Raw genomic sequence first — 60,948 nt, forward strand, 5'->3', positions numbered from 1 at the left:
TGGGCATCAGGGGCCCAAAGACAAAGCAGAGCCAGTCTCTGCCCTCAAGGGCTCACCTGCTGGTGGGGGAGATAAACATGGAGACAAATTATCACCATACTTGGGGTCGGGACTATGATTAAAGAAAGCACAGGATCTGCAGGTACCCAGGGGAAGGGGTGACAGAAAAGGAAAATAAGAATGTTCAAGGCAAAGAAGAGATATGTCTGTCTGAAGAAGGGGCAGCCAAACCAATAGTTGCTAGATCATAAATGGCCTTGAATACCAGGCTAAGGAGTTTGGACTTAATCCTGTAGACTATAGGGATCCAGAGGAGTAATCTGGTTATATCTAAATATTAACAATATTTCTCTAGAACAATAATGAGACATCAGCACTTATCCACTAGAATGGCCAAAATGAAAAACACAAACAATATCAAGTGTTAACAAGGATATGGAGCAACTAGAACTCTTATACATTGCTGGTGGGAGTGTAAATTGATATCACGTTAGTTTGGCAGTTTGGCAGTATTTACTAAAGCTAAACACACACATGCCTGATAATCTAGCTATTTCTCTCCTGTTTTCACCAAAAAGCACATACAAGAATGACTACAGCAGCACCATTTGTAATAGCCCCAAACTGGAAACAACCCAAATTCCCATCAATAATTGATAGGATGAAGACATTGCAACATGTCCAGTCATTGGAATATTATACAGCAATGAGAATGCTACTTGCAACAACTAGGGTGAATCTCACAAACCTAATGTGACAGAAGTTGGACACAAAAGAACACATATTGTATGATCCCACTTACATTAAGTTTAAAAACAGGCAAACCTAATTTATGATGTTAGAAGTCAATATAGAGGTTACTTTGCAGGTGAAGTGGCTGGAAGGAGGCACAGGGGAGCTTCTGAGGTGCTGGTCATGTTCTCTTTCTCCACCCGATTGTTGGTTTTGTGGATGTGCACTTTCTCAAAATTCTTTGAGCTATGCACTTATGATTTGTGTACTTTTCTATGAATGGTTATACTTCAGTTTAAAAGGTTTAATTTTGAAAATGCATTCCAGCTACCGTGTGGATTGGAGAGAGTCATTCCTCAGACAGAGAGCCCAGTGGGAAGTTGCTGGAATAGTTGAGGCACCGCCTTGTCTTTTCATTTCCTACTCAGCATGCTATGTGTGTTTGGATGACCATTTGTTTCTTCCAGGCAGGTTAACCAAGCTGTGGGGAGAAGACGGATGGATGGGAGGGGGCGTCACAGGTAAGGGGCCCCCAAATAACTCAAGAAACAAAAATTGAGGTTTCAAAATCTCTTCCAGCCCACCCTCTCCCTGCAATCAGTCTGGCCTTGGGCATGGATAGATGAAGGTCAGAGCAGGTGAGTCACTTGCTTCCTTAACCACTGAGAATATTTTTCCCACTCCGTGAATTCAGCCTCCCTCCCTCCCAGACACGGAGGCTTAGCTTAGGATAAGACATCATGCATCCTTTCCCAGAGACTCAATCTTCTTTTCTGTTACCTCTTTTACGTCACCTAGGTCCTTCTGGGTCTCCAGGAAAGGAACTGAGGGCCTGGGGCCCAATGACAAGGAAGGAGCTGCTGAAGAGGTCACTGTCCGCTGGGCAGAAGGGATCCTCCAGACCAGAGCATGGCTGAACACTTGGGAGCTGGGAAGTCAGCCAGCGTTTCATCTTTTGTTTTTTCCTCCTGGGGCTTCCTGTCCCAGAGGTGGATGGAGAGGGGTCATGGGGACTTCCTGGCCTCTACAAATAAACCTTTCCGTTGTCGTTGGCCGGGCAGTATTTCCAGGCCAGACAGACCAGGTTGATGGGCAGTAACAGAGACAACATTGCTGCCTTCAGAGGAAGTTCACCCCCAGCTCCATCAAAGGTCCGTGCGAGGGGAGGCCATGCACTGTTGAGGTGGAAGAGTGGTCATGTTAAGGCCAGGACTTGACCACCCACTGTTGGGGGGGCGAGTGGGAACTTGGTTGAGGGGTGAAGCATCAGAGAATGTGAGGGCTACAAGGGCCTCAGGAGTCATCTAGTTTGTTCTCTGATAATTCCCAGTGCCCAGACAGTTCCTGGCACATAATGGGTCCTCAAGAAACATTTGCTGAATGAATGAGTGAATTTAATTCAGCGTCTTCATTTAATGGAGGAAGGAAAGCAAGACCCAGAATGGAAAATAAAGCTTCCCAAGGACACACAGTGAGTTAGTATCAGAACCTGGACTAGAGCTCAGGGCTTCTGAATCCCCCACCACTGTTCTTTCTACTGGGTGACAATCAGTCCATAAGGGAGGGAAGCAGTATTCTCTTCCTTTCTTAAGCCAAGGGAAAGAGGGGACTTCAAGAAAACCACTCAGAGAGCTTGACATGTGACCCTGAAGTTTGGGGATCAGAAGATACAGAGTTTGATATATGCTTGAGGAATTTAAAGATGAGAGACTGAATGGAATTTTCAGGACAAGAAAAGAAATGGTTGTGCTGAGAGAAAACTGTTCACTCACTGGCCATGGGGCAAAGATGGGTGTTTCCTAGGGACAGATATGGATCTGGAAGAAGGAGCTTCTTAAAAGTGACCTGCCCTCAAAAGAATCACATGGAGGGCACTAGGACCCCAACAAAGAGGATGGGCTGCTTGCTAGAAGTTCAGGAGGTAACCTGGAGGAGAAACTGCCTTGTCAAGGGAAGTGGAATTGGAGGCTCCAGGGGAGGATCCCCAAAGGATCCCCTAAAGCCTTCCAAAGAGATAGAACTGGTTTTGGACATCTGACCCCCGAAACAGCAATATCATATTGCAATCGATGCACTTTGTTTCTCATCTTTTCTCCTTCTTGGAGGCAGGGATAGATTTACCTTGAAATTAATGGTTCAAGTTTCAGGGCCCCTCACTTGTATGGGCCCCTTTAGGCCCATAAATTTTATGCTTATAATTTTGTATTCTTTTTTTAAAGACAGTACTAGTTTTCTGTTGATGCATTACTAATGATCACAAACTTAGCAACTTACTTTAAATTTACTATTTCAGTTTCTGCATGCCAGAAGTCTAGGCAGGGCATGACTCGATTCTCTGCTTAGGGTCTCAGCAGGCTGAATTCAATGTGTTGGTCATGTATGGGCTCAGGGTTCTCTTTTAAGCTCATGGGTTATCGGCAGAATCCAGTTCCTTATGGTTGTAGGACTGAGGTCCTTGTCTTCGTGCTGGTTATCAGCTGGGGACCACTGCCAGTTCCTATAGGCCACTCTCAGTACTTTGCCACATTGCCCCTTGTCATGGACTGAATGTTTGTGTTCCCCAAAATTCACATGTTGAAGTCCTAACCCCCAATCTGATGATTTTGGGAGATGGGGCATTTGGGAAGTAATTAAGGTTAAATGAGGCCACAGAGGTGGGACCCTAATCCAATAGGGTTAGTGTCCTTATAAGAAAAGACATCAGAGCTCACACTTTTCTTCTCTGCAAACACCTACTGAGGAAAGGCCATGTGAGGACACAGCAAGAAGGTGGCTACCTGCAAGCCAGCAAGAGAGCTCTCACCAGAAACTGGCCATGCTGGCACCTGATCTTGGACTTCAGCCTCCAGATCTATGAGAAAATAAATTTCTGTTGTTTAAGCCATTCAGTCTGTGGTATTTTGCTGTGGCAGCCTGAGCAAACTAACAAATATAATTTGTCACAGGATTAGTTTTTAAAAATATTGGAAATAACCTACATCCAGCAGCAGAGAAATGATTAAATATATTTTTGTGTATTTGTAATATATTATAAAATATGATCTAGCTATTTAAAAAAACAAGTTAAATCTATATGTACCAATCAGAAGGAATGACTATGAAATATTGTTAAGTAAAAAAGCAAGTTGCATAGTAGTATATATCGCATGCCCCTGCTTTTGTTTTTAAAAATACATCTGGCCAGGCTTGGTGGCTCACACCAGTAATCCTAGCACTCTGGGAGGCTGAGATGGGAGGATGGCCTGAGGTCAGGAGTTCGAGATCAGCTTGAGCAAGAGCAAGACCCCATCTCTACTAAAAATAGAAAAAAAATTAGCCAGTCAACTAAAAATAGAGATAAGAAAAATTATCTGGGCATGGTGGCTCACACCTGTAGTCCCAGCTACTCGGGAGGCTGAGGCAGGCAGATCACTGGAGCCCAGGAGTTTGAGGTTGCTGTGAGCTAGGTTGATGCCACGGCACTCATTCTAGCCTGGGCAACAAAGCAAGACTCTGTCTCAAAAATAAATAAATAAATAAATAAGAAATCCTTTGTATGCTTATATTTTTATATTAGCAAAAAGAAAACTGTGGCAAGTTACACAACACAGTATTAACATTGGTAATTGGAGGTCAGGTGGGGAATGATCGTGAGGGAGTGGTGAAGATATTAGAGGAAAGAAGGGGGATATTATTAACGTGTTTTATATGTAAATTGTTCCAATCTTTGACTTATTCTAAAGTGTATGTATTATTCTTCTAACTTTAAAGGAAAATATGTTTAAAAAATTAAAAGGAAAGGGAAAAGCACAGGTTTAGCAGTCAGAAAAACCTAAGTTTGAATCCGTGCTCTATCACTTACAAGCTGGGCAACTATGAACAACTTATTTAAACCTCTCTGCTCCTCAGTTTCTCAACTGTTAAGATGGGGGTAATACCTAGCCCCCAGAGTTTCAAGGATTAAATGGGACAATGCATTTAAGTGCTGAGCATATAGTGCCTACTCAAATGGTAGCCCCACTCTGGATTGGATTGACTTGCAAGAACCCCGAGCAAGTTAATGATTTGGCACCTTGCAGCAGCTGGGTCCCTTTAGGAAAACAGAATTCACACTAGACACATTAACTGAGAGAATTTTAGTTAAGTACATATTAGGGGACTGAAAAAAAGGGAACAAGAAGATAATAGAGAAAATAATTGAATTAAGCAGCTAAATACCCCATGGGTGGGAGAATAAAGGAAAGAGGATGGGTTATCAGAACCTACAAGCCTGGCATGTGGGCTTGTTTTCAGAGAGCCCCCTCAAATCTGCAAACTGGCATCAGCTGCTGCTGTCAAGGTGAATGGCCTTTGCTGGTCAGGTCACTGACAGGAACAGGAAGCAAACAGGAGGAACAGGTCCCATCTCCCTCCTCCAGTGTTCCAGTTTTTCTCTAGTGCCCCTTTTGGCCCACGGGGCCAAACTGGAGAAGGCAAAGTGTGTTTTGCAAACCCTAGCCCCAGCTTCTCAGAGTTTGGGTTCTGAGCTACAAAAGGTGTAGCTAAGAGACTCTAGCATCAAATTTAATTTCATCAAATCGGCTTTCTTTGACTATTGTTCAACTGTGAATCAGAGGATGGTTGAGTGTGTGAATGGGAAGGGCAGGAGAGAGGACTGGGATAGAAAGGTTAATCCTCACCTTTGTTTTCCAGGGCAATTCAGCCTGGACTCAAACTTGTGAAGTCCATTCTGCAAAACAAAAGCCCTTAGCTTGCCCAGCCCAGCCTCCTTAGGAAACTGTTGAGTGAACATTCATTGTTGTTCACCTTGCATTACTAATCAAGTGTCCCTTACGACTACTGGAGTACTCTGCCCCAGAGGAATTCTGATATACAGAATTTTGCCCATCTTGTTTTTTTTTTTTTTTTTTTTGAGACAGAGTCTCACTCTGTTGCCCAGGCTAGAGTGAGTGCCGTGGCGTCAGCCTAGCTCACAGCAACCTCAAACTCCTGAGCTCAAGCGATCCTCCTGTCTCAGCCTCCCAAGTAGCTGGGACTACAGGCATGCACCACCATGCCCGGCTAATTTTTTCTATATATATTTTTAGCTGTCCATATAATTTCTTTCTATTTTTTTTAGTAGAGATGGGGTCTCGCTCTTGCTCAGGCTGGTCTCGAACTCCTGAGCTCAAACGATCCGCCCACCTCGGCCTCCCAGAGTGCTAGGATTACAGGCGTGAGCCACCGCGCCCGGCCTGCCCATCTTGTTAAACATCAATATTTTGGTACCCAGAGATGTTTGGGCACCTGTTAAAAACTGGGATCATGGGTAGCTGCTCAGACAACCTGCCCCTTACTCCAGCTCAGATCCCCATTGTGTGACCCTGGGCAGGTCACTTTATGTCTTTGGTCCTCAGTTTCTCCTATTATAAAATGAGCACTTTAGGCTAGATTATCCCTAAAATTCCTCACAATTCCAGCATTCCATAATTTTGCCTATGTTATAAACAAAATGAATCATGGCTTTTAAAAAAAGATTAATAAATAAAAGTGGGCATTCTAAAAAGTTAGTTTTTTGTTTTTGTTTTTTTTTTGAGAGAGAGGGTCTTGCTACATTGCCCAGGCTGGTCTTGAACCCCTGGGTCTAAGGGATCCTCCCATTTCAGCCTCTGGAGTAGCTGGGACTACAAGTGGGTGCCATCATGCTGGGCTTTAGAAATCAGATTTTTAAGCTGAGGGTGATGGCTCGTGCCCGTAATCCCTGCACTTTGGGAGGCAGAGGCAGGAGGATCCCTTGAGACCAGAAGTTCAAGGCTGCAGTGAGCTATGATAATGCAGCCTGGGCAAGACCCTGTCTCAAAAAAAAAAAAAAAAAAGTTAGATTTTTTAATGACTTTGAGGCTAAGGTTAAGGTTTACTATTATTACATTTAGAACCACACCTTGACATTAAAGAGTTTAACAATGTGGCCCAACCCAGGTATCAAATGTCAATTAACATTTATTAATGGCTCATTCTGGGCCATGTTCCATACTGGAGATCCAGAAGAAAGATAAAATACTACCAAGCTTTGATTCTGAGGAACTCATAACCATAAGAATAATTAACTAATAAAATGACAAAGCAAGTGATCAATACTTGGGTAATGTACCAACTTGTAGTTCTGAAATGAAACTGGCTGGGTGCATTGTAATGATATTTGTTGGTACAGGGGTCAGGAGCTTTCCTAAAGGAAATAAATGCGCTGAGTTCTTTAGAATTCCATATATGCTTCATTAATTTACAAAAGAAAAGAAGCCTGGTTATTAATAGGGTAATGAAACTTGGGCCAAAAAGACATTGAACATGGTAGAGACAGTGAAGTAAAACAAAACTCACACTTGCAGCTGACCTACCAAATTGAACTGCTGCATGGAGTTTTATTAACTGCTTATGTAATGTATCCAATAGTGCTTGGAGCTACGTTATCAAGCTGAACAGGTAGATTAATTCCCCACCCCAACCCCACACTATCCTATTAGTGCTGTGTCCTACGTGCTAGGAATGTATTTTGGAAGTCATCAGGACTCCCAGGGAAAAAGTGCCTCTGATTTTCTTTACTTATGCCACTGGCCTTGCCTGAACACTCTTCTCATAACTCGTCTGAATACTTCCCATCCAGCAGAGCCCAGCTCAAGCCCCAGCTTCTATTTGGTTTCCCTAGCATACAGAACAGTAGCATGCAGTGATCTATCCTCCTACTGAATGGACGGAGCTGACATTAACAATATCTGACTGTCTGTATCCCACCTCCTATAGTCTATAATTACAGTCACCCACAGGAACAAGACACCATCACCTCAGAAGAATAAATGCCTATGCCATCTGGAAGGGTATGTGAATACAGATCAGTACCAGGAAACATTTTACCACTGGCATTCATTCTCTCTGGTCTCCCTGACCATTTTCTTCTTCTCTTTAACCTTCTGCCTCCTTGTCGGGTGCCCTCATCATGGAAAGGGGAGCATTAAGCTATACGTCACTGGGAGAATCTCATGTCTTTCAGCTCCTACAGAATGAAACATCCCAAGACAAACAAAATCTTCTTTTGAAATATTAACTAACACCCAAAACAGCTTCATCATGTTACCATGCAAACAAAGTCTCCGTCTTCTTACTCCTTTCCACAGCCCAGTCTTTGCTGTTGGGATAAAAGAGAAGGAAAACCCAGATTTGCCTCTGTAGTAGGCTGAATAGTAGCCCCTAAAGATATTAGATCCTAATCCTTGAAACCTGTAAATGTTATCTTATACAAGCGGGGTCTTTGCAGGTGTAATTAAGTTAAAGGATCTTGATGTGGGGAGACTATCCTGGGTGAGCCCTAAATGTAATCACGTGTATCCTCGTAAGAAGGAAACAGAGGGAGATTTGATGACACAGAAGAGGAGGCAGCAATGTGACCATAGAGGCAGAGATTGGAGTGGTGTGGCCACAGCCAAGGACTGCTGACAGCCAGCAGAAGCTGGAAGAGACAAGGAACAGGTTCTTCTCTAAATCCTCTGGAGGGAGGTGTGACCCTGCCCTGACAACATAATTTTGGCCAAGTGAAACTGATTTCAGACTTACAGCCTCCAGAACTGTGAGAGAATACATTGCCGTTGTTTCAGACCCCCGAGTTTGTGGTTATTTGTTACAGCAGCGATAGGAAATTAACACATCCCCATTGAGATTGAACCATACCAACTAGTAGGGTATTCAGCCCTCTCTGCTAAACCGTGACATTTACAGCTGGGATGGCTCATACATGAAAGAAAGCAGCATCATTGGAAAGAAGAGAACGAACACTTATTCTGTGATTCTTGTTGTTGCTGGTTGAATTCTTCAGAGGCAGATGCTAAATTGAATAGTTTGGTGTAAACACCTGTGGATAGAGGGGAGGATGAACACAGCTCTGGGGCAAAACTGTAAATACATACTGTTGGCCTGGCCATGTAAGAACTATCTCTGATGTTCTTCTCTTGTCAGAACAGAAAAGAATACATTTGCCAAATCAATGGCTGCGTATCATGTACCTGAGACCCTGTTAACTTGTCCTAGCAAAGAAACTGCTACTGGCCAGGAAGTTGTAATTGGTGCCACCGTTGGTTGAGTTTGCTATCATCCCTTAGGCTCCACCTAGCATGCTGGCTACAATTGAAGCTACTATCTGGTTGAATGTGTGAAGTCTATTGTCTTCCTCCAGGGTCTATATTGTTTCTGCTAAATTAAATGGAAATATGATGGGGACCATCTCTTCTGCATCCTTTAAATCCTTAAAGGTGACACCAATTTCCACCATCCCCCCCAGGTATTATTTCTAATGTACCATCTTGTCTAGGTAGGGGGTAGTTTCAGAGGCTTCCATTTGGCCTCTCCTACTATGATTGCTCTTACCCCACAGGCCAAAGACTCAATGTAGAGTTGCATAAATTTCCAAGTATATCCATTTCATATATACATTTGAAGACTGGGAGAATGATCACTGAGTATTACTGCAAACCTAGTGGACCCACTGTAAGTTGGATCATCTGTTATCTGGCTCCCATAGGCCCCCCTTTCTAAGAGAGAAGCCATGATGATGCTTCGAGTCTGTGGGCATAAATGTCAACTTGGGCTCTGCATCCAATAGTCTCCCAAATACTTGGGTATTCTCTTTCCACAGTAGGGGAAGGACTGGGCAGGGGGGAATCATTATCACATGTACTTGCCAAAATATTGGGTTTTTCCTCCCGGGAACTTAGCCATTCTTCAGTCAATGGGTCCTGGTTTGACAAGTAACCCAGGATCATCAACTTTTAGTTGGGGTTACTGTCCTGGACTTCTGGTTATCCACCTTTGATTTCTTCTGATGGTACAAGCTGATTAGTACCCTTGTTGGCTGCCTATATATTTTGTATATTATATTAACCATCTCCATAACTCTCAATGGGTTAAGCTTCCTTGGCTGACATTCCAAATGCTGTTACTCATTATGATAATTGTATCCACCTCATTTCTAGTCAATTCCACAATCTAGTGATTAAGTACTGCCACCTGGCTTCTATCACGTCATGGTTCTATTATCCCCATTGCTATCAGTGTGCTTAGTTATGTAAGTTTCTCTTGGAATTAGCCCTGGTGTACAGAGGAGAGCCACCACTGAATTTTTTTTAGTAATGCTGGTAACTCTCTCACCATCACATTCCTTGTGGCTTGTAAAAGTTAAATAAAAGAGGTCCCACTTTTGGAATAGTGGTGTAAGGAGCACCCACAGAAACAACTGTGAAACAACTCCCCAGTGAAACAACCTGTTAAGTTATTAAAAAACCATTTAAAGTCTCTGCAGATTGTCCTAAGGCATATAACAAATGAAGAAATATTTATTCAAAAACTCTACTAAATCTCAGTAAAGGGATAAGGCATATTACCATGAGGGGCAAGTAGTCAGCATTTTTCATGCTCTCCAGCTTCATGTTGAAGAAGCTAAATTCTTGGCAAGTGTAGACAAGAGATCAGGGGCTCTCTTCTCCCACCCAATTTCCACTCACAAGCAGAGGCTCCTTCCCAGATGCAGCAGGCTGAGAATACTGGGGCCCTGCTCACCCTCACTCCACTTTGCTCATAGGGTGGAGGTTCTATTCAGGAAGAAGCAAGCCTAGAAGACCAGAAGCTATCGTCACCACCCAGGGTCTGAAGCCACAGCTCAAGATTTTGCTTAGGAAGAGAGATAGTCTATAAGAATAAAAATCTCTAAAGTCTATAAGAATAAAAAGTCTATAAGATAGTCTATAAGAATAAAAATCTCTAAAGCTCTCCCCAAAGGAACTGGCTTTACTGAAGCAAAGTGTGGGAAATTCAAGTCTAGGAAGCTCTTGAAAACAACAGAAATTTTGCAGGGTAAGCAATTAAGAGGAGGCTGGTAGTTCTTGACAGCAACAAGCTAAACCATAGGTCTGCTATGTTATCAGACAGAACCAGAGAAAGAGCAGCAAAAAGAGCCTTCCTGGGGTCAGAACAAACCTCAAAGATTGGCTTCAAAATCTACTTCTGCAAAGGGAACTGGATTTAATTAAATTAGGCTGTGGGACATTTATGCCTCAGGGCATTGATGAAAACAAGAGCGCAGACCGCTGGGTGTGATACCAAATGAGGCAGGCAACTTAAGGAAAGAGAATCTCACTAAAACCACTGTTATTCCAAGGTGACTGCCCAAAGCTGTGTCATTTGAGGAATAGCATGAGACACTTCACACTACAGAGGGAAATAGACCTCACTAAAATAGTCCAGCCAGATCACCAAACAAATAAACAAGCAAAGAAAAACATGTCCCAGAGAGGGGAGAAGGGAATCATTATCCAAAATGCCTACAGCAGTATATAACCTAAAGTGTCCAGTTTTCAACAAAAAATTATGAGACATGCAAAGAAACAGGAAAGTGTGATCCACCTACAGGGGAAAAAAGCAGGAAATACCTGTGAGAGGGCCCAGATGTAAGATGTAATAAAGACTTCAACCATTACGTACATACATTCAATGTTCAAAGAACTCAAAGAAACATGCTTAAAGAAGCAAAGGAGTTGGTTGGGCATGGTGGCTCACATCTACAATTCTAGCACATTGAGAGGCCAAGGTGGGAGGATTGCTTGAGGCCAGGAGTTCAAGACCAACCTGAGCTAACATAGCAAGACCCTATATCTACAAAAAATTTTAAATACTAGCCAGGCGTGATGTTGAACACCTGTAGTCCTAGCTACTCAGGAACTTTGGGCAGGAAGATTGCTTGAGCCCAGGAGTTGATGATGCCACTGCATTCCATTCTAGCCCAGGCAGTGAAAGAGACCCTATCTCAAAAGAAAGGAAAAAACTCAAAAGAAGTAAAGGAAGATATTATGACAATGTTTCACCAAATGGAAAATGTCAATAAAGATATTTTTAAGAAATAGAAGTGCTGGAGTTGAAAAGTACAATAACTAAATGAAAATTTCACTGGAGAAGCTCACAGTAGGTTTGAACTGGCAGAAGAAAGAATCAACAAACATTAAGATATACTGATAGAGATTATGCAATCTGAAGAACATAGAAAAAGAATATGAAAAAATGAACAGAGCCTCAGAGAATGTGGGACATCATTAAGTGCACCAAAATATGTGTGATGGCAGTTCTAGAAGGAGAGGAGAGAAAGAAAGGAACAGAAAAAAAAAATACTTGAAGAAATAATGGCTGAAAACTTTCCAAATTCTATGAAAAAAAATTGATCTTCACATTCACATATCTCAATGAACTCTAAGTTGGATACATGCAAAGAGATGTACACTTAGATATCGCAAAAATGCTGAAAGACAAGGAGATAATTTTTTTTCTTAAGAGACAGGGTCTTGCTTTGTCTTGAGACACTATACCCAGCCAAAGAGAGAATTTTGTTTTTTTTTTGTTGTTGTTGAGACAGAGTCTCACTTTGTTGCCCAGGCTAGAGTGAGTGCCGTGGCGTCAGCTTAGCTCACAGCAACCTCAGACTCCTCGGCTTAAGCGATCCTCCTGCCTCAGCCTCCCGAGTAGCTGGGACTACAGGCATGCGCCACTATGCCCGGCTAATTTTTCTGTATAGATTTTTAGTTGTCCATATAATTTCTTTCTATTTTTAGTAGAGACAGGGTCTCGCTCTTGCTCAGGCTGGTCTCGAACTCCTGACCTCAAGCGATCCACCCACCTCGGCCTCCCAGAGAGCTAGGATTACAGGCGTGAGCCACCGCGCCCGGCCTAAAGAGAGAATTTTGAAAGCAGCAAGAACAAACGACTTATCACATAAAAGAGAACCCTAATAAGACTAACATATGACTCCCTATGAGAAATAACAGAGGCCAAAACACAATGGATAACACATTCAAAGTGCTAAAAGAAAAAAAAAAACCTGTCAACCAGGAAGTTATATCCCCCAAAACTATCTTTCAAAAATAAAGGTGAAATAAAGACATTCCCAGATGAACAAAAGATGAGAGAATCTTTTTGCTAGCAGACCTACCTTATAAGAAATGCTAAAGGAAGTTCTTTAGACTTAAAGCAATTGACCATGTATGGTAATTCAAATCCAAGTAAAAAAAAGCAAAGAGTAACAGTAAAGGTAATTATGTAACTATAAAAGACATATAAATGCATATTTCTTCTCCTTTATTCTATTAACTGACTTAAAAAGCAATTGTGTTAATATAAAATAGTATGTATGTTTCATAGATATGACGTGGAAATTAAAACAAAAGAAAAAATAGATAAACTGGACATCATCAAAATTAAAAACTCACGTGCTTTAAAGGACACCATCAAGAAAGTGAAAACACAACACACAGAATAAAGGCATTGAATAGTTCCTCCCACTCTTATGATTCTCTAAGTTAAGAATTATTCTTATTTATTTTTGTTTTTATTTTTATTTACATATTTATGAATGGGTCCTGACTCCCTCAAGGACAGGAAATATGTCTCAGTTATCTTAGCTTAGTTCAGTGGGTACTTGATAGACAATTGTTGATAGTGAAGACAGTCTGAACTCACCACTTCAGGGAAAAGAAAATTTGAATGGAGGAATAGTTATCCATGGACTTGGTGGAGTACTTTGGAAAGTTTGCCAACCCCTATTGTAACTTCCTGTGGGAGCCAAATGGGAGGCACCCTGGAGCCAGCTATGACTCTATCAATGTTAATGACTTATTTAAAAAAAAAAAAAAAAAACAATCCACAGGCTAAGGAATCTTTCTTTCCTGATAGCAATCTGTCTAAAGTTCCTGGCAAAATGCTCTGCAAAGTCTGGATGGAGAACAAGGGGACTGGCCCTGGGTTCCTGGGAGTATGTGACAGCAGGTGCCATGGCTTCTTGGTAGTGCTGAATCTGCAGCACCCAGCACAAGCATGGCACCATGTAGATGGTTTTGTGCAATGAATGAAACATCAGGGGAAGGTAATTCAAGGCCAGATCTTGGGTACAGTAGTCAGGGCCAATATCTCACTGTGGGATGGTAGACAACTACTTACTTATTATCTTTCTCAGCCTCAGTTTCCTCCTCTGTAAAATGGAGATAATATTTGCTGAATAGAATGTGACGATTAGGCAGTGCAATGCAGAGCATTCAGCAAAATGTCTGGCCTGCAATAAGTGCTTGATAAGTGTTAGCAGTAATTATCATTATTAAGTGACTCATATGACCTCACATTCTCTTATTATCTGTGCTCAGTTTTTAAATGATTAAATTTACTCTAGTCTAATCTGCCATTGGCTATAAAACAAACCATACATTTAATAGCAGCTTATCATAAACGTAAGATAATAATGCTGCATTAAATATATAAGGCAGTACAATTTAATGCTAAAAAATGTGGGTGCTAGAGACAGACTACCTCTTTGGTAAATTACTTCTCTTAGCTCAGTTTCCTCATTCAGAAATTTTAACTGCTCAATACATGTTAATACATATCCTTGTTAACATATTCATCAATTGCAGCAGGCAGCAGTTTTTCAAATTTTCAACAGGGAGGAGTGGCTAGAGTTCACAAGGCACTGTACAGAGAGGAGAGAACATCACCCAGACAGAACTCCAGAGATCTACAGAAGGTCTTACTTGAGTCTTTCATTTGAGTAATGATCAGTGTGTACATACATGTGTGGAAACCACCAAGGCCAGAGAAAGAACCATCTTAAAGGACTAGAGGTGATAATATTTGGTACTGTCCAGTAATAGTGTCTCTTCCCACCAGCCTGACTGGAAAAACTTATACTTCACGGGATATTGTATGGACTAATAAGGAAAGTCTTGGCTCAGTAGTGCAAATAATGAGTCCTAGAGTGAGCTCTACTCCAGACCCACCTAAAAAACCATAAAGGCAAGACCCAAGAAGATCAAACTGTTTCTAACTAACTAAACTATATCCCAGAACAAAGCTAAAGGGTGTCTATATAGGCTTTTAAAAATATCCAACACTCAGCAAGGTAGAAATCACAATGTCTGACGTATAATCAAGGATTAGGAGACATGCAGAGGTAGGAAAATGTGATTCAAAATGAGAATAATCAGGCCGGGCGCGGTGGCTCATGTCTGTAATCCTAGCACTCTGGGAGGCCGAGGAGGGTGGATTGTTTGAGCTCAGGAGTTCGAGACCAGCCTGAGCAAGAGCGAGATCCCGTCTCTACTAAAAATAGAAAGAAATTATATGGATAGCTAAAAGTATATATAGAAAAAATTAGCCGGGCGTGGTGGCACATGCCTGTAGTCCCAGCTACTCAGGAGGCTGAGGCAGAAGGATTGCTTGAGTCCAGGAGTTTGAGGTTGCTGTGAGCTAGGATGATGCCATGGCATTCACTCTAGCCCGGGCAACAGAGTGAGACTCTGTCTCAAACAAACAAACAAAAAAAAAAAACCAAAATGAGAATAATCAATCAATTGAAATTAACCCACAACTAACACAGATGTTAGAATTATCAGACAAGGACATTAAAATAGTTATTATAACTGTATTCCACATGTTCAAAAGTTATTTAATAAATAGAAATAAAAGAGACACAAATCAAACTTTTAGAAATGACAAATACGCTTTATGGGATTAACAGCAGATTAGGCACAGCGGAAGAAAAGATTAGTAAATTTAAAATCATAGCAATATAAACTATACAAAATGAAATATAGAGATATAAATGAATAAATAATATTTTTAATGAAAAGAGCTAATGAAAGAGCATGAATAAGCTGTAGGACAACTTTAATCAGTGTAATATACCTGTAATTGGATTTCCCAAAGAAGAGAAAGAGGGAGACAGAAAAGATATTTGAAAAAATAACAGCTGACATTTTTTTTCAATTTGATTAAAATTATAAACCCATAGAACAAAAAGCTCAATAAATGCCAAGCACAAGGAACATGAAGAAAACTGCATTAGGCACATCATAGTCAAATTATTCAAAATCAGCAATAAAGAGAAAATGTAGTCACATGTCACTTAAGGATGGGGACACATTCTGAGAAATGCATCGTTAGGCAATTTCACTGTTGTGCAAACATAACAGCATACTTACACAGACCTAGACGGTATAGCCTACTACACATCTAGGCTATCTGGTATAGCCAATTGCTCCTAAGCTACAAAACTGTACAGCATGTTACTGTACTGAATACCGTAGGCAATTGTAACACATGGTAAGCATTTGTTTAAACATATCTAAATACAGAAAAAATATAGTAACAATACAATATAAAAGATTAAAAAATGGTACACCTGGCCAGGTGCAGTGGTGCATACCTGTAGTCTCAGCTACTTAGGAGGTTAAGGCAGAAGGATCGCTTGAACCCAGGAGTTCTGAGCTATAGTGCACTATGCCAATTGGGTGTCCACACTAAGTTTGGCATCAGTATGATGACATCTTAGGAGCAGGGGGGCAACAGGTTGCCTAAAGAGAAGTGAACTGGCCCAGGTCAGAAATGGAGCAGGTCAAAACTCCCATGCTGATCAGCAGTGGGATCATACTTGTAAACAGTCACTGCACTCCAGCCTGGGCAACATGGTGAGACTCTGTCTCCAAAAAATAAAAATAAAAATAAAAAAGGTACATCTGTACAGGGCACTTACCATGAATGGAGCTTGCGGAAGTGGAAGTTGCTCTGGGTGAGTCAGTGAGTGAGTGGTGAGTGAACGTAAAGGCCTAGGACATTACTGTACACTACTGTAGACTTTACAAACCTTGTACACTTAGGTTACACTAAATTTATAAAAAAATAAAGTAATTGCACTACGATGTTACCATGGCTATGATGTCACTAGGCAATAGGAATTTTTCAGCTCCATTATAATTTTATGAGACCATTCTCGTATATGCAGTCCATTGTTGACTGAAATGTCATTATGTGGCACATGACTGTATTGACAGCAGCCAGAGAAGAAAGGCATATTACATACAAAAGAAGAAAGATAGGGATGACAACTGACTTCTTGTTGAAAACAGTGCACCTGAGAAGACATGCAATAACATTTTTAGGGTACTGAAAAAAAAAGCAAACAATTGTGAACCTAGAATTCTACACCCAGTGAAAATATTTTTTTTTTTAAATCAAAACAAAGTTGTTTTCAGACATACAAAACCAGAAAGAATTCATCACCAGGAGACAAACATTGTAAGAAACGCTTAAGGAAGTTCTTCTGCAAGAAGGGAAATGATACCACATGGAAATAGGGACCTGTATAGAGGAATGAAGAGCACCAGAAATGCTATTTATCAATAATTTTCTCTAAAAGAAAATTAACTGTTTAACAAAAATATTTGTGACCAGTCTGGGCAATAGGGGAGACCTCGTCTCCATAAAAAAGAAAAAAAAATTAGCCTGGCATGGTGGCACTTGCCTGCAGTCCTAGCTACTAGGGAGGCTGAGGCAGGAGGATGGCTTGAGCCCAAGAGTTCAAGGCTGCAGTGAGCTATAATCACGCCACTGCACTCCAGCCTGGGTGACAGAGTGGGACCCTGTCTCAAAGTAAACAAAAACAAAAATAACAAGCTAGCATAGAGTCATAATGTATGTAAAAATAAATGTATGACAGCACAAACACAAAGGGTGGGAGAAGAGAAATGGAAGTACACTATTTTATTATTCTCTTTGTTTTTCTTTTTTTGTATTTTTTAATTTGACAGCTCATCTGTCTGATATTTTATGACTCTTATACTATATGTGAAATGACATACTATCACTTAAGGTAGACTGTGAAAGTTAAAGATGTATACTTTAAACCCTAATCACTATAATAACAAAACAAAGAGTTATAGCTAATAAACTAACAAAGGAGATAAAAACGAATCATAAAATAATTTAATTACACCAAAAGAAGGGTGAGAGAGAAAAGTCTCACCTTTCATATTCAAAAAAAGCTGCTCATGTTATATTTTCTAATTTTTCCATCTCTACTGATGAATAACAGCATTCTATGGAAGGCAAACATGACTATGGTAAATTTTGTTTTCAATATCCATTTTTCTTCTTCTTGCTACAATTCATGAACATACACTACAATAAACATAATCTCAGGAAGTACCCTGCTCCAAGAAACTTAATCTGGCCATAGGTCTCATGCACACATTCCACATACACCCCCACCTCATTTTCCAGACTGCCCAGCCAGCTAAAAGGACTTGTCCAAATCAGACACTGTAGTTGCAGGACAGGGGCTGGAGCCCAAATCTCTTGGCTCCATTCAATTCATTCAATATAACAAACACCTAAGTGTGCCCCTAGGGACCCGGCCAAGGAAAAGGAGGGGTGAGAAAGTTTTCTGGGAGGAGGCTCTGGATGTAGGTTACTTCACTGGGTGGGGATTCAGAGCCAGGGAACATTTAATTGTTCCCAGACCCCTGATAGTCTGTCCCAATCCCTCACCTCCCGGTGGGCGTGTCCTGGGTAAACAGACCCTGAATGATGCAAAGGTAGATCCATGAGGCCAAGTGAAAGGTATGAATGAGTGCACAGGAGAGGTTAATTCTCGTAAGGGTCTTAAAAGGCAGGCAGATTTCCACAGGCGGAGCTGGCAGGGTGTGACTAATGCATGTACAACAGTCACAGCAAAGGTGAGTTGCATGTTTGAGAGTTAGGCTTGAATCCCAGTTCAGCTATGTGAGCAAATTCCCTTCATCCCCCTAAACCTGTTTCTTGAGCTGTAAAATTGAGATAAATTGTCTCCACGTAGACTTGTTGGGAGGATTAAATGAGATAAAATAGGAAGTGTGTCTTGTATTAATGGTGGCTATTAGAACTATTATTTTTATATTCCAGCACTTGCCCAATTAATACTCGCAACAATCGTAAGAGGTAAAGTATTATTATTAGCATGACTGTTTTACAAATTAGGAAACTGAAGTTTGGAGAGATTCAGGATGTTACCCAAGTTATTTAGGAAACATTGCTAAGGTATCAACCACATGACTGCATTGGAGGGCACATATTTGGGGGCAGTGGAAGGTGGTAAAATACACGTCAGCTGTGCCTAACCCTGGATGATGCAGTTCCCTCCTAGAGGTCCTGAGCACTCTTTTATGAACTACATGATAATAGGTGTGGTTCATCTTTTTGGAGGTCATTTTCACCTACGGTGGCAGCAAGAAAGACTCCCCTAAGACTTAAGGAAAGAAATTCTGAACAATGTAGATTGCTCCCCAAGCAGCTAATAAAATGTTTCTCAAATGCAAGTAATGGATGAGCCTTTGTTTAAAATTTTTACAGACTCACCCCAAAGTTGACTTAAATTATTTTTATTTTAATACCACTTACATATTTATAAGCACAAAAGTCAGTATAAAATCCTTATGCTTATAGCTATTCTACAACTCTAAACCAAGATAAATGGAAAATAAAACCCCTAACCCTATAAAATTCAAATAAACATTTAAATTTAGTGCACCAGAAGATATTGTTTTGCTGAAATTAAGTTGCCATTTGAAACCTGAGTATGATACAGACGCTGTGGCACGAGTCCTTTTGCGTCTGGCACACCCATGGCACTGTGTACTGCAGGCAGCTCCCATCACGCTTCTCTCGTCAAACTCCTGGAAAAATCTTCTTTTTGACAGTGCATCAAGACCCCATTTGACTTTCGCTTGGCACAGAAGTTATCGTTTACATTAAGCCTACCTCCCTATTTGCCTTGGTTGGGCTATAACAATTTAATGTAGCACTATCTGGCATCAAAGTCATCACAAACACAAAGTCAAAACCCAAGTGCCATGGCAGGTGGTGGTCTTCCAGACAATTCACAATATGCTTATTTTAATTTGTTTGGATTACCACCAAGATGAAATATAACATTTAAAATTTTTCATAGATAAGTTTCAGGCTCCTAAAAATACATCTATTAATCACAAGGGGCTTATAGTCTCAAGTTTGAGAAATTCTGGTCTAATAGTTTCCAAAACCTTGGGATATCTTTACCTGAATTTCTGTAAGGCAGGACATTGGTGCCCTAGGATTGGAAGGACTGAATCACACAGCAGCACTTGCACATATACTGTTTTTGCTGTTTCCCCCTTTATCTGCCGGATGAACTTCTACTTAGTTGCTGAGCAGATTCTTCATCTGGAAGCCTTTTCTGGCCTCCTCAAGCTGAGCAGGTCTTGTTCACTCTGCACCCCTAAGGTACTAAACACATTCAGTCCCCCGCTCATAGCCCTTGATAACATAATCATTCATTTGCCTTCCTGCCTCAGCCCCAGGTCAACCTCTCCATCCCCTAGACTGTGGGCTCCAAGAAGGTAGGGACTGAGTCTGATTTATTTCTGTTCCTCACTTCCCTACATGGGCCAGGCTCCGGTAGGAATACTGAATGCATGTATGAATGAATGAGTGAATGAGCTTGAAGACATCTCAGATTCTCTTCCAACTCTGGGATATTCAGCTCCACTATCCAGCTCAGCATTTTCTTTCCTCTCTCCAACTCCCACTGTGCTTTACAAGGGCTTGAAAAGAGTATATCCTAGGCCCATAGAATATTAGAGATACTGTCTGAGATGGAAGTACCCTCAGAGGTTATCTGCTGCCTCCCCTCATTTTGCACATGAAACAGCTGAAGTACAGAGAGGGAAAGTGACTCGGGCCAGGGCATCTAGCTAGGATGTGAACGCCCCAGACCAAATGCCATGTGCCCTGACACCCACTTCAGTGTTTCTTCCAGGACATTGTTTATTCATCATTTATTAATTTATTTATTTTTGGTCAGAGCTGCCTTGGGGGAAAGCAATGTTCCTTTGTGACCTCACCTCCCCATGGTAGTGTTTTGGGAACAAACTGGATTCTCACGGCTCTCCCAATGGTGGCAGGGTGCCCATGTCAGGCAAGGTATTTTTCATAATGAAAAAGAAACAAAGATAGCGTCAGGCCTCATTTGTAATTTCCCCATAGCAGCTGGAATCTAAAATCTCTTTGTTTCCCTTCTCAGCTTATTATGCTGCCCTTGTCCTTGGTAAAGTGGAGCAAGAAAGTGGAGTTGAGAGCTTTAAAAAAAAAAATAATCTGTACTTATTTATTTACGTATGTATTTATTTCCAGATGCATTTATTTTTGCAGCATAGGCCAATATGGACATCCTGCAACTGCCGCCTGCTTTTCCTCCTTAATTTAGATATCTCACGTGTCTCCCATGGCCAAAACCACCAGTGTCATCCCTGACCCCTGGACATCCTTCTTCCTTTCAGGCAGGGAGGCAGCCCGGGCCTCATGCCTGGCCTCCCCAGCAGGCCGTCCTGGCTTTGACCCCACAACCACCAGATTCTCGTTCAACGTTTAATCACTTCCGCTCCCGACACCCGTCCTGCGCTCCCTCATCCTGCTTCCTGGACATGGCCCTGGAACCCAGGAGGAGAGAAATCCAGAAGGGAGGGAAAAGGAAATGCAGATGCATGGATCATCCACTGTGTACCTGGAACAATGCTGAACCCTTTTGGGGAGGGGGCAGGGGAGGGATCTGTCTTCTTTCATTCAACATATTTATTTATTTTTATTGTGATAAAATATACATAACATACAACTTGTCATTTTAACTATTTTTAAGTGCACGGTTTAGTGGCATTAAGTACATATACATTGTTGTGAAACTGTCACCACTACTCATCTCCAGAATATTTTCATCGTGCCAAACTGAATTTCTATACCCATTACACGATAATGCCCATTCTCCCTCTCCCCTCCACCTGGTAACCATTGAACACTTTTATGCACATTATTTCATTCAGTTCTCACATCCATCTTATGAGGTAGGTACTATTATCCCATTCTCACACCTGAGAAATCTGAGGCTCAAAGAAGTTAAGTGACTTCCCCAAAGTCACTCAGCTCACAAGAGTCCAGGCTGAGATTCAATTCTGTCTGACTAGTCTCCCCCATTCTTTTTATTTTGTGTGCTCTTTCTCAGGCTGTGAGAGAGTAAGAAGTGATGTGGAAAGAGTGGTCTTTGCAGTTAAAGAGGCTATTCTTTTGAGAAGACCAAATGTATTTTGTCTAAATGTGTGGCTCAACATGCACAGAGGCTATGGAGTGAGGCTGCGGCTGCGGTAAAGTCAGGACTCTGCCTCACCACCTCTTCCTTCAATAGTTACTGGAAAACTGCTCCACACCAGGGTCTCTGCTGGGCCCAGAGAGCCACCATCCCCATCCCTCACCTGGAAGAGCTCACAGCCTAGCAGGGCAGGCAGGGATCCGGGTGCTCTCCTGTGTATAGAGGAGCCGTGGAAGGCAGGGCAGTAGGCAGGAGACGGAGACATGTGAGATGGTCCTGAGGACGACAAGGAGGAGGGTGGCCAGTGGAGAAGATGGATCAGGAGTCCTGGCAGGGAAGTAGAGGGAGCCAGGTGGCAGCTGGATGACACAGACCTGCACTGCCAACCTGACAGAGTTTGGACTTAATTCTGCAGGCAACAAGAGCCAACAAGCTCCATCTCTGGCCCAGCCCTCTCCTCTCAACTTCTATCCATATATATAATCCTGTGTTGAAATATCCACTTGGACGTCTTATAGTCATCTCCAACTTTATATTTCTGAAAACGAACGTTTGATTCATGTGCTTCCTTCCCCACCTCCATCAGCAGTGATATTCAACACTTCAATATTAAACACATTTAAGGGTGTGGGCACCAACAAGTCCCCCTGCTTTTGGATCAGCATCCTGATGCCCCATCTCTGTGCCAGGTATTAACCTTTTGTTGCTGGACAGTGGGAGGATCTGCATATCCCAAGAGAAGGGCCAGACAGCTTGGTGGCTAGGGGGCTTGGAGAAGCAATGGTTTTACCAATGGGTACAGCCAGTTCTGTACTCCTGAACCGCACCTGCTCAATACCAGCCCTGCCCCTGCCAAGCCTAACCCTCCTGTGCTTTCTCCATCTCAGTGAACAGTGACGTCTTCTGCCCAGGTGCTCCTGCCAGAAACCGAGGCATTGTCCTTGGGACGCAGGGCGAAAATACAATGGGGCCCACAAACCATAAGTCTAAATATTTCCAAGTTATGCATCAAGTTAAATAATTTATATATTAAGAGATAAAAATCTTAATTAACTTTGAGGTATATTTTACATGACATAAAATGCACACATTTTAAGTGCATAGTTTGAGGATCTTTAACAAATGTATACATCTACACCTATGTAACCACCATCAATTTGATCATGGATATAGTTTAATTGTGTTACCATAGAAAGTTTCCTTATTCCTATTTGCAATTTCCCTTCTCCTCCCCTCCATCCCAGGCAACCACCCATCTCCCATCTAATTTCTATCACTGTAGTTTAGTTTTGCCTCTTCTAGAACTTCATATCAATGGAATTATATAGTATGTACTCTTTTGTGTCTGGCTTCTTTCATCAAAAACTATAGATTTTTTATGATTGAAATTAGGCAAAATATCAAAGATGACTGAATTTAATGAATGTTCTGTTCATAGACAGTAATATGTGAATACAAGGAAATACATGATTCGTAAATAATTATTTATTTCATAAAAGTTTGGACAATAAGATCCAAAATTAAATAACCTTTGTTGAGGCATTGCAGGTTTTAGGGTTTTTTTTTTTTTTTTAGTTATTCATTTTAATTAAAAAAACCACTTTGCTCTGCTAAGGCAGTAGCAACTGGAATTGTCAATAAACCCTTGTGTCGAGGGCTGACTTTCAATAGATCACAGTCAGGGAGCTCTGCTACATACTAAACCCCAACCCAGAAGCAGGCCATCTACGAATGTTTAGCACCAGGTTCCCCACAAACATGTGTTGCGTGCAGGGCAGGGGGTGGCCACCTTTCTGGCCAGGCCCTCACAACAGGCTCTCTAAATAAAATTCTTAGAGCACTATTTTAGATTAAAAATTATATCATGAGTTTTATATGTTATAGTCAAATATTATAGGAACATGTAATTAATTTTATAATACACAATTATATTTATATTAAAATAAATTTATAAAAATTATAAATACATGTAAATTATATTTTTATTTCATCATATAAATCACTACCACTTATAATGTGATTTTCATCACATTCGAAAAGCAATAGCTAAGTCCATAAAGAATCAATGTCATGATTCACTCATGTGACAACTAGACCTACATATAAACAAATGTTAGAGTGGTGTGAATTGCCTAACGTTGCAAAATATTTATTAGCTGCCATGTGTAACTCTGCAAATACTGAGCAATTCCTGAGTTCCTCCCAGACCATGAATTGGAACACAAAAAGAAGAAAATGGACTCTCTGCTCTCCTGGGAAGTGATACCCATTATGCACTCATTCCTTATAGCAGAAAAGTCTTCACAGGACCAGCGGATTGATGTGTCTCTTGTCTTACCCAGGAACTTCTGCCACTCACATGCTCCCCATACTCCAGAGAGAGCAGTGGCCACTTCTGGTTTGGGTAGCAGACACAGACTGCTGTCACAGTCAACAGACACAGTCATGTCACGGAAATGATAGAAATGCTCAATATCCATGATTGGGCGGGTGGTGGTCACATAGGTGTGTACATTTGTCCAAACTTCTCAAACTAGGTACTTAAATGTGCACATTTTATTGTATTTAAAATACACAATTTTTTTGTTTTGAGGACATAGGACAAGATACGTGGAGAAGTGTATCCCTGGGGCCTGAATGAGGGCAGGCAGGAGGAGTGTTAGGTATATGGGACATGCAGTACCCATGCTGAGCACAGCTCCCGAGTGTCAAGGCAACCGTGAATTTTTTTAAAATTGTGTGTGTGTGTGTGTGTGTGTGTGCGCGTTGACACAAAAGGCTTCTATAGCATAGGGCCCAAGGGAGGTACCCTCTTGTCCAGGCCCGCAGGTGATATTGCATCCTTGATTCCTCCCTTTTCCTCACTCCCCATATCCAATCCATCGGCTGGTACTGTGGATTCTGCCTCTAAAATATATCCTCCCTCCATCTCCACTGCCACCCCCATGCCCAGCCCAGGCCACCGTCACCTCTCACTTGGACTACAACAATCTCTTCTTAAGAGGCCTCTCTGTCTTTACTCTGCCTTCCTCCAGCCTGTTCCCCACATAACAACCAGGTGGATCTTAACACATAAATGGCATCATGTCACTATCTTACTTAAAACCCTTCAGTTGCATTCCCTTTGCTCTTAAGATAAAGACCTGAAAGTGACCTTCAGGGCTCTCTGGCCTCATCTCACAGCACCATCACCCAGACTTCGCTTGTTTCCCACGAGCCACCACCCTAAACCTTAACACGTGCTCGTCTCCTGGCTGGCACTGGCTTGTCCTTCGGCCTCCTGAGATCAACCTTTCTGTGGACTCTTCCGATTCATCACCAGATCCTGTTTAGTGATTTATTTCATTGCCAACAGGTTTGCTGGCTCCCCCACCCACCCAAAACAGGCAGGAACTGTTATATTCATCACACATCTAGCTCCTACTTCAGTGCCTTGCACAGTCAAAGCACTTAATAAATACTGTTGGACAAATGGATGTTTTTAACCTGGTGGGTGGCACAGACAGGTCTGAATTTTTGAAAGGTCTCTGGCTGCAGTGTGGAAGGTGAAAGAAGCAGGTGAAACAGGCGGGAGGGCAGTGGCTGCCATCTCTGCATGGGCTTGAGATCCCACTGGACCAACTTTCACTGTTGAGAGCTAATGATATAAAAAATAAGACAGGTTTATTAGAAGCAACTTAAATGCTGAAACAGGGAAGGAGAGACCCAGAAGTTGACCTTCTAGATGCCCTACACCTACTTCAAATAGAGCCATTCTGCTTTCTATAATGGTAAGATTTCCTTGGGAAAGGTTCCATTACTAAAACTGGATTTCAGACCCTGTTCCCGTAATGGAAAGAACACTTGACTGGGATTTGGAGCCCTGAGTTCCAGTTCTGTCTGTTCACCGTATGCCCCTTCCTGAGCCTCGGGGTAGGCAGGGGTCTGGATGATCTGAGGCCAGGCCAGCACTGACAAGCAGAGTCTACACAAGCCTGGCTGAGCCCTCAGGGACCTGCTCCAGCCTCAGTCCTTGCTTAGTCTGGCCTGCACCTCCTGAGAGGCTGAGGAGGGTCAATGATACTGGCAATCAGGGAACTGAGACATTCCAGGTCTGTATCTTAGCACAGGCCTAGGGACATGCTGGGTCCCCAGCTATTGCTGATGGGGAAAGGGTGGGACCTACTGGGACAGGGCAAAGGGGCCATGCTTGGCTGTGGGCCTGGCACTAAAGGGTCAGGGTCAACATTCAGAATTAGGGTCCAAAGGAGTATGGCTCAATCCAGGAGCATGGGTAGCCAGCAAGAACACCAGGATTCAGACCATGGACTGAGCTATGGATTCCCAGGGCAGGATTACAGCCAGTAGCTGGGAGGACAAGCTTTTCTGTCTCCCACTACATGGGCTGTGGTCAGGCAGGACCCTGACCCACCAGGAAACTGGAGACATATTTTAAAGACCGCAGATTGAATCTCTGTGCCATAAGACTAGGAAGTATTCCCTGACCCTGCCTGGGCAGAGTTATTGGCTCCCTCTTCTGTGTAGCTTATGCCATGCTGTACTGCCATTATCTGTGGATCTGTGTCTCCATCTCTGTGCCAATTCAGTTTTGTATCCCTGGTGCCCAATGTGGAGGGATGTGGGGTAGGACAGTAACTACTCATTGAACAGATGGGTGAGAGATGGATAGATGAGTGGGTGGATGAATCGATGGATACAACAACACACTAACCCCACATAATTGGGGAAAGGCTGAGGCCCAGCAGGCAGATGGGTACTCAGGGGAACTCCATGCCCTTTTGATACCCAACTTCCTTACTTACTGCATTGATTTATCTGTTAATTTATTCAACAAACATTTACTGCACACCTACTATGTGCCAACCACGAGATGTCTGTTATGGAGTATTTAAAGATTAATAAGACAGGGTCCTGGTTAAGGGAAAGGACTCTGGACCCTGACTATTCAGATTTGAATCTCGTCCCTGCCACTTACTAGCAGTCTAATGGTAAGCAAGTTACTCACTCTGTGCCTCAGTTTCCACATCTGTGAAATGAGGACAATAATAGTACCTACTTTATGGGTCATTAAGATAGTAAATGCACTGATGATTTTAAGGCTTTTAGAGTGCCCGGCACACGGCAAGTGTTAGCTATTACTCCGTGTTCTCAGGTCACAGTCCTGGGTGTGGGAGGGGAGTTGAGAAACCCAACTCAGAATAATCAAGGCAGAAGAGAGTCAGCAGAGGGAAGGGGAGGTAAGGCATTGTGGAGGAGGCAATCTTTGAGCTGAGACTTGTGGGTTGGGTTTAGATTTGATTCAGCATTATATGAGGTGCACGCTTTATAGGGTGATGATAGCCAAGTGTCAGTCCGCAAGTCCTGAAAATTTTGTGTCACTAGGGACCTGGGAATCACCTTGACTCTCTGTTTCCTTTTATGGATAAGAACTCAGGTAAAAAGTCTCGGTTTAAGGACACACAGCAAGTTATTTGACAAATCATTCATTCATTCTGCAAATATTTACTAAGAAGTTACTGGGTCCCAGGCGCTAGGCTAGGTGGAGATCCAGGGATAAAACTATGCACTACCTACCACAAAAGGGCTCACATTGTCAAATAAATAGTGACAGAGGCAGAACATGCACCCAGATGTCTGCCCTCGCTGCTTAGGGATCACCTAGAGAACCACCTTCACTGAGAACCAAGTCATTTGAGTGACTTTCCCCACCTCACACATATTATTTATAAATTGTAGGTGCCCTGGGACAGGACCTTATATAATTCAGCCTCTCTCTTCTTTCAGAGCCCAGGGCTATTTGAAGGCTATGTTTATTTTTAAACAGCACTGCCATTGATGACTCAATGACTTTCTTAATCTGCTCTGAAACCTACCATTGTATCTGTTTGCCCATGTTACTTTTGTCTCCCTGTCCAATTTCTTATCCCTGAGCCTCATTCTGGTTGTTCATTCCGTACTCTCGCCCTTCCCTTCCTCCCCCCATCACAGACTATTACAATTACATGAGGATTAGTTAGTATCTATGTTTGAGTGTCCACACTTCCTTAGGCCCACACACTGCATATGAACCGGGCCAGACTTCCTTTGTAGGGGCTGCCTTCCTGACTAGAAAAGGGGCCAGGCAGAGAGAGATCAGTAGTCCCCTGTGTTCCTTCTCTGGGTTAGTGGCCTCAACATCCATAGAGATCTTGTATCCACCAGGCACAGCACCTGGAACTGACAAGCTTTCAAGGGCCTAAAAAAATGTTTAGCATAGCCCCCCCACCTTTTTTTTTATAGAATTCAGAAAACTATAAAATCAATACTTAATTAAATATCTACCAATGTAAATTTATGCTAACTTCATTGGTTATTTCATTATGACAGTGACTGCTATGTATTCCCTTCTTCCTTTATAAATAGAACTCCTGGGTTTTAAGGAGGAGCAAAAGACAACACTTCAAAAACTCTCTTGAAGCTAGATTTGGTCATGTGACTAAGTTCTGGACAAGAGAAGTGAGTACAAGCAATACCTGCCACTTCTGCTTGTGTGGTGGGTTTGGGCTCTCCATTTTCTCCCTACACACTGGCCAGGGCTACTGCACTGGACAACACCAGAGGTGATGTTCGCACTGAAGTGCGAATGATGCTCCCTGCCATTGTGCAATGTGCCTGTTCTGTCCCAGCTGTGATGCAGACCGTAAGGCAAGAGCTGGAGTTTGATGCTGAGGTGGAAGTTTTGTGTTAAGGAGGGCAGAGATGACCTGCCAGCCCCGGATGACCAGGCTCGGTACCCACCGTATTTAGCGGTCTCTTAGCAGCTTAGGCTGTGCTAAGCTAATGCACTAGTATTAACAACATTTGGCTACATTTGAAAATAATTTGTAAGTTCGAGTTCCTCACTTTGCAAACATTCCACCTATGGACTGTGATTATCATGAAATCCAACCTATCATAACTTGTGCATGTAGCCAAATGGTTTAAGTAAAAATTTTAAAATCCTTTCAAAATTTTTTCAGCACAGAAATATTTGATGTGAGATGTAGCCACATTTTAATAACGGATAGGACCTACAAAAATAAATATTATCTAGGACCAATGAAGTTCTTTAAAAGGTCTTGATCATTCTCAGTCCCCCTAACCTAGAAATTTCAGAATCACTTTTAATCTTTTCCTATTAATTTATTCATTCCATAAATAGCACATGACAATTACCTTCAGACAATAGAGTATCAAGATTGTGTTCAGATATATCTAGGTTTTGAGCCCTAGTTCTGCTAGCTACCAGCTGTGTGACTTTGAACAACCAATATAGGCCTCTACTTGCCTGTAAAATGGGGACTGTAATAATGCCTACCTATTGAATAATAAATAACTTGACTGGCCTTTGTCCTTGTTTCCTGAGACTTTACCATGCCTTGGAATTTCCTCAGTAGTAGAAGTGTCTTTACTATTCAAGAGCTTCTTGGATAACACCTGAGTTTATGCTAAAAGATGGGATGACTCAGGATGGGGGATGGTCACCAGAAAGACCAGCAATGTGATTAGATGGTTGGAACTTTGAGCCAGCTCAAGCTCTTGGGAGAGGAGGCGGACTGGAGATAGAGTCCAATCACATGACCAATGATTCAATCAATCATGCCTATGAAATCCCCCCAAAGAACTCTGGACACCCAAGCTCAATAGAACTTCCTGGTTGGTGAACACATTAATGTGCCAGGAGGGTGATGCCACAGGGAGAGGTTATAGATGCCCTGCATTCAGAACCCTCCCAGACTCCACCTCATGTATCTTCATTTAATTAGTCCTGATTTGTATCCTTTCTAATAAAACTATAATAATAAACAGTGTGTTCCTGAGTCATGTGACTTGTTCTAGCAATTACCGAAACTGAAAGAGTCTTACAAACCCTTAAACTTGCAGCCAGAAGTGCAGGTGGCCTGGAGACCCCAAAGTGCAACTGGTCTCTGAAGTGAAGACAGTCTTATGGGGGACTGTGCCCTTAAACCTGTGGAGTCTGATGCTAACTCTGGATGGTTAGCATCAGAATGAAATTGTATTTCTGTACACCAGTTTGTGTCAGAATACTACCTCATACAATTGTAAAGGATTAGATAAGAAAATATACACAAAGCACTTAGCAATAATAACAGTGACTACCTTATATAGGGCTGGAAGGATTAAATAAGATAAAATGCATGAAGCGCTTAGCATAGTCAGTACTTGAGGCTGTTGTGAGCCACATGCTATGCTAATCATAGAACTCATAATTTGTCCATTTTTATTGCTGAGTAGTATTCTACTGTATGAAAATACCACAGTATATCCATTCTCTTATTGATAGATACTTGGGCTGTTTCTAGTTTGTGGGTATAAGTTGCAGTGAACTTTGTTGTGCAAATCTTTTTGTGGTATAAATGTTTTCATTTATCGTGTGTAAATTCCCAGGCTTCAAACTAAATCATAGGGTCATTGTATATGTAGTTTTATAAAAACACCATTTTCTTATAAAGTGTTTTTTACCATTTTACACTATCATCAACAACATATGAGAATTCTGGTTGTAATACAACCTTGCCAACATTTGATATTGTCAGCCTTTTTAATTTTAGCCACTCAGGTGAGTGAATAATGGCATTTCATTGTGCTTTTAATTTAGATTTCCTTGACAATTAATGATGTTGAGGACAGGAAAAAGAGAGAAATAATAAACAGAAGAAACAGGTAACAAAAAATAAAAGGTCAGACTTAACCTCTAACATATCAACATTACATTAAATCTAAATGGTCTAAGTACAACAATAAGAAGAGAGATTGGCAGACGGGAAAAAAAGCAAACCTGACTATATGCTGTCTATAAGAAACTCACTTTAAATATAGTCATGCATCACTTGAAGATGAAGATACATTCTGAGAAATGTGTCACAATGAACACAATCTACACAATTCTCTTTCAGAAAAGAGAAGACAAATCCTTTCCAATTTATCTTATGAAGGTAGTATTATTCTTTTATTAAAACCAAGGAAGTTTGAAAAATAAAATTATAGATCAATAACTCTCATAAACTTAGATGAAAAAAATCCTCAACAAAATATTAACAAACCAAATACAATAATGTATAAACAGAATTATATACAATGACCAAATGGGATTTATTTCAACTATACAAGGCTAGTCAATATTCAAAAATCAATCAATGTAATCCACATATTAACAGGCTAATGAAGAAAAATCCCATAATCCTATCAATCAGTACAGAAAAAGCTTTTGACAAATTTCAACACCATTCCTGATAAAAACTCTCAAAAATATAGGACTAGAGGGGAACTTCCTCAACTTGATAAAAAGCATCTACAAAAAACCTATAGATAACATTATACTTAATGGTGAAAGACTAAATGCTTTCCTCCTACGACTGGAAACAAGGCAAGGATGTCTGCTCTTTACTACTCTTATTCAACGCAGTACTGGAAATTCTAGTCAATGCAATAAGGCAAAAAACAAAACAAAACAAAACAAACCAAACCCATGAATTACAGGCATACACATCAGAAAGGAAGAAAACAGAACTGTCCCTATTTGCAGAGGACATGATTGTCTACATAGAAAATCCTAAAGAATACAAAAAATGCCCAGGACCAATTTAGCAAAGTAGCAGGATATAAGACAAACATTTAAAAATCAGTTGCAGTTTTATATACTTGCAATGTACACATGGACACAGGAACTAAAAATAAAATGCCATTTACAATCACTCCAAAAAGGGAGAAATACTTAGGTGTAAATCTAAGAAAACATGTATAGAATTTATATATTGTAAACTGAAAAATGCTGATGAAACAAGTCAAAGAAGATCTAAATAAATGGTGAGACATGCCATGTTCATGGACTGGAAGACTCGATGGAGCAAATATGTCAATTCTCCCCAAACTGATAGACTGGTTAAATACAATTCCTACCAAAATCCCAACAAGATTTTTTTTTTAGATATAACGATATATTTGCAAATATATATTTTTAAAGATATTTTTAGATATAAAGATAATTCTAAACTTTATATGGAAAGGCAAAGGAACTAGAATAACAAACAATTTGGGGAAAAATATAAAGTGGAAGGAGTCAGTCTACCTGGTATCAACACTTATTATATAGTTACAGCAGTCAAGACTATGTGGTACATACAGGTTGAGTATCCTTTATCTGAAATGCCTGAGGCCAGAGGGTTTTGGATTTTTTTCAAATTTTTGAATTATTTGCATGTACACAATGAGATATTTTAGGCATGGGCCTAAACAAAAAATTCATTTATCTTTCATGTACACCTTATACACATAGTCTAAAGGTAATTTTATACATTTTTAATAATCTGTGTATGAAACAAAGTTTGTGTAAACTGAACCAAGAGAAAGTAAAAGTGTCACTATTTTAGCCATCTATGTGGACAATCTGTGATTGTTTGGCATTGCAATTGTTCCTGGCTCTGAATTTATATGCTACTAATAAACAATAATTTTTCTACAGTGATTCACACATAAGTACTTAATAGTAAAAAATGATATAACATTAATACAATGAAAAAATAATATATTCAAGGTAACTATGCAGCACAGTAGCATCACCAGAATACCTGTATCAGCTGTCAAACAACAGCAACAGCCAATAACAGCAGTCGTTCAGTCTCTACCTACAATTTTGATTAAAAGGTTACTGTACACTGCATTTTATTTTATTTTTTCTAGGTGAGAAGCAGCATCAGGGGACCAAGAAGAGGCATCAGCACTCGAGGGACCAGGAAGTGAGTCTTCTACGGATGAGGAGGCATTCTGCTGGGTGTTTTTTTTAAATGTTCCTTCCAGGGTCATCTGCCTCATTAACAATGATTTTTGCCTTAGAAGTCTCTCCTTGATTTTATGAACTGACATGATTTCTTGTTCTGTTATGAATGCATGTTGCTCTAGTCCTTCAATAAGTCCATCACACATTTTCACCATGTCACCTATAGGCAATTTTTCTGTAGTGTTAACGTCATCTTCACCATCATAATCACCTTGATTCAGAACCATTTCACCATTAGTCAATGAATGAACAACTGGAGCCTCATTATCTATGTTAAAAACATCTTTGATATCCACTTCTTCCACCTTATTGACAGACTCTGAATGTATATTTTTTGTACATGTTAGGAGATTAGACATTTTTTTCTCATTTGACATACAGAATCTTTCAAAGTTACCACCTTGTTCATCATCACTGAACTCATTAATAAATTTCCCTGTGGCTTTACAATCAGTGGAAGCTTTATCACCACAAATCTTTAAAAATTTAATGCCATGTCTTTTCTTAAATTTCTGCAACCAGCCTGTTGAATATTCACAGTTCCCTTCAATTTTCAGTTCATTGTGATAGATCTTTGCTTGTTTCATTATCAGCATACCATTAAGTGGTAAGTGTTCACTGCGACGCTGACGGATCCACTCCTTCAGTACACGATCGAGACCTTCATTTTTAGCTTTATGCAGTGTTTTTCTATTTTTCATTAACTTTCGTTCATCACTTTCAGCATAGAACTTCAACAGTTTATCCTTCTGTTTCTTCAGGTCATATATGGTGGTCATTCCAACACCATACTCTTCTGCAAGACGTTTCACACTTACACCACTGTCTAGTTTCTCTAACAGCTTGACTTTCTGTGCTATAGATAAACATAAATGCTTCCTCTTTTTCTTATCACTGTTATCCACAGGGATATCTGCAGGCCTTTTTGACATTTTCAATATCTTCACATCTCACAACAGAGAATAAGCAAAAAAACAAGTGAGTTAACATATGTAGGCGTTGGCCCTATGGGGCATTGTGAGGAACCTGCCATTAGCACATACATCTTGCACGTGTGCCATTTTATTACCCTCTGTGGGTGCACTTGCATGGAGGAATCTGGCCGTGTGCAGAAAACATATAGCACAGCCGACAGGGGATGGGAGGGTCTTTTTTCCCTTGGGGTTGCTGAATAAACTTTGTGTTGTACACCTACATTTTGACTGCAATCCGTCACAAGAGGTCAGATGTGAAATTGTCCACTTTTGGAATGTTGTTGCTCAAAAAGTTTAGGATTTTGTAGCATTTCAGATTTCAGATTTTTGGATTAGGATGGTCAACCTGTATTGGTAGAGGGATAAACACACAGATCAATGGAACAGAATAGAGAACCCTGAAATAGGATCACATAAATTCGCACAACTGGTTTTGACAAAGGTGTAAAAACAATTCAATGGAGGAAACATAGCATTTTGAACAAAATGGTGCTGGAGCAATGGCACATGCATAGGCCAAAAAAGAAAAAGAAAAAAGAATAGAAGAACAATAACTATAACCAAAGTTTCACACCTAATCCAAAAATTAACTCAAAATGTGCCATGGACTTAAACGTAAAACAGAATATCTTTTAGAAAATCTTCAGAATCTAGCAGTAGGCAGAGAGTTCTTAGACCAAAAGCACAATCCATAAAAGGAAAAGTGGTTAAACTGGACTTTATCACAATTATAAACTTTTGCTCTGCAAAAGATCTGAGTAAGAGGATGAAAACACAAGCCACAGTCTAGGGAAAAGCTATTTATAACCACATAGCTGACAAAGGACAAGTATCTAGAATATATAAAGAACTCTCAAAATTCAACAGTTAAAAAAATTAGAAGGTAGGCCAAAGACATGAACAGACATTTCATGAGAATATACAGATAAAAAATAAGCACAGGAAAAGATACTCAACATCACTAGTCATTAGGGAAGTACACATTAAAATCACAAGCTACCGCCACATGTTTATCAAAATGGCTAAAATAAAAAATAGTGACAATACCAAATGCTGGCAAGGATGCAAAGAAATTGGATCACTCATATATTGCTGGTAAGTATGTAAAATCGTACAGCCACCCTGGAGAGTATTTTGGAAGTTTCTTAAAAACTAAACATCCAAATATCTTATGACCCAGCAATTGCACTTCTGGGCATTTTCTCCAGAGAAATGACAACTTACATTTGCACAAAAACCTGTAAACACATGTCTATAGCAGCTTTATTTGGAATACCTGGAAACAAATCAAATCAAGAATTCTTTTTTTTTTTTTTTTTTTGAGACAGAGTCTTGCTCTGTTGCCCTGGGTAGAGTCCTCAAATGCCTGGGCTCAAGTGATCCTCCTGCCTCGGCCTCCTGAGTAGCTGGGACTACAGGTCCTAGTACTCTGGGAGGCCAAGGCAGGAGGATCACTTGAGCTGAGGAGTTCAAGACCAGCCTGAGCAAGAGCAAGACCCTGTCTCTACTAAAAATAGAAATATTAGGCAGGTGTCCTGGTGCATGCCTGTAGGCCCAGCTACTTGGGAGGGTGAGGCAGGAGGATCGCTTAAGTCCAGGAGTTTGAGCTTGCAGTGAGCTATGATGATGCCACTGTACCTTGGGTGAAAGAGTAAGACTCTGACTCAAAAAAAAAAAAGAAAAAGAAAAAAGAAAAAGAAAGAAATATCTTTCAGATACCTATAGGAACAATGAATGCTATTAGTTTCCTGTGTGTGCAAGCAAATACTTTACCAGTCAGAATCCACATATATATTTTTTTCACCTTTCACAAAACTGTTAGCATACCATTTATGCTATTTTTCACCTTGCTTTCTTCTAAAGCATTTTATTTCTTTAAAATTAATGACAGTAAAATAATATTAAAATTTCACAAAGCCGGATGGTGGGTAAAGAGTAATTTTTCACAATATTCTCTATACTTTTCTACTTTCTTCCTTTTGTTCTTGTTTTCAACTGAACAATCCTTGGCTACAGAATGGAAGATAGATTCAGAGGCTAGACTGAGGAAACGAAAAAATGGGTTCTGTATGCTATTTAGGAATACAGGCACAGGATAGCCTTGTCAATCCTCTTCACCTAGCAATGAGACTTAACACATAGTTGGTCAGTAGAAGCTTACTGAACGAATTCAGACTTGTTTAAATGACATTCCAACTGCAATACAGTGGATGCTGTGGTCCAGATACCTCCTGGGGACCTAGCTGATCATTCCCCCAGGTTCTGGGAGTTAGTTGCTGATGACCCACACCTCGGTCCCTCTCTGGGCGCTGCCTTCCACTGAAGGAAGCAGCCTCAACAACAACAACAAAAAATCACAGTGCCTCCCCAGGTGTAGTCTGTATCCATCCATGATTGGTCAATGCAAGGATATAAATTTTTGGCCCCCTTGCTTTACTTTGGAACAACTCTGAAAGGGTCATCCTAGCCTCAGCGTATTCCTTGGGATTGGCTAAATCCTCTGCTGCAACAGTTTCACAGTTCTACTTCTCCCCCTGCCTACCTAATCCTCCATCACTATTAACAGGTGCTGGTCTTGAAGTACTCCCTATGCTCACCATTAAACCTCCCCTGTGCACGCTAATCGCCCTCCTGAGTCCTCCAGGGAGCTCAACCCAGGACACACCACATCACCCTGTTTTCTTTTTCTTTTCATAGCACTTATCACTACATGAAATAGCCTTATTTACTTAATACTTCAATACTTATCATCTGCTGTAAGAATGTAAGCTTACCAGGACAGATCTTTTTTCTCATACGTTGTGCAACGCTGTATCAAGCGCCTACAGGCAGGGCCTGGAGAACACAGCAAGCACTAAATATTGGTCGTTGAGATGAATGGAAGCACGAGGCCGACCCTGCGCTGGGTCGTGGGATCACACAGCCTCCAAGGAGCATTCCGGAGCCGCGGGTTGGGGCGTGCCCCGGAGTCCCCGCCCCTCCCGGCACGCCCCCAGGTCCAGGCAGCTGGCGGGTGGGCCCCGCCGACGCCGCAGCGGGCGCAATGCGGCAACCCGCGGTTCGGCTGGTGTGGCTGGGTCAGGTGCGGTACGCCGAGCTGCTGGCGCTGCAGGACCGCTGGCTGCGGCAGCTACAAGCCAAGCCGGGCACCGAGGCCCTGTCGGGGACTGAGGCGGGCGCACTCCTGGTCTGCGAGCCCGCGGGGCCCGTGTATACGGCCGGGCTGCGCGGCGGCCTGACGCCCGAGGAAACTGCGCAGCTGCGGGCCTTGGGCGCCGAGGTGCGCGCCACAGGCCGCGGCGGACTCGTTACCTTCCACGGCCCAGGCCAGCTACTCTGCCACCCGGTGCTCGACCTGCGGCGCTTCGGCCTGCGCCTGCGCACGCACGTGGCGGCGCTGGAGGCGTGCGCCGTGCGCCTGTGCGAGCTCCAGGGGCTGCCGGGCGCCCGCGCGCGGCCTCCGCCCTACACCGGCGTCTGGCTGGACGAGCGCAAGATCTGCGCTATCGGTGAGCGCTGCGGATCCGGAGCTGGGGCCGGGGCCTGGTGGGGCTGCACCAATGGAGGTGTGGGGAGAGCCCGGGCCGGAGGAGGAGTGTGTTGAGAGGTTCTGTAGTCCAGCACGCTTTGTCATGGGTGGAGAGACACGAGTAAATGAATTGCCAGGTTACTTCCTATGAATCACAATATAATGACAATAAGGGTGCTAACTAATTTTCAAGCTTTTTTTTTTTTTTTTTTTTTAGCAACAGAATCTCTCTGTTTAAGGACATTCCCTGGAATCCCTATAAGTGCAGCTGCTGTGGAGCCACACATCCCTACCCTGCATCTGTTCCCCTTTCCCATCACTGCACAATGAATCCCTTGTTGCTCCAGAAACAAAATTTGAAAACCAGTAATCTAGTCCAGGTCTCTCATCGCACCCGGAGGGATCCTGAGAAGGGGAGGGTATCTATTCTAAGACCTTTTGTCTCTCGCCTAACAGGAGTCCGCTGTGGAAGGCACATCACATCCCATGGCCTGGCTCTGAATTGCTCTACAGACCTCACGTGGTTTGAACACATTGTGCCCTGCGGGCTAGTGGGGACAGGTGTCACTTCCCTGAGTAAGGAGCTCCAGAGGCATGTCACTGTGGATGAAGTAATGCCACCTTTCCTTGTGGCCTTTAAAGAGACCTACAAGTGCACATTGATCTCAGAGGACAACTGCAGCTGAAGAGCATTCATGTTATCACAGCCAGCATGGTCCTGCCTTGGGAAGCCCCAAGTCTGACTTGAGTCACCCACCAAAACCCAGATTCTAGACCTGGCCTGTCACTCACTGACCACGAGACTAAGGGCAAATCATAAGCTCTGAGCCATTGTTTCCATATGTATCCTGGTCCATTTATATCTTCCCACCTACCTCAGAGATACTAGCTGTGAAAACACTATGAAAAGCAACACATGCGATATAAAACATTAGCGCCACTGTTGCCATCAGCTCTTCTGCTTAGAGAAACTCAGATGTCATAGATTGTCATTTCTCAATTATTTGTTATTTCTTCCATACAGTATATAGCTGGGCAATTCTGGGCTCTTGTTCCTTTTGTGGAAATCAAATCTCTGGATGGCCCAGGTGAAGGTGATATGAAGTTCTTTTGCAAGAAACTTGGATACTATACTTTCTGCAATAAAAGGAAAAGCCTCTTAAAGGACAAAATGTCTTCCTGGGTTGGATTCCCCAAGTGTGATAATTTAGCTAGTTTTAGTTGGGGTAACCTGAGCTAGGCCAGAGGCTGGGAAAGACAAGAATAATTTCTCACACTGTACATATGCCAAAGATATTAATAGAAGTGAGCTTTTCTTTTATGAGACCTCTAAGTTTATAAGGGTTTGTATTAGCTACCTAATACTGTGTAACAAATCACCAAAATTTAGTGACTTAAAACAATAGACATTTACTATCTCATATATTTTTTGTGGGTATATTTTTGGGAAAAGCTTAGCTGAGTGTTTCTAGGTTGAGTTCTCCCATGAACTTGCAGTCAAAATGGCAGCTGGGGCTGCAGTCATCTAAAGGCTTGACTGGGGCTGGCGGATGAGCTTCCCAGATGGTTGTTGACGGGAGCTCTCAGTTCACCAAGTGGACCTCTCCATAGGGGTGCTTAAATATTCTCATGACAGGGTGCTTGCTCTGGCTTCTTCCAGAGCAAGTGATGCCATAGAGAGAGACAAGATGGGAGCCACAATGTCTTTCATGACCCAGCCTTGGAAATCACACAGTCATTTCTGCAGTCCTCTAACAGATGAGCCCTATTCAGTGTGGAAGGGACTTCACAAGAGCAAAAAGAAGTGAGGATCTTATGGGGCATCTTAGAGACTGGCTGCCACAGGCTGTTACAAGTGCAAAGGACCTGGAATGAGAAGTCAGGGGACCCTGATTCCAGTCCTGGTTCTGAAGGGCCAGTGGGGTAGGCATCCTGTAGGAGAGGTGTCTCCAAGAACAGGTGGGCAGTGAGCAGTCAGAGCTGGGGAGGGGGAAGAACAGGAGGCCAGTGTTCAGCTGAGCTCTGGCTGTGCAATCGGATCAGGACACTGCTGTGGGTTCCTGACTCTCCTTCCTGCTTGGACAGATCCCACCTCCGCTTTCCCACTGGGGCCCTTCCTCAAGGAAGGAAGCTGAGCGTATGAAGGAGGATATTTAACACCCTGGCTTTCCCCCTTCAAGAAAGCCTCTTCTTGTTTGTTCAGAGTCTTTTCCTCATAAATAAACAGATTGTCCAGCATCGGGTGAACCAGTGCTGAGGGTGAGGACGTGACCAACTGCAGTTACTGGTCCAGCATCTTGTTCCTCTGGTGAGGCTGGCAGGAAACTCAACAGAACCAGCTCTGGCAGCGTGACCAGGTGTGCCTTGCTTCGTGTAAAAAGGCTCTTTCTGAAAACTGCCATGGAAATCAGATGTTTGCAATCTAAATCTGATGTTTTTAACCAAATTGTCATTTACTGTACATATTATCATACCGTACCATATTATATCTATAAAGGAAAAAAAAAACACTTGCACTCCCACCTAACACATCCTTTTCATTTGTGTGTGTGTTTTCAGTATCTGCTCGTGAGCAGACATTTTATTTTTAATGTACTTTTAATTATGTGTATAAAATTTTGTATGTTCTTTTATTTATTTTTTATTTTTATTTTTTTTTTTGAGACAGAGTCTTGCTCTGTTGCCCGGGCTAGAGTGAATGCCGTGGTGGCGTCAGCCTAGCTCACAGCAACCTCAAACTCCTGGGCTTAAGCGATCCTACTGCCTCAGCCTCCCAAGTAGCTGGGACTACAGGCATGTGCCACCATGCCCAGCTAATTTTTTTTCCTATATATATTTTTAGTTGGCCAGATAATTTCTTTCTATTTTTAGTAGAGACAGGGTCTTGCTCTTGCTCAGGCTGGTCTCGAACTCCTGACCTTGAGCAATCCACCCACCTCGGCCTCCCAGAGTGCTAGGATTACAGGCATGAGCCACAGCACCCGGCCTTGTATGCTCTTTTAAACCAAACATAATATGACAAACATTTCCCCACATTGCTACATAGTCTTTATATTTTTGAATGCCTTAACTTTGTTTTTATTTTTTAAAGAATGTTGATCATTTTTTTATTATTGGTAATGCATGGACAGGGAATAAAATTTAAAAGGCACAGAATGGTGGCATTAAAATGTAAGTCTTGCTCTGACTTTTCTCCCTTGTAAAACCCAGTTTCTTTCCCTGGAGGCCTACATGATGATAAGTGTCTTATTTATATACTTTAGAGATATTTTATATATATATAAGCATATATGATGATATGTATTCTTTTTCATATAGTAGCATACCATATGCACAGTCCTGCACTTGTGCAATTGTTTCATATCAGTGTATAAAGAACATCATCATTCTTTTTAGTAACTATGTAATATTCCATTGAACTTATTTAGCTAACCTCTACTGAGGACATTTAGAGTATTACTAATCTCATGCTTTTATAAACCAAGATACAATGAGAATCCATATATAAATGTGTGTGTGTTATTTCACACATGGTGAGTACAAAGGTTGCATTTCTAGAAATGATTTTCTGAGTCATAGGATATATGCATTTTATTTTAATATTTTCATATTGCCTTCCATAAAAGTTATACCAATTTATACTCCCGTCAGCAACGTACGAGGGCAGTGCCTGAATTTTAAATGTTCCAACATCTTTGTCTTAGTCTGTGTTGCTATAAAGGAATACCTGAGGCTGAGCAATTCATAAAGAAAAGAGGTTTTATGTGACTCACAGTTCTGCAGGCTGTACAAGAAGCATAGCACCAGCATCTGCTCTGCTTCTGGTGACGGCCTCAGGAAGCCTCCACTCATGGCAGAAGGTGAAGGGGAGCCAGTGTGTGCAGATCTCATGGCGAGAGAGGAAGCGAGAGAGAGGGGGAAGGTGCCAGGCTCTTTTTAACAACCAGATCTCATAACTAAGAGTGAGAACTCTCTTATTCCCTGGAGGATGGCACCAAGCCATTCATGAGGATCCGCCCCCACAATCCAAACACCTCCAACAGTGGGGATCAAATTTCAACATGAGACTTGGCAGGGCCAAACAAAGCATATCCAAACCATACCAATCATAGAATGTTATTTTTAAAGCTTTTCATTATAAAATATTTTAAGTATATAACAATGAACCTGCATGTACCTATCATACAGCTAAAGCAATCGTCAACTCATGGCCAATCCTAGTTTATCTAAACTGATACCACCTTCCTGCCTTCCCCCTGGATTATTGTGAAACAAATCACAGATACCATATTATTTCAATCAAAAATATTTCAGTATGTATTCCCCAAAGATAAAGACTCTTTTAGAACTGTTTAACCACAACATCATCATCACACATAGAAATATTTCTTCAACAGCAACAAATATTCAGTTAATATTCAGATTTTTCCAAAAAATCTGAATACCACATCAGCTGAAAGCAAGGTAGGGAGGGGCGACTCCCAAAAGGAGAGAAAGTTTCTGTCCCCAAAAGAAGAGATTCTGGGCAGGCCAAGACATCAGGTGTCTACTAAGGCCTCAGAAGACAAGTAAGGAATTTGGGGAGAGACAAGAAGGCAAGGTGTATTCCAGAGAGAGGAGAAGCATGCAAGTCTCTGATAGGAGGGTGTTCGGGAGCAAGGGGCTGTCTTGCTCCAGATGACAGCAGCTGCTTTAGGTGGTCCACGCGTATTCCCCTGGCCTTGCCATTTCAGTGCCATAGGTCTCCTTCTGACTGCCAGCCTGTGTACCTTTTGTCTCAGGACTTTTGGAAGGGCAGGGCTGTCAACCCACGTGTCAGGCTGGATGTGCTGGAGAATTAATGTCCCCTGGGAGCAACCCTCGACCAGTGACTGACTCTGCTAGTCCCCGTGCCTCTACTGAGGGATGACTCTGCGTGTGTGTTCTACACAGGCCTCCAGAGTTCCCTAGCAGGGCCAAGCTTGCTAAGGGTACACCTCGTCATAGACTCCCTTCTCCCCTGTCTCACTTCCCCACTCCCCGAATGGTATTTTCCGGGATCACCTCACACATGAACCACTTGTGCTCGGTTCCTTGTCTCAGGGCCTGCTTCTGGGGGAATCCAAATTTGCCTCAAATACATTCTTCTAAAAGTAAAACTTAAATCAGTATCAACATTTTTTGGTGTTTTGTTTTGTTTTGCTGTCACATTATCCTATTGACTGATGTGGGCTTACAAATATCTAAAACCTCTGAGGCATGGCCCCTCCTTCCAAGAGCTCCTGATCTGAGGGGAAAAGCCAATAATAAGCACTTCTCAGCCATCACTTCACTCACTCCTTGGAGCCCGGTAAGCTTTGCAAGACTGAGATTCCTGTTTTGCAAGTGAGGAACCAGAGGCTCAAAGTGGTGCAGTGACTTGGCCCAGGTCCCACTTCCTGTGATATCCTCAGCTAATGGCTCCCTCTGCTTGTGCCCGTGTCAGCCCCAACCAGGTGTTCTCTTATCACTAGGAAGAATTAGGGGATCCCACATTTCTCTGTGGCTTCAGCCAGAGCTCCGGTAAAAACACCCACATCTGTTGCTTGTTTTCCAAATGTTTGATGACCTTGGAGGTGGAAGATTAGAAGCACCATAAAACAAACTGTGCTCTGACCCCCCCAGGCTGCTACATCACTCCCTCTTGGACTGAGGGCTCCCCCAGGAGGGCGACGTTTTCCCAACAGTTTGGAGGCTCATGAAGTCAGGGCCATTCTTCCCACATCAGACTCAACTCTCCCTAAGAACAGGGGCTTATACTCAGGTGATACATGTAAAATGGGGGAAGGTTGAGGGATGGGGGTCAGGGACACAGATGAGGACATCTAATTTAGTGCAGGGGACATTTCTAGGAGGAAGTAGCATCTAAGGACAAGTTAGCCAGCCCCAGGAGGAAGGGCGTCCCAAGCAGAGAGAACGGCATAGGCAAAGGCCTGGAGGTGCTAGAGAGCATGTGGGCATTTGAGGAACTGAAGCCTATCCTCCTCCTACCCCTCTCTGGGGTGAACAACTCAAGCCTCCTCCCACATTCCTTAGTTCTCCTACTCCTCCCTACCACCCATTGCCCAGGGCAGGCTAAAAAGGAATGGGGGGACCCCACCCACTGCCTGTGCCCAACCCTTCCACTTGCCCCTCCATGTACTCACCACCCTTCTCCACCCACCACAGACCTCGTTTCCATGAGTTGAGCCAACAGGAGGAAGTGGGGAAGTGGTAGAAGACCACAGGATGGGAGGGGAGGGAGAGGATGGTATTGTTCCCCTGGCTTTCTCCCTGCGGCTCAGCATGGATTGGTTGCTGCTTCTACCAAAGGCCACAGCTCCAACCCATCTTCCCTCCCACTACTTCCCTCTCCAAGTTCCAGAAACCCCTTCCTCCTCTAGCCCTCTCAGTGTAGGTGCTTTCCCTCTCCACTGTTGCTAGCCAGGCATACTGCACTATTCTCTCTTAATGTCCTAAACCCTCATCACACTCTCATTAAGTTATCCAGTTCAGGGTGCCATCTATTTCCTGCTGGGACCATGACTGACACACAGCCCTAATCCACCGTCAGAGGATAGACAGGGGCGCGCTGAGCCCTGTGAAATGCCAGGAGCCTGGGAGGAGTTATTAGTATTCAGACCAACTCAATTCCACTACACTTGCCCCAAAGCTATGAGGGCCCAGGGCTGTTCTAAGCACCTTACACACATTATTTAATCTTTGCAGCAAATAACAAATCCAAAAGATTATATTACCAGCCCTGTTTCCAGAAGAGGATAGTGAGGATGAGAAGAAGAAATTGCCCAAGTTCATGTAGTTAGAGGCAGGTCCACAGTTTGAACCCAAGTCTAGACTCCAAAGACCAAATGAGACAGCGAGTGTGAAGATGCTTTGAGACTATGGAGAGTCAACATACCACACCTGGTTGAGCTGTGAACCGTGGTGTGGTGCCTGTCCCTCCCCAGGAGGCCAGGCTGAGTCTTGAAGGCCGGATCTGGCAGGGGCCCCAGGGATCAGGGTGCCTTATACCCTTCTGTGTAGAGGGGGAAACAGGCCCAGAAAGGACAAGTGGTTCCTCCAAAGACACGTATTTACTGTTGGAATCAGAATGAGACTCTGGAATGCACATCCTCAGACACCCACAAACACATCAGAGAAGGAGGTAGCATTCCCCTTAGAGAGGAGTTCAGAGAGAGAAGGAGAGGAAGTAGAGAGAGGGGAAGATGCTGATTTCTGGGCTATAGCATTTTAGATTTGGGAATCCAAGGAATTAAGGATCAAACTGACAGGCCAGGAGGAGATAAGACATGGAGGCACAAACACAGACTCTTCATGAGTAATGGAATAAAATAACTTGATGTGACTGTTAAACTTCCTATGTGACTCACACTGCATTTCCCCTGGTGACCGAGGATTCTGATACCACCCACGCTCACCCTACCTCTCAACCACTCTCCCCTATCTACTAGGCAGACATGGAGTTACATCCTGGGGATACTATGGAGAAAAAAACACAACTAGTCTCTGTTCTTGTTGAGCTTACAGTCTAATCGGAAAGGCAGACCCCAAATCAATACACAGCTAAACAGAAGATTGGGTTGAGTTCTATGAAGAAAACAAACAGAGAACCAGGCAGATGATGGTGCCATTCACTGAGAGAGAAGACTGAGGAGAGCCAGGGAAAGAAATCAAGAGTTCCAGTCCCAACATGTTATCCAAACAGACAATGTCAAGTGTGTTGGATATGTGAGTCTGGTGCTCAGAGGAGAAGTTTGGCCTGGAGGTTGAAAAAGCATTCGGCTACTTCGAGGCTTTCTCGGGTTCCATCTGTTCTTGGAAGCTTTCCCTGATAACACAATTCCTAGTGATCTTCCCTTTCAAGACCATCATTCATTCATTTATTCAGCAAATTTTTACTAAGGTCTACTTCGTGCTCGACTTGGTGCTAGGGATGGCTTAGTGCCCTCCAGGGGCTTATATTCCAGGTGTGGAGTCAATTGATAAAGTGGACACTTATAACACAGAATGGTAAGTGCCGTGTTGAAGGGAAGTGCAAGGGGCTGTGGGAGCACAGAGAATGGGCCTCTGTATCAGTCAGGTCCCTGCAGGAAGCAGATGGCCATCTCGTATCAGTAATTTGAGGAGGCTCTATTCAGAGATGAGCACAAAGTGGGGAAACCACTGGGTCATGAAGTACTCTGGGGCTTAACACACTTGGGTCGCTACCGCTCCTAGGCCTGAAGGGAAATGAAAAGGGGGTGGTTATAGGAATCCAGAATCAGGGAGAGCTCTGAGATAGGGCTGAGGGACAGAGGGAGCCGTGAGCCTCAGCGGGGGATGCAACAAGGGCAACAACAAAAGATTTTTAAAAAAATAAGTGAAATATATCAGAATCATCTGGTTAAGTGTTACTGAAAAACAAGCCAGGGAAGGGGCTTAGGGAGGACAGGAGAAGGGAGGGATTAGAATTTGTAAATTGGATGGGAAGGGAGGGCCTTACCAAGATGATGACATTTAAGCAAAGACTTGAAGGAGGTGCATCTCTAGGTGAGTCTTCCTTTCATCCCTTCAGTGGGCCCCTCCTACCCTCCACCTCCTCCCCATTCCCCCACCCTTCTCATCCTAAGGTCAGTACCTTGTCTCCAACTTTGGATTAGGGAGCTCCTTGAAGGTCCCTCTCAGACGATAGGCTCCTCAGGGACAGGAACTCTGTTTCCTCCTTCCTTTTCTCACCCAATAACAACAGAAGCTGCCATTTATGAAGCACATGCCTCATGCTAGGCCCAGCTCTAGGCATTATACACAGTAGGTCATCTAAGCCTAACAGCAAGCTTACAAGGCATGGCTGGGGAAAATGAGGCAACTCAGTCTACTTTCCAACAGTCCCTTGGCCAGCTGCCTTCCATAACAGCGTTCCTGCCTCATTCTCACCCCAGAGAAGGGGAAATGGGAGGATAGACCTTAAATCCTTGAAAGACCAAAAAGTGAACAAAAATTAGGCTTATATTTTAAGTTTCCAATGGGTGCAAGGACCAAAGAGTAGAAGTCAACAGGAGGCAGTCTTTGTCAAAATGAGAGAAAGTCGTAACAATTAGAGCTGTTTGGCTGCCTTGGAGGCAATGAACTCCCCGTCACCAAAGGTGTGCAGGAGAAGCTGGACAGACTCATATGAAAAATGAAATAGCCTTCATTAGGCTCATGAGGGATTTGACTAGGAAACTTGTTAGAGTCCTTCCAATTTAGTGCTATCATTAAATGATTCTAGACCTCTAAGACAGTATGAATCTAAGACTTTGATTCTAAGATTTTATGAGTACAAGAGACAATCCCCGTTTCCAAAGAACTCACAATCTAGCAGATGAGATAGGCAAATAGTTACTTTCAATAACTGTAATAAGTAGTCCTATAGAGTAAATGCAAGGCCCCAGGGAGGGTCTGGGAAGGAGCCCTGACTTAGCCAGGCCTATTTTCTCATGGCTAGTCCCAAGAACCAGTTTGCATCAGAGTCCTTTGGAAATCTTGTTTAAAAATGCTGATTTCTGGGCTCCTCTCCAGATCTCCTGAATCAGAACCTCTGGAGTAGAGCCCAAGAGTCTACTTTATTAAAACAAACTCCTCGGGTGATTCCTAGACAGACTGAAAATTGAGACTGCATGCTGGATGGTCAGGATGACTTCTCTGAGAGGTGATCTCCAGGCTGAGAAAAATGAATAGCTGGGTCAAAACATGTAACCATGGAAATAACAATGTGTTCTGATGAAGATTAGCGATTTTGTGCAAAATGCACACCATGTAACAGGGCTTTTAAAATGATAGGACTTCTTAGATATAGTCTGAGATTCTGTGATCGAGGGTATGTTCCTCAGATATCCTGGACAGATCTCTGTTTGCAAGGGAGTGACAGAGCTGGCCTGAGTTTATTATTAATAATTATTCTGAACCTGGAGGCTGGTAAAGAGGGCATTGATAAGAGCTCTCCACAGGGTCACTGAGAAACTATTCCCTGTGACTGTGGACTGTGGCCCTCAGTTCCCAGCTGTCCCTGACTGCTTCTCTTCTCTGGAGCCTGCAATGTCACCAGCAAGGAAGCAACTGTTTGCGTGAGGGCAGAGGGAAAATGAAGAGTAAGGTGTGGCTGGACACAAGTTGGTCAGGCATGTGAGGGACTGTTGAGGCTTGGTGGAATGAGACATCTGCCCCGGCTAAGGAGAGAGGGTGATGTAGTAGATTTTAAGTCTGAGCTCTGCCACCATGGGCAAGTTCCTTCTCCTACTGGGGTCTCTGCATCCTGTCTGGAAAAGAGGGGATGTGTCAGAATCCGATGATTTCTCTAGTGACCCTCTGATTTTAATATTTTGGATTCCAAGGTCTCATCTGACCCCACGCATAAGCCTGTGAAGATTGCATGCAGGAACTGTACCCATTTTACAGCGAGGACAAGGCGGGGTAAGGAACAGTGACTTGCCCACGACTACCACAGGGCCACATAGGGGCAAGCCCTGACTCCACCAGTGCCCAGCACTCAGCCGTCTGGAGATTGGCCTCATGCTGGGCTAGCCCAAGGAAAGCGGAGCGACAGGCATTTGGTCTCAGGTCCAGGAAGCAGGCGCTGCAGGGGACGGAAGGGTCGGAGCCCACAGCGGGGTGAGGCCAGGGAGCGGGCGGAGGCGACCCGAAGCCCACAGGGGGAGAAGTGGGTGTGCTGGGGGCCGGGCGGGGCGGGCGGGGCCAGGGAAGGAGACGCCCTGGAGAAGGGAAAAGGGAGCCGAGCGCGGGTGGCAGCGCAGAGCCAGGACGGCGCGGGGCGCGAGCGCACAGGGGCGCAGTGCCCGGGCCACCCGGAGCAGAGGGCGCTGAGTCCAGCGAGCAAACCGGCTCCCTCAGAGCCTTGCTGAGAGGCAGGTAAGGCGCATCTGCAGAGTTGGGAAGGCTGAGCTGCAGCCGGGATAGAAATGAGGGGTCTTCCCGACTCCCTTCGGAGGGCCGGGGCGTGTTCTCCTTGAGACGGTTAAGGACTTGAGGTCGGGGGCGCTCTGATAACGAGTGGATACTCCCCCGGGTCGGGCACGAGGATCCTGGGGCAGCACGTGGGAGTGCGGAGCTGGGCTCTTTGCACCTCCTGCCTGGAAATCGTGGGGGCTTGCGCTGGCACTCCCGGGCCCCAGGACGGCGACAGTAAAAGCTCCTCCACACCCACAGGTATGAAGGCGAACACCTGAGGTGCCCCAGCGAGTGCACACGCAGAAACGACACCCCAGAACCCAGCCAGCGCTGGGAAAACGTGGGAACTCCCAAAGGCATCTCCGCTGCTAGTTACATAGGTCTAGGCTAGGAGTCAGGAGACTTGGGCTCTAGTTTACAGGTTGTGTAAGCCTGCGCCAGTCATCCACCAGCTCTGTGCCAGCTCTTTTCCTGGGTCACCGCCTGTAAAATGGGTCTCGTACCCCATGGGACATGAGGAGAAAGGGGACTGGACCTAGGAGTCTCTTATCTAGAAAGTAGATGAGTTCAGCTCTTACCTGAGAGCCCAGGACAGTATCTCCTAATCTCCCCTCCCTGATCCCCACCAATTTGCATATAGGGAAACCAAGGCCCCAGGGGAGATGACAAACCTAGGGTTACCCCAGGGACCAGACAGAATTAGAACCCAGTTTTCCTCACTCCTAGCCCAGGACTCTCTCCACTTCACCTACAAAGGGATATTGTAAATGTATAAGCTCCTCATTATCTCCTGGCATCCAGCCACTTTATCAGTTCCAGATAAAGGAGACCCATGCCAGGGGCATGGGAACTGCTTTCAGATTTCCTTGACTCTTTGAGATGAAAACCACCAACATTCTCCATCCCTCACTCACTGGTACTTCCCAAAACACATCCGTAAACTTAATGTCTGGGTGCTCAAAATACCTAAGAGGTAGGCAAGCCAAGAAACCCCATCTTACTGATGAGGAAAATGAGGCCCAGAGTGGAACACAGGGCTAGACATGTTGGCAAAATAGGGGCAGAACCCAGGTCTCTTGATCTCCCTCTGGTGTGTTCTCCACCAAAGACAGGACTACAGAACGGTGCCCCTAAATGGTAAGGTACTGCAGGGGCAGAGGGTGATCACAGAGGGTGGAACATGAGGAAGGCTTCTGAAGGACGTGAGGTTTGTTTTTGAGAATCAAGAAGACTAATAAGAACCTCCTGGCTTCTTCTGAGGGTAGGAGAGCCAGTGTGGGGAGAGAGGACATAGGGATGGCTGTTCTTAATAATATGGAGGGAAGGATGTGGCCATAGAAAATGAAACAGTGTGATCAGGCTGCCCAATAATTATCTCATATTTTGAAGTTTCTAAAACACTTTCCCATCTATTGTCTTCTCCAGTTTCCATGTGAGGTAAACAGGACAGGGATAATTATGCCCATCTTATAGATGAAGTTCTGAGGAAGTAAATGCAGTGCTCAAGGTCACAGAGCCGATCATAGAGCTAAGATTGGAATCATGAAAGGCACACTTGAAAGGCAAGACCACAGGCTGGGTGATCAGGAGTTGGACTGTGTGTGTGCAGTGGGTAGGTGTGTATGGCCACACCCTGTGTAGGTACACAAGAAACAGGGTTGCAAAGCCATTGCTGGAGTTTTGGGGCCAAGAATGTTTGCCCTTTGGATTAAAGGGGATCCAGGTGCAGGGAGTGTCTGGGCTTCCAGAGAAGTCTTAGAATTTCTCCTCCTCTGACTCACCCCACCTGACTGAGATGGCTTCACTTCTTTGAGCCTCCCCTTCCCCAGACCAGATGGGATCTGTTTTGGCCTGCCATGGAGGTTGCTTTTTAAGTTAGTCGTTTTCATGAATGTGTATGCGTGTGTGTGCTGGAGGGGGGATGCTCTTATAGAAGAAGCATTGATTCATTTACTTTTTTTTTTTTTTTTTGAGATAGAGTCTCACTTTGTTGCCTGGGCTAGAGTGCTGTGGCATCAGCCTAGTTTACAGCAACCTCAAACTCCTGGGCTCAAGCAATCCTCCTGCCTCAGCCTCCCTAGTAGCTGGGACTACAGGCATGCACCACATGCCCAGCTAATTTTTTCTATATATTTTTAGTTGTCCAGCTAATTTCTCTCTATTTTTAGTAGAGACGGGGGTCTTGTTCTTGCTCAGGCTGGTCTCGAACTCCTGAGCTCAAACGATCCGCCCGCCTAGGCCTCCCAGAGTGCTAGGATTACAGGTGTGAGCCACCACCCCCAGCCTTGTTTACTCTTGAGTTCCTGTTATGTATCAGGCCTGGGGGATAAAGAAATGTATGAGGCACAGGTCCCTGCGTCATACCTCACAGTGCACACACACAATTTCAGTACAGCACAGTGTTCTAATGGGGCTTTGTGCAAAGTGCTTTTGAGAATAGACAAGAGGGAGAGACTAACTGGCTAGGGAGTGGGGAAGGAGGTGTCTCAGGGAAAGATCTACAGAGAATGACACTGGAGCTGGGTCTTGAAGGATAACTAGGAGTTTGCCAGGCAGATTAAAAGAGGAAGAGCATTCCTGCCTAAGAAAACAGCATGAGCAAAGGCAAGAGGTGTGCAAGTGCAAGGAATGTTTGGAGAATGGTGTGTAGCTCAGTGTCATGAGTACAGGGCACTGGGGAGAGCTGTAAGGAGACGGGGGCCAGTGGCAGAGTCACATCCAAAGGCGCTTGAATGATCATCAGAAGAGTTTAGACCCTGCCCTTCAGGCAGAAGGGAAGTTATAGTGGAAAGATCTGTGGAGGGGGAGTCAAGATGCCTGGTTTCTGGTCCTAGCTGTGCCACTACCTGGCGGTGAGACCTTGAGGAAGTGATTTTCTTGGGGGGAGGGTGTCTATTTTCCCACTGGTTGAAGGAAAGAGTTGCACCAACAACGTGATCATTAAGATCCCTCCCCGCTCAGATTGTATTCCTGTGTCCTTCCCTCTAGATGGTAAGATCCACTCCTTCAATTCCTCTCCCGCTCCACTGGCCCTCCAGTCCCAGGTAGTGACAAGACCACTGGGAGGACAGTGGCAAAATTGTGCATCCCAGGAGTTGCCTTTGGATCCGCTACCTGCTTGATGTACCTTCTCCTGCCTGCCTCTCTATACCTCATTTCCAGACACGTTAAGACATACATGCTGAAAGAGTAGCTGAAGCAGAGCAATGGGGAAAATAACAGAACAGAACCCATGGTGGGATTTCCTCTCCCCCCCGAGAAACCTGAAAGCAAATCTCGCTAAGATACCTAGTTCATCCTTCAGATCACAGCGTTATGCCCCAACTTGCAAGTGAGAGTTCCGAGTTACGTTCAAGGCAAGTACATTAGTGAGAACACAGTGCGAGTGAAATAGCGGGAACTGAGTGTGGAGGAAGAGAGCGAGCCTGGCTTGTCTAGGGGCTCAGAGGAGGTCTGGAGCAGGAGGGGCCGTGGGAGATGAAACTATAAAAGAAGGCTAACTCCTCCTTGACTAAAACTGGCGAGTATCCATAGAGCAGGAAGAGGCAGTAGTAATGGAGTGAGAGGAGACGATGCCCCATAACCCCCAGGAGGCTGTGTTTGGTGTGATATGCCGCTCAGATGCAAGGGAACACTGCCTTTGTAGTGGAAAGAGCACCCCAACAGCACCCCAAAGATCTGGGTTCTTATCTGAGCTCTGCCACATATGAGCCATGTCATTTTGGGCTAGTGACTTCTCCTTTCTGAGCCTCAGTTTCCTCATCTACAAAAAGGAGGAGTTGGCCTAGAATCTAGATTCTAGGTGACCTTTAAAATCTCTTTCAGCTTGGTCACTAACTGTTCACTTTCCTTCCTAACTAGTCTATCTCCTGTTTCTGGTCCAGGCCTCTCCAAGGCATGGACTAAGCTCCCTATCCAAGGAGCTTCGTAATCAGTGACTCTCCTGGAGTGGGAAGCCAAGGAGCTCAGAAAGAGGAGCAAAACTTCCAATGTTGCTGACTGCCAGTCCCTGACCTGAGACCCAGAGGCAGATCATAGAGAACCAACCAGTCCCTTTGTCAGCTCTCTGCCTCTTCTGACCCAAACAGGATGCCCTCACACCCAGGCCCTCCCCCTACCACAAACATCCTGGTCTATCTAGAGAGGCTGATGAATCTCTACTCCCCTCACTGATCCCCACCTCAGAGCCCACCCATCCTCCACACTTCTCTGTGCCCCTAATTCCCGCACAGTCTTTCTCTCCCCAGGCTAGATCACCCAGGTAGGTGAGCTGTTAAGAGGAAAATGAACAAGTCAACCAATGCAGCCTTTGGTTTATCTAGGATGGAAGATTAGGTATAAGTCCCAGGGCTCAGAAGCAGCTTAACCTGCGAGGAAAAAGTCTGCAGCCTTCTCTATCCTGGGATTTGAGAGGCTGTAGAAAGCCCCAGAATGCCTCTCCCACCAGCTTCTCTTCATCTCCCACAATCTCACAGCATTGTTCTGTGATTCACACTGTCACGGTGTTACAGCTGACCCGGACCCCTGCATTTTACAGATGCAGACAGAAGCTGAGGCCCAGAAAAGGGAAGTCACATGCCCAAAGTCACACAAGTAACAGCTGAAAAAGACAACTCCCTGGGTTTCCATTTTCTTTACCGTAAAATGAGGGCGTTAGACTAGATGGACTCTGAAGGCCCTTCCAGCCTCTGCTCTACAAAAATAAAACCACCACCATCTGCAGAGTGTCTAGTGCCAAGCACTGCATAATGTTCTTTAATTTTCACAACAAAGCATGCTACAGATGGTGTTAATTCTGTGACCATGTTTATACCCTGACTATCCAAATAGATTGAGGGATAATATACCATTTGTTCCTATATAAAATATCAGCTCAAATGTTGACTGCCATTCTACCACTCACATCATTACCCTGGGATTCTAAAAGGCTCTTACTAAGGAGACTTAGGAAAGGGAAAGTTTTATGTATTGTTAGCTGGTCCATGAATGGGAGCCCATATGTTAAACTGAGGTTTCTCATGAAGTCATCCAATTAAGACATTGTGAGCCTGGAGTTGGGGGACAGCAATCACATGCCCCTTGGCCACTGCATAATTCCTGTAACTGCAGCCCTAGGTTGGCCTGACCCAGCTGCTGCAGGAAGGGGAGGGCCAGCAGGAGCGGGTCAGAGCCCACAGCAGGACTATTGCACAACGCTTAGGGCCTGGCCTTGAGCGATCCACCCTGGTCCTGACATTTGTTCTGTATGTCCAGTTTCTTCCTTTTCTGCCTTCTCCCCTGCTTTCCAGCTCTGAGCCTTCCCAGCTCCTCAAGTCAATACTGAGACCCTAGATGTGAGGGGCTGAGGAGCCTTAGGGCGTCCACAAGGAAATTCCTGAAGCTGATTCCTGAAGCTGATTCCTGAAGTGTATCACAGCAAGCCTTGAGGGAGGCAGGGCAGGGATGATAATCTTTTTTGTCTGTTTTAATTGTGGTAAAAAACACATAACGTAGGCCAGGTGCAGTAGTTCACACCTGTAATCCTAGCATTTTGGGAGGCTGAAGCGGGAGGATCGCGTGAGGCCAGGAGTTCGTGACCAGCCTGAGCAAGAAGAGTGAGACCCTGTCTCTACAAAATATAGAGAAATTAGCCAGGCATGGTGGTATGCGCCTATAGTCCTAGCTGTGCAGGAAGCTGAGGCAGGAGTATTGCAAAAGCCTGGAAGTTGGAGGTTGCAGTGAGCTATGATGACACCACTGCATTCTAGCCTTGGTAACAGAGTGAGACCCTGTCTCAAAAATAAACCAACAAATAAAAAAACCACATAACATAAATTTTACCATCTTAACCATTTTTAAGTGTACACTCTGTAGTGTTAACTATGTTCACATTGTTGTGCAACAGATCTCTAGAAGTTTTTCATCTTGCAAACCTGAAACTCTCTACCCACTGTACAACAACTCCTGATGATCATTCTTTTTGATAGATGAGGAAACCGAAGCCCAAACAGGGAAAGTGACTTATTTCCCTCAGAGTGGGCCCCTCCAGACACACTGCCTGTAAAATTGTCTGAGGCCCTTCCTCCTTCAAGCCCCACATTAGCCATTCCCTCCTCACATCACACATCTGCCCCTGCTTTGTCATCCTTCTGCCCTGGCTCAGGACTCTGCATCTTGCACCTGAACTATTTTAAGACTCTTGCAGCTGGTCTCCCTGCCTTAGTTCTTGCCCCTTCAGTCTACATAATAGCCAAAGTATCCTTTCTAAGTACAGATGTGATCATTTTATCCCCCTTTAAAATACTGTTCCAGGTTGGGCATGGTGGCTCACACCTGTCATCCCAGCACTTTGGGTAGCCAAGGTGGAAGGATGAGCTTGAGACCAGAAGTTCGAGACCAGCCTGGGCAACATAGCGAGACCCCATCTCTACAAAAAATTTAAAAATCAGCCGGGCATGGTGGCATGCACCTGTCATCTCAGCTACTTGGGAGGCTGAGCCAGGAGGATTGCTAGAGTCCAGGAGTTTGAGGCTGTAGTGAGCTATGATCATGCCACTACACTCCAGCCTGGGTGACAGAGTGAGACTATGTTTCTACCAAAAAAAAAAAAAAAGTCATTCCATAGCTCTTCCCCAACTACAGGATAAAGTTAGCTTTATAGCCTAGCACACAAGGCCCTCCATGACCTGGCTCCTGCCAGTCTCTCCTGTCCCACATCCTATCTTATTCTTCCATACATCTTACACTCTAATCTCTTCATGCTACTTTCCATTCTTCTAAAGATTTTATGCACTTGTCATACCTTTGCTCATCTGCTTCCTTCCCTGGCCTTCTCTACTTACTAAAAAGCCCTCAAGGTCCAACTCAAATGCCTCCATCAGTGTAAACACTCTCTAAGCCCTAATCAGAATTCATCACTTCTTCCTTTAAGTCTCAGTCACTCCTGACTTGTCCCCTCCATTGTATTAGAGCTGGCGATGAGCTCCTGCAGACAGGGACTGGGTATGAGTCTCCCGAGCTCCCAGCACAGGGACTGGGTATGAGTCTCCCGAGCTCCCAGCACAGGGACTGGGTATGAGTCTCCCGAGCTCCCAGCACAGGGTCTGGCCCAGATAAATGAGGACTGGTTGAAGGATTCATTTAGTCATTCATTTCATCATGCTGCTCCTATTTGCCATTGGTCCACACAGGGCACACATTTCTTACCTGTAGAGTGGGATAGTGGATGAGAGAACCTATGCCTCCTGGATCTTAACTCTATGAACTCTTGTTTTTCTTCCCCTCCTCCCTCCAGACAAGATTGCACAAGTACTATATGGCAGAGGGCCAAAAGGCCTTGCATGAAATGTGGGTGTGTTCTAGGTGATTGCGGTATTATTTAGATTCATCTCCACAACTTCTGCATTCAGACAGCTGTTCGTAAAATTTTTTTTTTTCTTTTTCTTTTAGAGACAGGGCCTTGCTCTGTTGCCCAGGCTGGAGCGGTAGTGCAGTGGCACAATCTTGGCTCACTGCAGTTTTGACCTCCTAGATTCAAGTGATCCACCTGCCTCAGCTTCCTGAGTAGCTGGGACTACAGGTGTGCACCACCATGGCCAGCTAATTTTTTAAATTTTTTTTGTAGAGATGGGGTCTTGCCATGTTTCCCAGGCTTGTCTCGAACTCCTGGGCTCAAGCAATCCTCCTGCCTTGGCCTCCCAAAGTGCTGGGATTACAGGTGTGAGCCACGGCACCTGGCCTCATTCATGAATATTTATCATGGTCAGAACTATCATTTTTTCTGGTGGAGAGATCCATGGTTAATAATCATGTTTGTTAATTTTGGTTTGTTGACAGTTCTACCTAGATGGAGGGCTTTGGAACCAGGCAGTGAAATGTGAGCACTTGGCCTGTAGAGAAGTCCTTAAAGTGGACATCTTTACTGGACACTGTTGGGAGAAGGACAGTACCTAGCAAGTCTCAGGGCAGTCCCCTGAGGAAAGAATACCTAGCCAGATTCAGTGTAGTCTCCTAGGCTTGCGGGAGAGACATAGCCCTGCTGACCAGGACCATGTGGTCTAATAGTACCCTTAGCAAAAATAAGAGGACAGCCACACATTGCATGACATGTAAGTGCTGGGGGAAGGGAAGGCTGCAATGATAAAGTTTGTGGAGTGTGGTTGAGGGGTGGGGAGCGCTGGATGGAGGCTTCCTGAAGGAAGTGAGTGTGGAGCCTTGTTTAAAGGGAATGACGTATGGTTTTTCAAAAACAAAGATGCAAGGCTGCTTAGGATTTTTTTTTTTTTTTTGTACTATAGACTAAGGATCTCTGAGAGGAAGGAAAAGGAACATTTATTATTACCTACTACATGCCAGGTACATAGTGACTTTGTTTCGGAAGGCAGAATAGTTGAGGTGCCTGTGTCTTCTCTCTCTGGGATGGGTAAACCCCAAATCAGACTGAGCACTCCTTTCTCTCCCCCATCCTCAAGCCCAGAATGTTCTTCTCTTCTCCAGTGCCTGCAGTGGTCATCAACCTTTCCCTGCTCCCCTGGCCACCTTTCCAACAGAATTCCCCCAAATAGCTAGGAATACCTAGAATGGCTTGGGACATAGGATGATTGAGAGGCCAAATGATCCAGTTTCTGGCCTCGAGGTAGGGTGAAATCTAAGCCATCTCAAGCAGCTCCTAAGTGGTGTCTGTGGAGTCCATAAAAAGAACTGTGTTGAAGGAGAGTTCTGACACATGTCTTTTAATGGTGCTGCACAGGCCAGCTGAGAGCTGGCATGGAAGTGGAAGGAGCTTTGAGCTAACCATCGAAGAACAGGGCTTTCTGTCTTGGCTGTACCTCTAATACACCATGTGATCATACACAAGCCACTTATTCTCTCTGGGCCTCAGTTTCTTGTGTAAAATTGAAGGAGTTAGGTTAAATAATCCCTATTGTCCTTCTAACCTAAAGTTCAGTGATTTATAGAATCCAAAGAAAGGAGAGAAGAATGTGGATTACAATGGTCAGGGAAGGTTTTATTCTACAAGTGTTTATTGAGTCTCTATTGAATGCTGTCATAAGTGGTTGAGTAAAACAGACATATCTGTGCCTTCATTGAGCTCGTAGTCTAGTGGAGAAGACAAACAAGTAAACAAGTAGTTAGAATAAGCTATGATGCTGGGATTTGAGCTGGGATCTGAGGAATGGGGAGGACATTCAAGCTGCAGGTAACAGAAGCCATCCCCTCTCTTTTCTCTCCCCATCAGAGCATCCTCTGATCCTGCCCCCACCTCAACCCCTGTTGCTATGGAGACCACCAATGGGACTGAGACCTGGTACAAGAGCCTGCACGCTGTGCTGAAGGCTCTAAATGCCACTCTTCATGGCAACTTCCTCTGCCGGCCGGAGCCAGTGCCAGGACCCGGGCCAGACAACCAGACTGAGGATCGGCGGGCCAGCCGACCTGGCCGTGATGACAACTCCTACATGTACATTCTCTTTGTCATGTTCCTGTTTGCTGTCACTGTGGGCAGCCTCATCCTGGGATACACCCGCTCCCGCAAAGTGGACAAGCGTAGTGACCCCTATCATATGTACATCAAGAACCGTGTGTCTATGATCTAATGCGAGGGGGCCGGGGATGGTGGAAGATCAAGACACCTGGGGATCACTTCTGGAGCCTCCAGAACTCAGCTATGGACCACAGCAGGCCTCAGTGTCTCTTTCTGTAAGACCAACAAGAAACAGTGCTAAGGGAGGTCATCACTAGGGTAGAAGGAGAGGGGCTAGCAGACCTGGGCTTGGTGGATAAGGACTTTCTCCAGGCAAAGATAGACTTTGTAAACAGTAGGAGCCATGAACAAACATATGGAAGTAGCAAAAGAAAATGACCGATGACTGGTCCAGTGGCTGGAATCTTGGGGGGCTAGGGGTGAGAGAAAGGAGAAGAGGAAGTTTTAGCAGAGGGAAATGAAACAGGAAGATGCTCTGGGGACATATTTTTTTATGTTTTATCTTCAACAGCTGTGAGAAGCAGTGATGGTTATCCCACATCACAGGAAATCTGAGTGATATTATTTATTTATATTTGTTCATATTTCAACACATTTAACATTTGTGATTTTTACCCCTATCGTTCACCCTCCCATGAGTAAGTAAAGCGGGGCAAATGCCATCCTACCCATTTGGGCCAGGGTGGTGCTATGATTGGAACCCAGGACCTCTAGTCTCCTTGTCTAGTGCTTTTCAAAGCTTGGTGCCACACAGGAGTGGATCCAGGCCTGAAGCTGATACAATTCTGGGGATTCTCTTTAAGAAAAATAATTCAAAAATATCTTACTTTTGCAAATATTACAAAAATATATCACCATGTTAATATGTTGCTAGGGCCCCTGCTGGACCTTAAGAAGGAGCCCATGCGAGTCAGGGCCCTGAGTGTTATGCCTCACTAGCCCCATGGTTCATGTGCCTCGAGCCAACTCACAGGGCCCTTCCCGGCCACATCTCCAGTCAAGGGGGCTAAACTCCCTCTAAAGCAGCCTCTTCCATTTTGATTGAGGTCTATGAGAAATTTTCTGGTACAAATTGAAATCTGTTTCTAGAAGATTATCATGACACCTAGAAGATAATTATACTAAAAGAAGAAGAGTATGAAAGGCTTTCCATAGTTCAGGGGAAAGAGAACCAACCCTGATTCTACCACTAATGTGGTGTATGATCTTAGACTGGATACTTCGCTCTCTGATCCTTTTTCTTCTTCAACATAATGAAATATACTTAAAAGCCTCTAATCCTGTATCAGTTCTGACATTCTAGGCTTCACATACATTAGATTGAACCATATGAAATCACTGTATTTGTAGGTCAGAAACAGCTGAATATCAGTAGTTTCATATGGTTCAATCTAATATGTGCAATATGGTGGGTGAACACTTTACAAGCTACTTGCCCCAAATCCCAGGCTGGAACCACCCACTGTTCCCTTTGTCCAATTTCAATTTAAGGGATCTCCATGCAGTCCCCAGAAGGCTCCACTGAAATGTACATATTTGTGTATAGCAGAACTCTGAAAGAATATTTTGATAGCAGTTATCTCTGAGGAATAAGATTATGGGTGATTTCTCCTTTCTACATTATAAATTTGTATGATATTTGACTTACTTGACCATAAGTATGTTACTTGTATAATAAAAGGAAAAAAGCTACTTCTGCTTTGAAAAAATAAAAACAAATCCCTGTGTGTTTCTTGAATGGAGGGTCACAGAACACATTTGCTCCCCTAAGCAGTTATGTTGACTCTGCAAACCTGTGCTGAGCCCCATGCGTGCTCAAGCCCTTCCTCATCTCTTCCTGAGGGAGAAGGTGGAGACCCCATTAAGGAGAGGTGACATATGGGAAGACAATAGATTCAGACGTCTATAGCTGATAAGACTTCAGAGACCACCTAGCCCAAACTCCCAAATAAAATATGAAATGCAACGGAGTGTAAGAATGAATGGTCAGGTGATGAATGCTATAAGGATCTTGAGAAATGAAATCCAGTAGATCTAGAGGAGTCAGAGGGAGGCAGAACTTGAACTGGGCTTGAAAGATAGGACAGATCTAAACAGGCAGAGTGAATGAAGAGAACAAGACAAGGGAGGTTAGGAGGCAGAAATGTGGAGGACCACCCTCCTGGAGAGAGTAGGTCAGTTGGGGAGACAGCAGGGAGCAAGCCCGATGTGGCTACCTATGACTTCAGTGTCCCCATCTGGGAGGGAGTTTTCCTTCACACAGTCCTCACGCTCAGAGGGCGTAGTAATAAGAATAATTCGAATTATTTTGCGTGCAAGTTAAGGAAAATCAATGTATATTAGCATAAACACAAAGGTGATTTATGAAAGGAATATGGGGCAGCTCACAAGTTCAAAAGAGGAGTTACAGACACTAGGGCAACTTCAGGGATCTTAGTACCTGGAATGGCTGATTTCTCAGAATTCACAAAGTAGAAGCTCAGCATATCTCACCAAACACACCCAGAGTTGGACCAAATAAAATTCTAGGATTTTAAGGGGGTAAAATGTAAACATTCTAATATTCTATGATGCAGGCAGTCCTCTCAGCCGGTTGTCTAGGAGCTCTGCCCGGTAGGAGCTTTGTCTGCACAGGTTCTGCCCTCTGCTGGCCAAATCCCAGCATGTCACCTTGAGCTCTCAAAGCAAAACTTCAATAATTATTCATTCAACAGATATTGATTGAGAGCCTACTGTGTGCCAAGCACTCACCTAGGCACATTTGGAATACATAAGTAAACAAAAAAGATCAAATAAATCCTTCTTCACTAATACTTTATTCACTCCATGTCAGTATTCACTCCAGGCACTGGTCTAAGCACTTGTACTCATTTAGCTTTTAAAATCCTTATAACAACCCTATGTAGTAGGTGTTCCTTACAATTACTTCAAGAGCCCAGATGTTTTTCATCTAGTGCCTTTATGCACCTTCAACCCAACTTAGGTCCCACGGCATACACAGCCCAGAGCATGGATCTGAGAAGCCCCCAGAAATGAAGGAGAAAGTGATTTGGGAAAATGATGGCAAAGTAGTAACACCAGTGGTTTGAAGTTGGGTCTCCTAGAAACAGACCCTGACACAGGCATTTATTGATGGGGAGTGCTTTTCAGTAAAAACCTGCAAAGGAGAGAGTGAAGTAGATAGGAAAGGGAAAGAGTCAAACAAAGTGTGTCTCAGGTCACGTCTAGCTTTGGCTGACCCACAGGGAACTGTTACGTAGGGGGTGTAAACCACATGGTAGAATTACACTCCCCTGAGGCATCTTTGGTGGCCTTTTCATTTCTATCACCAAAGCAGTCAGTCATCGGGCCACGTTGCCAAGGAGGCAGGAACAAATGAGGGTTGTGAGGAGAGTGATAACCGTCAACTGAGGACAATTCTGTGGACGGTGGCAGCTGTGAGCTATTGCAGGCCAGAGCAGTGGAAGAAAGCTAAGCAAGGAAGTGATCTTCAGTGGAGATTAGCAACAGCCTAGTTCCTCAGGAAGCTTCTGA

General features: G+C 43.8%; 2 protein-coding genes across 3 annotated transcripts; both read left to right on the forward strand.

Annotated features, from left to right (window-relative positions):
* Positions 1 to 36,501: 36,501 nt before the first annotated feature.
* Positions 36,502 to 37,932, forward strand: LIPT2 (lipoyl(octanoyl) transferase 2). Of its 2 annotated transcripts, none has more exons than XM_069469254.1 (2): positions 36,502 to 36,990; positions 37,467 to 37,932. In XM_069469254.1, exons 1-2 carry the CDS (start codon positions 36,525 to 36,527, stop codon positions 37,694 to 37,696), a joined length of 696 nt encoding a protein of 231 aa, XP_069325355.1. In that variant the 5' UTR covers positions 36,502 to 36,524; the 3' UTR covers positions 37,697 to 37,932. The 2 variants fall into 2 exon arrangements, with proteins under 2 accessions (XP_069325355.1, XP_069325356.1); XM_069469255.1 differs by having other exon boundaries at positions 36,502 to 37,016; positions 37,467 to 37,568.
* Positions 37,933 to 47,811: 9,879 nt separating this feature from the next.
* On the forward strand, positions 47,812 to 58,751 carry KCNE3 (potassium voltage-gated channel subfamily E regulatory subunit 3). Its single transcript, XM_069469256.1, has 2 exons — positions 47,812 to 47,912; positions 57,169 to 58,751. The coding sequence occupies exon 2, from the start codon at positions 57,209 to 57,211 to the stop codon at positions 57,524 to 57,526; it is 318 nt and encodes a 105-aa protein (XP_069325357.1). The 5' UTR covers positions 47,812 to 47,912; positions 57,169 to 57,208; the 3' UTR covers positions 57,527 to 58,751.
* Positions 58,752 to 60,948: the final 2,197 nt, after the last annotated feature.

Source organism: Eulemur rufifrons, chromosome 6, assembly GCF_041146395.1.
Source record: "Eulemur rufifrons isolate Redbay chromosome 6, OSU_ERuf_1, whole genome shotgun sequence".
NCBI lineage: Eukaryota > Metazoa > Chordata > Mammalia > Primates > Lemuridae > Eulemur > Eulemur rufifrons.

Coding starts and splice junctions, on each gene's coding strand:
- LIPT2 (XM_069469254.1), top strand. CDS start 36,525: ATGCGGCAACCCGCGGTTCGGCTGGTGTGGCTGGGTCAGGTGCGGTAC. Junction 36,991..37,466: donor GCGCAAGATCTGCGCTATCG/GTGAGCGCTGCG, acceptor CTCGCCTAACAG/GAGTCCGCTGTGGAAGGCAC.
- KCNE3 (XM_069469256.1), top strand. CDS start 57,209: ATGGAGACCACCAATGGGACTGAGACCTGGTACAAGAGCCTGCACGCT.